This window comes from Marmota monax, unplaced genomic scaffold (genome assembly GCF_021218885.2).
Source record: "Marmota monax isolate L192 unplaced genomic scaffold, Marmota_monax_Labrador192_F-V1.1 WCK01_AAM20220418_F8-fsc00096, whole genome shotgun sequence".
NCBI classification, from domain to species: domain Eukaryota; kingdom Metazoa; phylum Chordata; class Mammalia; order Rodentia; family Sciuridae; genus Marmota; species Marmota monax.
In genome coordinates this window covers 817,541-889,629 of record NW_026695236.1, presented here as the reverse complement: position 1 = coordinate 889,629, position 72,089 = coordinate 817,541, and the positions used below count along the sequence as shown (strand labels likewise).

Here is a 72,089-nt window from a genome sequence, read left to right as displayed (position 1 = left end):
GGCAACAATAAAAACCACCAATAATCTAGATTAGAAATTTGAAAATAATAACCATATGCACCCTTGGAGAGCATTTGTGCTTTTAACCAACAGAAATCGTACTATTTATGAGAGCCCAAAAAACTACTAGGGTAAAGTATAATGAATGAAGGAAGTGAGGAAATTCTCTTCTGTGGCATGGTATGAATAATCTGTTTATATTAAGACTTTTGATTGCCAGGTGTGGGATGGTGCCCATGTGTAATACCAGCTTCTCCAGACACTGAGGCAGCAGAAGCCCAAGACTGAGGCAAACCTGAGCAACTAACTGAGGCCTTATGTCAAAACAAAACAAAACAACAACAACAACAACAACAAAACCTGGGGATGTAGCTCAGTGGTAGATTGCTTTCCTAGTATATATGAGGCTCTGGGATCAATCTCCAGTACTTCAGGGAAAATAATAATAATAATACCCCAAATTCCATTTTATTGGCTTTTATTTTTGAATCCTCTAGTTGGCTAGAGTTTAAAATCTAATATTATATTGTATATAATGATATAAAGGCCTGGGAATGTTTTGTAATCAAATTGATTAAAAGAGGAAGAAGAGAATGGAAAATAGATTTTCATTTCATTCCCTAATGTTCTGATACTTTTAATATCTTCATCTACTACTAACATTAGATTTATATACTATCCTTGGTTTGTCTTGATAGCATATTAGTTAAAGTCAGGATTACCAAAGTTCTAACTTTCTTGATTATCTGTTAACATGTGTATGTATGTCATTTCTGCTTGCTCTCCATTTGTCCTTTAACAACTCAATATCAGGCAAAGGTTCAATGGGCCCATGAAGAGGAAATCCTTTTGATGTGGATGCACTTTTTTTTTGGTAAAATTTGAGGAGTTATGATTACAAACAGAAATATATTATTTGGAGTGGGATGGCGATGACAAGGGAGTTCACCACCTCCTGTATAAATATTTCAGAAATTTTGAATGAGTAACCACAGTGTGGCAAGCCTAGTCCAGGTCTGAGTGGGTTTCGGTTTTCTTTTGCATTATTCCAAGTCCAGCTTTCTCTTGTGATCTCATGCATCTGATTCTCTACTTGACTGATATCTTTAGATGCATTCTGAGCACATTTTCAGATTTCAAGGCAATCTGCTTCCTCCTCTTAATCATCATCATTAACTTCACCATCCAAGAAATGTTCTGTCCTCTACCCAGAGAGGCTGCAGGGAACCCATCTCAGTTTAAGGAAGATGCAGAGAGCCAGATTGGATCACCTGGAATGAGGAAGTGCTGAGGACCCTAAATGGTCATACTAATGTGCTTAACCCAGAGGTCAATTTTCAGTAATCCCTGCAAGCCCCTTTGTGCCCATGAGCCTGGATAAATTGGCTGTGTACTCTCCTTCCTGGTTTGAGTTCATGGAAAACACTGAATTTCCAGTGTCAGGGAAGATAAGCACTGATTTGGCATCATGGCTCTCCAGTGTGTTCTCTAGCCCTGGCAAGCTGCAGGACTCAAGCATTTTGCTGTTGTTTTCATTCTCCATTCTCTAGTTAAATCCAAAGGTGCAGTAATTGGGACAACAGGATACCCAAGGACAAGGCAGAAGTCCTGTGGCCTTGCAGAAAACCAGCTTCCTCTCTAAGTCTCAGTGGTGGTTCATCTTTTTGAATATTTCAGTGGTTTAAGATCACAAATTCTTAACCCAATCCCCTCTTCAATGGCACAAAGTACACAGAGAGAATGGAGGATTCCGTTTAATCCTAAAGTTGTGGATAAACTTGAGCCAGTGCAAATCACCAGTGGCTCCCTGTAGCCCCCTTATCCCCAACCCTAAGACATTTAGCATTCATGATTTCTCCAGTTCACATAAGTAATGTTCCCAGTAAGCAACATTTCTCACCATTATTAACAGGAACACAGGAAAACTTCAATTCATGTCTTCCCCTCAGAGTAAGACAGCTACCTCAAACATTTTCTCATCTCCAGCATTCCCTTACTAGTTAAATTGAATAGTTAAAATCAACACTTTGGGGGCTTATACTGTCAAACTCCATTCCCCAAGGATAGCTGATTTACTTGAATCATTTCCTAAATACAAAAACTTGTGATAGAATTACAGGTTAGATGCTGGAGCTGATTTCTGATCTCCAGTTTCACATACCAGATTTCTTTGTATGATGTAGAAAAGTAATGATCTGGGGGTGGCAGCATCATATAATTTAGGATCCTGTGCACTCCACATGTGAATCTGGATGGATAGAATGATGGACAGATAGATGGAGATAGTAGATAGATAGAGATCTATATCAGGGATTCTTGAATGAAGTATTTTTTGAGCAAGGACAGGTAGAAAGAGTGTGGGTGGGGTGTGTTGCAGTAAGAACTAAAAGAGGAAGTTTGAGGAGGAGAACAGGAAAGAGTACAGGAATTAACTGTCAGGAACTGCTTGAGCTGAATAATCACAGTTGACCTAGTGAAGTGGGGTCAGAGTTTCCAAGAAGAGGACTGACAGGATGGTTCAAATGTAATTCTTCTAGGATTGGGACTGCAGTCAACAACCTCATTATAATCGTATGAACAAGGTTCTTTCTGGAATTTTAGAGGCCACTACTAAAAATAAGGTCTATTATTTTTTGAAAGGTCCTTTCTTTAGAATCTTTGTAAGTATGAATGAAAATGTTCTCTATTCTAATTATCTTTATGAAATTCGTCTTTTTAACTTTTATGAGACAAAGATTGTCAAGATAGCTTTTCTAGGATCCTCAAACTAGAGCTAAGCTGTTGTGAAGATGCCAATACTTGACCTCTTACTTTTTACCTTCTATTTATTCTGTTTCTTTCTTCCACTTATTTTCTAAGAATATCTTCTATCTCTGATTATTTTACACCACCTCCATTTAATATGCATTTTACTCTTCGTACTTTTTTTTTTTTTTTTGCATAGAGAGATTTGTTGTGGAAAGTTTTTAGGGCTAGTTATGTGTGAGAATTATACTAACCACATTGTCCCAATCCTTTCACGTGTTATCCTGGACTTCTTGCACATTGGAATAACCCTGACCCTACTAAGCTGTTGTTAAATTTTTCCTCCACACTTTTTGATGAATCCTTGTTGCTGACTTTTGACATTCTCAAATCTGCCAGATGTTCTGTTATGTTCCTGTGCTTCATCCTGAAAAGTTTCTGGCACCCCATGGATCTTGTAGTTATCTTTGGTTTGCCTGTACCTGTACCCATTTTGGCATTTTGGAGAGCATGCTGTATTCCAGTTTTGTTATAGACATGGTTCATAAGCTTTGATTTTGTTAACTTTATTTTTCTTTTTATGTTTATTTACTTATTTGAAAATATTTTAAAAGTACTCTACATCTTTTTTTTTTCAGAACTCCCACATATAACTACTATAAACATATGAATCAATAATTCTTACAACTTGGATCTTAATGTTTTTAGCACATTTAGTACCTACAAGTTGTGCACAAGAGATGACTAGGATAAATAAATTGTAGAAATTGTTATCCAAGTTTGGGGAAGTTAGTTGCCACTGTCTTCATATCACTTTCAATACTTCTCTCCTAATTAACATTTATTTGATTAAGTAAAAACTCTGTTAATTGCCTTTTTGAAAAATTTTGAACATTTTTAAAAATACAGGGCACTTTCTACAAAGTGCTATTGCTATTGTGGATAAGGCTCTCTTGTTATTGTCTTTGTGTTTATGTATGCTTCAATAGTACATTTTTAAAAAGTTTTCGAGTACAACTTTAGGTCAAAGTTGAGAGAAGTAGCAGGGCTGTAGTTCTTTATGACATATCCACTGAAGAGATAAAATCATTCATTTTAATGTAATTTATTTTTTTATTTACTATGTGTTACTTTAATATTTTTTGTTGGAATTAAAAAGAAATGTATGTGATGGGTAGAATAAAGGAAGAAATTGTGGTAGGAATCAACCTAAAGTTTTCTGGGAGATAAGCACTTTATAAACATAAAGTATAATCTTATATCAAATGTAATTGTAATTTTATGTCTAATTCATGAATATATGAGTTAAGAAACAGATCAGCAAAGAGCTGATTCTTGTAAGCAATGCCATCTTTTTATAACAGCAAATTTAGAAGTTTAGTGTTTTTGGATTACAGTATTGTACTTAATTGAATGAATAATGCTGCCTCTTAGTGTGTGGTAATGTCAGCACTGTTATTTTTATCTCTTCATCCCATATAGTGAGGTCAAGTTTTAAAAATCAATGGATGCTAAATGAATTCTAAAATGCATTATTTAAAAATGCATGTAGAGGTCCATTTGAAGTCATACATCTCACTTTCTTTTTTAAAAATTTTTTATTTGTTTTAATTAGTTACACATAGAAGTACAATGACCTCGACATATCACACATTTGAATCAGATGGGACATAATTTGTCATTTTTCTGAGAGTAGAGGTTACAGAATCACATTGGTCATGCATCACGTATATACACACAGTAACAATAATGTCTATTTCATTCTACTATCCTTCCAGAAACACATCACTTTCTAACCTCTGCTATCAGCCTTACTCCCACCTTGTGCCTTGCAATTTAAAGTGCTTGCCTTGCATGCATAATACTGGTTTCAATCCCTAGTACCACACACACAAACACACATAAAAAAAAAGTTCATGTAATGTGTGTTCACAACCATGGTAAAATTCTACATTAAATGAAAATATAAACAGCACATCCCCTATCCCCCACTTTACAACACAAGAATATAAAAATTTTCACTTATTGCATATAATTTCACTTTTTTAAAGAAAGGCTGGTTAACATGGAGAAGACTCTAGTCTCATTGTATTTATTTTGCATATATGTAACAAAACCATTAAAGATCTCCTAAATACTCAAAAAAAAAAAAAGTAAGAAGATTCAGGTATTTCTCTGATGGTGCAGATCAGTGAAAGAGTTCCTGCCTATCAAGCATGAGGCCCTGAGGTAAATCTTCAGCAGAGAGTAAGCTGAGAGGGCAGAGAAGAAATGCATATAAATAAGAAACATATCTTTGATTATTTATTTATTTATTGCAGTGCATGGAACAAATCCAAAACCTCACATATGCTAAGCAGGTGCTATACCACTGAGCTCTATCCCCAACTAGGGTCCTTTAATTTTATTTTTTCAAATTTAGTGTCAAGATTGGAAATAATGGACTGGATCTGCAACAGCTTTTTTCAAATAAATTTAATATGTTAGCCATCTAGAATTTATATACAATAGTCTAAATTCCCAAAGGGTGTTAATAAAACAAAAATATATTTATACACAACATACTGCTGAAACTGCCTTTAAGACTCTATAGACAATACAACTATTAGTCATTTTTTTTGGTGCCAAAACCTTGTGCATTATTTTCATTTTTGTTGATTTGATTAAAATTCAAAACAGTATTCAATAAATTTTTGTTTAATAAAATATGATAGAAGAGTCTCCACTGTGCAAGATAATTAATATAAATATGCAATTATATACAAAATGAGTCTTTCATAGACCTTTGTCTTTAAAATAACCTCATCTTCTCTTGTCAAAAGGGAGGCCATCAGTTGGCAAATTCTATTTCCTCCTCCACTAGTCTATCATCTCTACTTATTTTGTGTTTAACAAGCTGCAAAACTTAAAGAAAGTTTAGTTATAAAGAAAATTTCCTAAAATTACACAAGAGCCTGGCAGCCTTTTGACATTCTTCCTAGACATCATATTTATGATTGTGTGTTGATGGAGAAGAAGCAAGGGAAACATACTAAATACAAAGGAGAAGGATGTGGGCTGTTGGGTACTTAGTTAACAAGGAAAAACACAACATGCTGAAAAACTAAGCAAGATTTAGAAGTAGGATGAATTCTGAGTTTCTGACATGTCTTGATAACAAATTTGAACTCAATATAATTATGATAGATCAAAGCACCAGGTATGGTGAGTTAAGGACTAAGAAAATACACACATCCCAATGAAAGAGAAAGCAGCAAAGGAGACTAAGAAGGTAACTTCAGGAAACTACAGTTTATGGTATTTAAAGCAGAGCAAAGCCTGATGAGTGAAAAACAATCAGTACGTGAACTTTACCATAAACAAAAATTCTTTAAAGTTCCTCTCTCTGTCAGTGCAGCCACCATCTACTCTGAGGACAGGATAGTGGCACTCCATGTACCTAGTGAAGGGGTGAGCCCAAGCAGTGCAAGGGCCACAAGCATATGCAGAGCTCATCATCTGCTACAGCATTTACTTCAATTGCAAGAGGAAGAGCACCTCCAACTTCAAGAAGAAACTTCGGGAACGAAAAGAAAAGCAGAAGTTTGCCCAGGAGAGAGTGGGTTTTCCAAGTTACAGGATCTTAAAAATTCTGAAGCTGTTCATAAAGTCTTCCTTGAAGAAATACAGCTTGGTGAAGAGTTACTATCTCAAGGCAAACTTGAGAAAGCTGCAGACCATCTGACAAATGCAATTGTTATGTGTGGACAGCTGCCTCAGTTGCTGCCTGTGTTAACAGCAAATTCTTCCACCACAGGTGTTGCAGATGTTGCTAACCAAGCTCCCAAAGACTAGTCACAGAGTTTTAAGCACTCAGAACTTGGTTGAAGATCATGTGAAATGAAAAACAAATGCTGAAATAATAAAGTCTCACTGAAAAAGATTTTTAAAATTCTTAACTTTTGAATTTCATAATTTGAAAGTTAAACAGCTCTGGGGGGGGGGAATGGCAAATATGGTTGTGATAGAATGTCCTTCACTGAAATCTACCAAAGTTAATGTTTACTTTGCATAGACCCATTTATTTATCTTTCCCTTTGAAAAATGTATCTTGGTAGAGAATCTTTTTTCATTTAATATACACACTGTGAGTCACAAATATACCATTAAAATATGCATACTACAAAACATTTATTAGGTTAAAAACACCCAGACCTCAGTTTGAAGATAAGCAAGAAAAAAAGATTGTAGAAGATAGCTGAAGTATAGACATCTTTTTAAGTCAGTGCATTTTACTGTAAATCAGAAAACTGCATAAAACTTGATCTTTGTGAAAACCAAGCAGTACAATCTTCGTGAGACCATTTTTTAAAATTAAATCTCTTGTTAACATTGGGTGGGCTGCTATGCTCTATTAACACCTTTACCTCTGGTCTATGTAACAATCTTGAAATGTTCTATTTAAATTAGTTAGTTTAATGTGTTCAGGGTATTTTTCTTCTGCTTGCATTAGTATTTTCAAATTGATCTTTTTAAAAATTGCATAATATCTTGTTGATTTTCACTGAAAGTAAATAGTTCTATTACTATTCTATAAACTAATCTGAAACCTAATATTTAGTTAACTGGGATGTTCATATCTCTAAACTCACATCTGGTATTATTAGGAGACAAACATTTTAGGCCTCTTTCTCAAGTACCCTCTGGGGTTGTGGTCCTGAACCTTTAAACAATGCTTCCTGCTGGTGATACAGCATGCTTTAGAAGGGTGATGACCTGTACAAAGAAGCTAGTTAATGAGTTATTCTGGTAGATGCCAAAAGCAGTGTGGTGATGACTGGCCAGAGTTTGAACACAGGCAAGAAATAATCCGCTGGTGAAGCTGAGAGTAGATAGAGGGTCAGAGAGAGAATAGAGGCATGAAAGGGGAGGAGCACATAGCCCAGCAGGAAAAGAATGTGCCCAGAGAAATGAGAGCTGGCTGGAGGAGGGACATCTTAGATTGACCATATTAGTAGTGCACCATGATCTGGGTATCACTGGATTCTGTGGAGAAAATTGACTTCATTCCAGCATTAGAAAATACAGTGAGTGATAAAGAGCATTTTCTTGTTTAAATGATAAGTTTGGAGCTTCAACAGTAATTACCTTTCCTTTTTTTTTCTTTTGCTTGCTTTCTTTCTTTCTTCCTTTCTTTTTTGCATCAGGGATTAAACCCAGGAAGCACTTAACCACTAAACCAAATTTTCAGCCCTTTTGATACAAGATCACTCTAAGTAGCTTAGGGCCACATTAAGTTGCTGAAGATGACTTAGAACTTGGGATCCTATTGCCTCAGATTCCTGAGCCATTGGGATTTCAGGTGTGTGCCATTATGCTGGCTAACAACTACCATTTTTGAAAGATACCTCTGGTTAAAAACAGAAGTCAGCTGTCTTTTCCTCAGAAACATGATTGCTGAATCCTCCTCATTCCTATCTTGAGTTTTACTTAGTGGTAAAACCAAGGAAGTCCTGATGCTGGACAAATGATACTCAGGAATTGAGAATAAAGGAATCCTACATTTAAGTAGCAAAATAGCATCTTGAATGCCATGAGTTGACATTGCACACTTACATAGAAGCGTGCAAAAATATGATAGTTAACTTTTAAAACCACAAATTTATTATTTAAAGAAGAAAATGGCCTTGATCACTTACTGCCTCTTCTACTGCTGGAGTGAAGTCAGTTTTCTTCACAGAGCCCGGTGATACCCAGTTTACAGTGCACTACTTTGAAATGAAACCTGTATTTGGGCATATGATATACATCTTTGGAGAAAGATCAAATGTTTCATTTTAATTTGCACTTACAGTGAAAGACCAATTAAAATATAGACCATCCTGGGGGTAGGAGTGCTTCTGTGAACAAATAACTGGAACTATGTTTATATTTTAGTTGAAGTATATAAATTTCCTGTAGTGTACATGATAGGCAATCAGTAAATGTTTGAATCCTCTTAACTCTGAGTAAGTTTGATATTTTTACCATCTTCTACCTGTCTTTATGACCATTTCAAATTGATGTAGGGACCTTAATGTTAATGAAATTCAGAAAAGATAACGAGAAGATTGGTGTATCATGTGGATAACATACCCAATCCCCTTTACTTGCAATGTAAAAAAAAAAAAAAAAGTTTTGTTTTTGCTTGTGCCCTCAGTTGTTTACAAAGAAATTCTCCTATAGCTTGGCAGTCTTATGATTCCCTTCTTGGGACCCATATTATGATTGTGTTTTGAGAGAGCAGGTCACATTCACTGTGTTGATGGAGAAGAGGGGAAGAGATTACATTGAAGATAGGATATGGACATTGTGTGTGTGTGTGTGTGTGTGTGTGTGTGTGTTATCATTGTCAAAGAAGAACTTATATGTGCCAAAATTATTTTGTATTCTCTTTACCCTCTTGGATTTACTAATTCCTTAAGACTCAGCTCAGTCATCACTGGAAGAAGGGGAACCTGCCTTTCGTAAGTTGTGCTACTGTGTGTTCAACCCAGGGATAAATTTGGAATCCTTATGCCTCAACCTCCCAGAATATTTTGAATTACAAGCATGCACCTCTCTATTTTGACGTTAGTTACTACTTTGTGAAGGTAACCACTTATTGAAACATCTCATTAATGTAATCTTTTCCATATATCAATTCATTATTAGTTATATTCAGTTAATTGCTAGTTGGTAACTTATTTAGATATAAAAAATTTGTGTAGATGAAATATATCTTTAAAAATATGTTGAAGCTACCAAGTGTGGTGACACATACCTGTATTCCCAGAGAATCAAGAGACTGAGGCAGAAGGGTCCAAGGTTTGAGGTCAGTCTCAGCAACTTAGTGAGGCTCAGTATCGAAATAAAATATGAAAAGTGCTGATATGAAGCTCAGTGGTTAAGTGTGCCAAGTGCCCCTGAGTGTAATCTCTGGTATTTAAAAAAAGAAAGAAAAGAAAAGAAATCTGACATAAAAAAAATAGTGTTTGTTCATATGTCATTTTTTGAATCATGATATCATTTGACAAATTTAAGTTTACTCAAATTGCTTTAAACAAGATCATTACTTTTTATCATTTTTGTGCCTTTGTCATATTCCTAAATTCAAAATCAAATCAGCATGCCAGATAATTGAATCTGCACTTTTACTTTTCTCAAATCATCCCCAATAAATCATTGGTATTCCAATTTTCAATTCTAAAGGCTGGTAGAAATTTGGCAGGTGTGAAAGGATTTAAATGGCCAGGACGAAAGTGAAGGTGATAAAGTATTCTAGATAATAAAGAAGAAAGGGCAGACATTTGTGAGAAGAGAAAAATTTATGTTCAAATAGTATGTTAAAATATTATCAGCTATGAAAACAGGATTGAGAGAAAGTTGTATAATAGAAATTTAAATATAACATTTCCTATGGGGTATATTTGAGAAATCACACAGAGAGTGGGAATGTTGTTCAGTGGTAGAAAGATTGGCCTGGGTTCTATCACCAGGGCCAGAGAGAGAGAGAAAAAGAGAAAAACCAGCACTAAGTGTGTTTGTAATATATTAAGGAGATTATTAAAGTAGTTAAACAGATCAAGGAATGTACTTGACCTATTGTTCTTATGATACTCTATCCTGCATACACCTAATCAGGATGGGGCTTTAAATTTCCCATATAATATAAAGGTTTCCTGAAGAAAAAAAAAAGAATATATATATTCTCTTCAGAGGCACTTGAAGTTGGCTTTACTGTGGAAATGATGTCCAGAGATTGCAGCTGTTGTCCAGAGAGCCCAGAAGACACAGAACCCCTGAGCCACTTAGATGAATTTTCCTGTAACCACTAACAAGACCAATTATAGAGTCTTCAGGTGAGTACAAAATTCTCAGTAAATGAACTCATACTTTATTCCTTACTTTTTTTTCTAAATTCACTTGTCAGAAGGCTTTACAAATAGGTGCTGAAGCATATTTAATAAAAATCATGTAATTATTTTTAGTTCATGCTTGAACTACAGAATTTTAAACTATCATTATTTTGAAATGCAGAAGTTAATATATTTTATTTTATGTTTCATGTGTGTCCAAAAAAAAACCTTTTGATGTCATGTAGTTCTATTTTGAGAGTGGGATCTAAGCTTAATTGGAAAACACTGAAGAATTCGCAGAATGCTGTTTTCTGAAACTTCAGGTTACAGCTTTGATCTATGAAGTATCCAATGGAAATCCAGAATCTGGTGATGGCTTTGGAAAGATGACATTGGTGAAAAAAAGAATGAGGTGCCAGAATTGGGAGGGTTTTCAATATCCATTCTGGTTTAGAAAGGGGAATTTTGATGACCTCCACTCATTCATTCTAAAAGCACAGTGTATTTATTGTAAAATGCCAGTTGTCATTTAAACACAGTTTGCATACTTCCAAATGTGGATGACCTTTTGGATAATGAGTCTGATATGATTGTGGATGTGTTGTTCTCAAACACTTATTTTTCAATATTAATTTTATAAATCTCTTTTTGAATACAAAAACTCAGAATATATCCTATGCTTTTTTTTAAGTATCAATTATAAAATAGTTGGAGGTTTAAAACAAATGTGGTGATTTTTTTCATTGCAACCATTTTTCAGAGTAAGTTGTGACCATAAACAAAATGTAAGGGATTGTGTTTTTCATTTGTTTCTTTACTTTCTTGGGTGAATGTTATTTTATCTCAGTTACTCTTTCTGTCCTATGATTAAATTTGTTTTTATTTTCATTTTTCAAAGGACATTGATGTAAGAGGTATTACACCAGAAAAGACAAGATTGGTAAGGGGATAGTAGCTACCAGATCTGTCATGTATTTAAGTTTTCTTAGGTAATAGATGTACTGAAGAGACTATAGAAGGGGTAAAACTTTCATTGAGTCTTCAATATAATAAACAGAAAGCCAACTAAAACTGTGAATGCTATAAATCTCCTGAAACTTTGCTGTTTGAAAGGAGATATGGTCTGATTCTCTAGAAAATATTTGTTTCCAACTTCAGGGGCCTGAAGCATTTGTCAGTCAGTCACTGATTACAGGCTCACCTTCTACCCATAGAAAACAGTTGGAGGCATGTCTTGGGTGTTCATTGGATTATTCTGTATTATTTGCAGCTCCTTATCTGCAACTTTAGTGATACCTGTTTGGGTTGCTTTTAGAAAGTGGCCTTACTTAGGGCACTACAGAAGGGAATTCCTTTCCCTTTTAGACAGTTATCTTCCTTTTGTCATATTATTCTGTCTCCAGGGCATTTTTTTTTTAATTTTATCTGAAGCTTTTTGAATGAGTAGACTGGCATTTGTGTTATTGATGTATGTTATTTAAGGGAGGTTCTGCTAAGATTTGGCAGGAGCATCCAGGTTTAAAGAGGTTGAAATTTCAAATACTGTGAGTGCAGCATATAAAAGGATGTATAAATTTTATTTTAGAAGTAGATAATCTTCCATTTATGTTGTTAAGTCTAAACTACTTAAGGAATATATTGCAGGTGAGGTTTATTTTTTTATTAACCCCTAATGAAAGAAAGTAACATTTTTGCTCTTTCTCTTTAGAAATACAGTATCACACATACTACAGGACTTCTAAAAATAATTTATCTGCTGAGTTGTGAGACTGAAGAATTTTAAACTCTTTTGAGGTTTTTGCACAAGTGAAACTTTGTCAGTGACCCAGAGAGAAATCTCAAAATATCATGATGTCACAGCTAAGGCCTCTGCTCAGACAAAAACATCCTGAGACTACTGAAAAAAATATAGAGAATAACGTCCAATATAATGATAGCAAAGCATTCAACACAATCCTATTACATCTGGACTGAGAAAAATGTATAGCTTTTAAGAATTTCTCTTCAGAAATGTATAAATGTAAATGGGTTAGAGTTTTCTTGTAAATTGAGGAAGTTGCATATATTGAGTGCATTAGTTCTGGAAGTCAAAGAATCTTTTTAAAAAATCTCATGAAAAGCAAAAAACAAAAAACAAACAAACAAAAAAAAAAACTGAGAAATATCCAGACTTCACCCCCCAAAATCCTGACTGCTTATATCCACTTTAGAAAGAGAAGCAGGCCCAGTATTTCCAAGTGCACCCTGAGATGAACAACAAGGAGTTGACCAAGGTCCTATCTGAGAAAGAAAAGCAGCTCCCAAAACAAATAAATCAGAAATATATTGAAGACTTCCAGAAGGAGAAAAAGGAGATTGAAGAAAAACTGGTTCAATTCAGAGAAAATCACCCTGATCTCTCCCAGGACTCTAAGACATCTGATGTCTACAAGAGGTGCCAAACTCAGACCCCAAAGAGACAAGCTATGATTAGCATAAGAACATGACCAGGACAGGAGGCCCAGATTCCAAGTTGATATCAATAGACCAGTGGTCTCCATCAGCTGAAAGAAGAGAAGCAGGGTCTGAAGTCTTCATGAAGGGATTCACTGGAGGTTTCTCACATGCCATCATCTATCAACCATAATTTCCTCACCAGGATCAAAACAGAACAATAAGGAAGAGTTTGAAGAGGAAGAAGAAAGTGACTCCTTAGTTTCAAGCAGTGGAAATGGACATGGTGAGTATGTGGGCAGTGATTCTAGCTTGCTTATCTTTCTCAGGGGAATCCTCAGACAGACTTCATCTGAACTTTATTTATATTCTAAATTGTTATGGTCCTGCCTGAGAAATATACACAATAAAAGGAAGGTGTCCAGGTTGGAGAGAAGGGAGTATGGTGCAGTAATTTCTATATCAAGTTTGTAAACCTGGGAAAGGAAGATCCTTCTGAAAGGATCAGTGGAAGTGTTACCATGTGGAATTACACTGAATTAAGACTAAGAATACAGAATGAGATAATTGTGCTTTGGAATGCACACAGAACTAGACTGAACATTCTTGAAGTAAGTTCTGCTTTCATTTTCTGGCTTCCAGAGATAATAGAGGGGACACCCATAAACTTGTCACTCACTCCTTCTATGAAATTGTCCCTCAGGATGCTTGCACTGAATCTGGAATTAGAGATATTGGTAGTGGGTAGAGTAGGTGCATTAAGAAAATTGACCATCTCCTAGTATCTCTCTCCCATATGAAATTGGGCAGAGATATGCAGGCAGAAATATCTCTATGTGTATATTTACCTCCTAGTTCTCAATGAGACTTTGGTCACTAATTTTTAAAAATGGAAATTAAAATTAAAAAAAAAACCCACCTCATCTATTTTGTCTAAATACTCATCCATGGAGTCAAAATTTTATGACTTTGAGAGCAGTTTTTATAAGTGATGCCTGAATTTATTCTGTACAGAAGCTCCAATTTCTTCCTATTGCCCCAGGTGAGTGAATCTCACCTTTCATACTCAGGATAGATAATTACACAGATATAGATATGATAAATACACTTCTCTGACTTTATCTTTTCTGACGTCGGCTTATGCACCAATATACGAATATATTGATTAGTTTCGTTGTCTTGTGTTTTTGAATGTATATGTAAGCCTAGGACCTTTTAAATAATTTCTCCCTTGAATATTCCTTGCTATTTTCATATTTTGTCCTCATGAATTTTAGTATCATAATAGTTGAATCATATTTATATAAAAAGCATTGAGTTTTCAGTGTTTAAATTGTTCTGAACTTTAACAATTATTTTCAGATAATAATGGTATTATTTACAATTGCTGTACCTCTGCTGTCTTTTCACTACAAAATATGTTGTATGACTGTCTAGAACAATGTTAAGCAAAAGCACTAATATGATCCTGATTTTCAAGCTAAGTCTTAGTGAATTTTTATCCATGAACATCATGCTGATATACATATTTGAAATAAATGAGGACATAATAAGACATTGTATTTTTTCTTATTATTAATCAGTTTAAATATTTAGTGTTTTCTAATTTGCTGATATACACATTTGAAATAAATTAGGATATAGTAAAACAATGTATTTTCTCTTAATATTAATCAGTTTAAAATATTGTGTTTACTAATTTGTCAAATACCTTTTCTCATAGAATGACTTTTTCTTATTGTATTAGGCAAGATTTTCCACAAAAATAGAACTCACCGACAGAGATGACTTCATTATGAGGAACTGGCTCAAATAGTTGTGGAAGTTGAGAAGTCACATGATCTCCTATATTCAAGCTGGACACTATATAAAACTGGTGCTATAATCCAGTCTGAGTCTGAAGACCTGAAAACCAGTAAAGCCAGTAGTATAAATCACAGTCCAAAGTTAAGAGAAATACAATGAGATTTCTTAGCTCAGACAGTTTGGCAAGAAATGGTAAAACCTTCCATTATTTGCTTTTTATTATATGTAGTACCTCAGTGGTGAGGAAGAGGTTCATTCATTTGGGGTAGGTAAACTACTCTACTGACTCCACTGATTCAAGTCGACACATACAACTGTCACACTTAGTATTATTAGTAAAGAAACTGAGTTTTGAGTAACATGCCTAGTGTTATTCCTTTGTCACATTCCACAAATGAACCCCTTTGACTTTAAAATTATGAGTACAGCTTATGCAATTCTTTCAGGTACTCTTATATTGGTAATATGTTATTTAGACACTGCTTCTGAATATTAAAATTACTACCTCTTATTTTTCACATTTCATAATCTAGATTTGTATTGATACACCCCATACCACTGAGTAATAAGATTTAAGGGAAATCTGACATGTACTAAATATTTTCCTAAATCCCAAAGATGTCTCTCACTGTCTTCTCTAGAAATTTTTTTAAAAATGCAAATAAATAAAGGGAGAAAAATTTCTCACCAACTCTTCCATACACAGAGTCTGGACTGGATTAGCTTATACTCTCTTTTACTTTTCAGGAAATGGGATAAAGTATGGAAAAACAAATATACAAGTGTTCCCCTAAGTGCTGTATGTTCACAGCACTCAAAGTACCAGAGGAGGGGCAGGTTCCCCTTCTTCCAGTGATGACTGAGCTGAGTCTTAAGGAACTAGTAAATCCAAGAGGGTAAAGAAAATGCAAAATTGTTTTGTCTCATATAAGTTCTTCCTTGGTAAGGATACCACACACACACACACACACACAAAAAAAAAAAAATTGTCCACATCCTATCAATTCTACATTCAGTATTAACTTTTCCCCTCTTCTCCATCATCACAGTTAATTGACCTGCTCTCTCAAACCCTGGTACAAAAAATAATTATATAATTGAAGGAAATAATTAACCTTGTTCTCTATTCCACATTATATTCCCCTACAGTTCCAGTTCTGTCTAAATTTTCTTTTTTCTTTTTCAAAATTGTACTCCTTATGTTTTCTCTATTAAGGATATCCTTAATTTAAACTTCCAGCTTAAACCAAAGACATCCTTGTAACTTTTTAAGTTCTCAATTTTAGGCTTTTGAGGTCTTAAAAAATCATACGCAGTAGGTAATTGGCCTCAGTCTTTTATTTTCCACGCAACTTTTCAAAGGAAAGATCAGAGGAATCAAAAACAGGAAATTAAATCTCATAAAATCTAAGAAAATAAAAACTAAAATATTATATCATATTTTAATTGTTATATTATAGTTGTACATCAGTAATTTTTTAAAAAATTTATATTTTATCTGTTAAATAAAATGGATAAGAGTCCACTGATTTGAACTAGTCCTCTACAATTCAAACCAAAATAGATCCACTGGTGCAATATTCCACAAATGAAGATCAAACTGTTCATTAGTCCTTGTGAGAAACCAGGAGGGAATGATGTATTACCTAAATAGGCCAGTTTTTGCCAACATAGTAAGAGAATGTTTTGTGTTTTAACCCTTAGAAGGAAAGCAAGGTGACGCTAACTAGATCACCTTGTCTTATACCCTTCCTTAGCTTCTGCTAAAACAACAGTATAAAAACTATTGTTCTGTGAGACCTGGCATAGTGCCTCTCTATTTCTATGCTTTATTTTATTTGTGCACCCCTCTATTTATAAACAAGATGAAATTCATGAGTTGAAATTAAGCCAATTATATTATTTGACCAAATTTGTTGAAAATTTGTTTTTCAATGAATCCAAAGAAAAGTCTTATTTAAATTTAAAAGTATTTATTTGAACAATTATAAGTAAAACAGAGCAATGCAACATAAAACAAAAGCAGTTCTCAAATCAGACAATCCCCAGAATTAAAACAAATTCAGGGAACTCCAGCCCATGACTTGATCTAATAGCATTTATAGAAACTGGAAGTGAGATATAAAGACAATTTCATTGGTTCATGGATTACAGAGGCTTCTGTGATTAGTTGACATTAGATACTGTGGTTAAACATTATAATAACTTGGTCTGTTAGTCTTTCTTTCTATTTATTTATTATTCTGAGAATTGAACCCCTCTCAAGCCACTGGGATTATCAACATGCATCACAGCACCCAGGTTGGTTTCTTAGGTTTAGGGTGGGAGCTCTGTCCAAATCAGTAGGTTTCAATGAATTTTATTTAACAGACATATTTAGAGATATAAGGCAGGACAAAGGGTACTATGAAAATTGGACCCCAATCACACACATGCAACATAGTTTAGCTGGAAACCAAAATAACATTTTCTGATTTGAAAGTACTACAGTTTCCATCATCTAGTAACATTAACACATAATCTTGAATGATTGGTCATTAGCAATGAATCAAGGTGAATATGAGGGCAGAGCAGTGGGAAGATGTTTCTCCAAGTCCACAGTTCCCAGCCACAGTTGGAGCCATAAACTGGATACTGCTGGTAACATTGAGGGCTCAAGGGCAGACTTCATTTATGCTGTTGTAATTCCTTTGCTTAATTTTGCTACACACAATTTTATTTTAGCTACAGTATTTGCCAACTCAATTAGTTTCTTGACTGACTATTTTCCACAGCATGTCCTTCATATTTTTACTTTCTTAGCATTGTATCATCAGTGATGTTCTTTTTCAATTTGTAACTCTCCCTCTTACAATTTCATCTGCTTTTTTTTTTTTTTTTTTATAACTGGAACATGCTATGTTTTCCACATCGGTTTCTATGCTTATTCTATGAAGAATTATACTTTTGCCAAAATAAAAAGAAGAAATATGAATAAACAACAAGAAAAGCCTTGTATTTTTATGTAAATGGTGAGAATTCCAGTATTCTTGCCTTGATTTCACTTCTCTGTTTTATAACCAGGTTATAATAATTGTTACATAGGTCTATAAAAATGAAAGACAGTAAGAATATGTAATAGGCTTGGAGCAATGGTACACCCTATGATGCCAATGATTTGGAAATATGAAGCAGAAGGATCACAAAATTAAGGCCAACCTCAGAAGTTTAGGGACATAGTATCTCAAAATAAAACAAACAAATAAAGCACCAGGGATATGACTCAGTGGCAGGGTGCCCTGACTTTAATCTCCAGTACCACAAAATCCTTTACCAAAAAGTAATTAAGTATTTTCAGGAGCATCATTGGGGTAAGATATTGTTTTAACAATGGCTGGAAAAAATTACCAGGCAGATATATAATTATTCCTGGGGTACATCTTTGCTGGTGCCATCCCCCACATCATTTCCTGCAGCCACCACAAGGGAAGTAGCTTCCCTGTGCTGGGCCCTTCCCCGCTGAAATGCTGTTTCACTCTTAATCAGCCACCTATGGATTGAAACCTCTGAAAACAAACTCTGAGACTCAAAAAAAGCTTTTCATCCTCTAAGTCGTTCTTGTCAGAAATTTTGGTTACAGTGAGGGAAAAGTTCAATAAGATACTTAGCTATTAAAGGACTCTGTAAAATAAACAGGAGGGGGAGAGAGAGAGTCAACTATAAAATCTAGTTGGTATAGAGAGTAAGAATAAGGGAACATTTCTGAAAAGAATTTTCATAATTTGGAGAATTGTTCCTGTTTTAGTTGACCACTTAAGCGAATAAAAACAAGTAAACTGTTTCTTAACATATGACCCTCACTTACTCAGACAATAAATAAGGGAACGTTCAACACATCACCAAGGTTGAAAAACAGAATTTAATCTTGAATTGTACTCACTCCTAATTAAAACTCAAAGTATCCTCACATCCTTGATTAAAGATTACATTACTTTCAGCTTGGTGCAGTGGCCCACACCTATAATTCCAGTCACTCTGGAGACTAAGTCAAGAGGATCATAGTTCAAAGCCAGCCTCAGCAAACTACTGATACCCTCATCAGTTTATTGAGACCCTATTCCCACCTGCCACACACACAAAAAAAAAAATCAAAAGGACAGAGGGTGTGGTCTAGTGGTTAAAAGCTCTTGGGTTCAATCCCTAGAATTAAAAAAAAAGCATACCTTATTGAACTAAACATGAACTCTTTTGAGTGTTTATTCTATTGTAACTATCATTTATTTTTTTTCTTCTATATAAATAAAATCCCTGTCATTGTGAATGCAGCATATTCAGAAATATATTGCAGGTTGGTGTGTCATAAAGATGAACTTGAACTCATAGGATGAAAACAGATATGCTGTGGAAAACACCAAGCCTTTTCCCAATTCAGGCCCCCTTCATCATGATATTTTTCAACTTTCCTACTGGATGGCACATGGCAACAATTTGCCCATTTTGCATCCACAGATAAAAATCCAGTTGTTGAAAATCTTTCTTTTGTCTATCTCCTATATTTGGAGAAACAAGTGAGAACAACACACTTTCCAATTATTTAAAATTGCCATCTATGTTAAGGCAAATTGGCCTGTGCCCTAACAGATCCCATAAGAGGCTTCAACTTATGAGTGTCTGTGAGAAACAAACCCTGAGGCCACATGTTCACATCTGTAATCCCAGTAACTTGGGAGACTTAGGCAGAAGAAGCACAAATTTGAGGCCACCCTTAGCAGGGTAATGAGGCTTTAAGTAAACTGAGATCGTGTCTCAAAATAAAACATAAAAATAGCTGGAGATGTGACTTGGGGTTAAGTACCCCCCAAACAGTACAATTCTCAATTCCAACACAGAGAGAGAGAAAGGGGGGGGAGAGAGAGAGAGAGAGAGAGAGAGAGAGAGAGAGAGAGAGAGAGAGAGATATGAACTCTCAGTTTGGTGGAATTCAACATATTACAAATGACACAATTTCTTCACAAATCATTATTTTTTATCATGGGTATATCCCCAAAATATTTTTTTCTTTTTAAAATAGAGATAGGTATCCCATTAGTTATAAAAATATGTATTATTTTTTATCTGTAATATTTAAAATGTAAAAATATTTTGTGTTTATAGCAACTTTAGCACAGTAAGTCATTTAATAATATGTGAATTTTATTGTTGATTTTCTCCATCACTCTAAATTACATTTTAGCTTCCTAATCACTATAGATATTCATATTTCACTGGTACATATTTAGCCCTGGAGAAATGTCAAAATCAACTTTACACCATAAAATAAGATAATAATTTCAAAGTTCAAAATAGCAGACCCTCCTTAACATGCAAGTTTGGAAATCTCTTTCTTGCCTTTCATTGACATTATTTTCTAAATTTTTTTTCTGTCCTATTATGTTAGCAGCACTTTGGAAACTTTTCTCAAGCTAGCATAATATGTGTTTACACTATGCTTTAATTCTAATGTGAAAAGGGTAATAATAAAAATTGTGTAGATGATGAGGACCACAACCAAGTCAAGATGGCACCTGGCACTTTGCCAGAAGGAGTGGTTTGAGAAGTAAAGTCAGGGAGCCATTAGGATAATGGAGATTCCTTAATTACTGACTGCTGTGTCTAGATTATGTTAATTAAGTTAAGCTTTGTATAATCATTAAGATGAGGATTTCTTATTGGTTGACTGCTGTATCTAGTTTATGTTAATTAAGACAAGCTGTGTGTAATTAGTTAAGTATAAATACCCCTACTGTCCTACAATAAAGTGGCTTCTGCTCCTGCTGTATCAACCTTTACAAGTTGCTCATCAACCCCCTGGTTAGTTTGCTGCAGGCATGTAGATCTAGGACATAACAATTCATGTTAAACCTAAGAAAGGCATTTTAATAACTATGTACTCTTCAGGAAAAATACAAACTAACTTTAAGTTCCTTTTTTGTGAACACAATTGAAATGTAATAATGAAGCTACTGTGAAGCTTAAGAAGGCATGAGTATGAACATGAATATAAGAAGTTGCATAAATTTCATCTTATTAGCAGGGTAGGCTGCAACTTTATCTACTGAGAATAAAGAAGGTGGACTGGACTTGCTGATAGCACTTGACATTGTACATTAGCCAGTGATAGGAAGAAGTGAAGAAAATTCATATTAAGAGCTGGGAATTATTTTAATAATATTTTAATATTTGATGCCAATATTTATTTTTGGATACTCTTTTAAATTCTAAGGTGAACTCTAATTGCCTTATTTTATCTGATGTCACAATCATTGGGATGAATGTTTGTCTATCACTTAAGATGAATTCACCTGAGAGGGATCATGTAGAATCCAAAGTTAAAGCTCATTTGGAGACAAACTCCTTATTTTCAGACTCTTCAATTCCTCCTGGATCACCTTCTTTTTTATTACGAGTGCAGTATTGGTGGTTTCCATTTTCTATTTTTTGAGGGGGCACTGGGTATTGACCCAGGGCACCTAATCATTGAGCTACACCCATAACTCTTATTACTTTTGAAACAGTGTCTTGATAAGTTACTTAGGATCTCACTAAGTGTTTAAAGCTGTCCTTGAACTAGCAACTCTGCTGCCTCAGCCTTCTAAGTTGGTGGGATTACAGGCGGGCTCCACCAAGCCCAGTTGTATAAGTGTTATTGGTTTTTTAAAATATTTTTTAATATTTATTTTTTAGTTATAAGCGGGCACAACATCTTTATTTTACTATTTGATTTTATTTTTAGGTGGTGCTGAGGACTAAACTCAGTGGCCACACACACCAGGTGAGTGCTCTACCTCTGAGCCACAGCCCCAGACCAGTGTTATTTTTTTTTTTTGAAAAATACATAATACATTTGTATGTAAGCCACACAATATATATTCAGTAAATGTAAAGTCTATAAGTCTTTTCACCAGGACTCATTAGTAATGAAACTGGTAAAGTGAATGTAGGTAACTTCAAGGCTACATAGTGACCACTCATTCCTGGGTATGGCAGACAGCAATGTCTAGCAAGATACACATTTTCATTTTTTATTAACAAACATTTGTTCATTTCTACAATAAATTCTGGAAGAACATTTGATTGCATAAATACATTGAGAACAAATAAAAATCAATGGAGTATTATATCATGGCAAGATGGCAAAGTCAGTAGGGAGTACAAGTCTGTATTCTGTTTCTCTATCTTCCCATCTCATGTCTCATGCCCTGTGGGATCATCATAAATACTAAATACCCACACATTCACCCCTGCTAGAAATTAAACACTGCATGCAGGACAAATGCTCTACTACTGAGCTATAGTCTTAGCTCCTTAAATTAACATAAAAAATTATGTGTGTCCACCATGATTGTAACACACACATACATGCACACACATACACACATGCACACACACACACACACACACACACACCTATACTACCTTTTCTCCACTTTGGGTGATTTGATTACTAGGATTTATTAGATCTAGAGGGGCATTTCACACTGACAGGTGCATTGTGAATAGCCAGATCTGGGTAGATGTGCAAACTCTTGTGTTCGTGTATTAGAATTTCATTTGGAATCAAAAATCCATGTTTTTGTAATCATACAAAGGTAACAAAACATTGAGTCAACCACAACCTATATTATGGATAATGGGCAACTAAAGATGATTTTTATTAAAGGGAAATTGAGCCAACAAAATTTTACATTGTATCCTATCTTCATATATAATAAAATAAGATTAGATAAAGATAAGGGAAAGATAGAAGTATAATATCATTGCTTTGCTTCAACTGAGAAGGAGTCCCTCAAATATGGAGTTCCGAGGCAAAGAAGTCAGGTTCCTGAACTATTCCTAATTATATTTGAAGTGCAAAACAAAACAAAACAAAACAAAACAACAAGAAAAAAAAGAAAACAAGCAAACAACAACAACAAAAAACCCAGCCTAACAGGGAAATTCAGGCACCTTGTATGATATTTCTATATAAAGGAAATGTTGACACTATTAAAAAAAAAAAACCTCAGGCTTTTGTTATGCAAATGAAGGAACACACCAACATGATCCAGAGGTCTCTCTGTATCAGAGAGAAAATATTTGTTTTCATATCTTTATATTATTCACAAATAATTCATAAATAATTGTATGCAACAATTTGATTTCTGTTAGTAAATATGTCCTTAATATCAAGATTTCCTGATCCATTACCCAACCATTGTCCCTGAACAACAGTGTTGCTTTATACTCCCACAAGTAGAAGCCATCAAGAAAGATCTTCCTAAAATTCTGTGATGATTCCAATCATGAGATGAGTTAATAAATGTCTACCTTTCCTGCTGTCTTCAGTTGTTTCTGAAGGAAGTAGACTCTCAGACTTACACCCCATTGGTTGACTTTTGTGCTATTCTCTTTTAGATTTCTCTGGTTTCCTTGGATCATTTCCCAAAAAGATCTCATTTTTTTTTAGAAAATTCTCTTGAAAGACAACAAAGTTTGAGACTAGACAAGCACACAGATATTGATTTCAGAGCCACAATGATAGATTAAAAAAAAAAAAGTTTTAAGGGGAACAGAAGAATAGTGTTTCCAGGATTGATATGGGTAATTATCAATTTTAGGAGATTCAGACTACGGAATCACAGAACTTAATATATCATTTTCCTAGAGAAACTGACACATACAAAAGTTTAGCAAATTCTTAGGTAGTTTGGAATTTGCTTCAGAATTTGGATCTAATGACACCAAAGTTCCGTGAGTTTCAATGTACTATATCCTCTTTAGAAGGCTTTTGAATCTGTCCCCAGCCCATGGTGCTACCAATTGAACCCAGGGACTCCTGCATGCTAAGAAGGTGCTTTACAGCTGAACTACATCACCAGTACTTTTTAAAGTTATTACTATTTTGTTTAGACTTAAGGTCTAAGCTCCCTAAGGTATCCTCAAACTGAATATCCTCTTGCCTCAGTCTCATGAGTAGCTGGGATTGCAGGACTGCCCTACCACCTCTAGCTGTACTAAATAGTTTTGTTAGTTTAGAAACTCTTTAATACTCATGAGAGCTTTAAAGTTTCTGAAGTAGTATGCCATATAATCAAATTATTATAATAAAGAATAATAAATTAGGTTCATCATTCTACCTGTCTCCATAAAGGCAGATACAAACACATATATTATTCAGAATTTTATCACTGGTATTTACAGCTCTATGGGACACTCAGTTAAGCTGTTGATTCTTGGCTTTATATTCTTAGTTATTCTGCACTCCAACTTTCTCAGTGACTTCAAAGCATCACTTACCAGGTACTACTCAGTAGCCTCCTCAATGGGACAGTGTCTGTGAGCCCTGTGCTCCTGAAACTTGGAGCAGAGTGAAGAGAACAGGTTTTTGTCCTCCTCTCAGAAGATCTTTTTTTCTCGTGGGTCACACACACACATGTGATCCTCAGAGCTCAGGAAATGCTTGAGACTGGCTTGTCTGGCAGTGGATACAATATTCTTCAAAGGAATATTGCTCTTGAAGTGTCTCTGCTGTGATGGCTCCCTGACATAGGACAATGGTCAGGAGTTTAGGCTTCTTTTCAGTAAAGGCAGAGACATGCACTAAAGAAGCTATGCCCACATCCTATGGTGACTAGGTCTATAAGGTAATTTATGCAGATGGAGCAGATGAGTTCTGTCTGAAAGACTTGCAGGATGTCTGAGTCCATGTATTTCTTTTTTCTTTTTTCTTTTTATTTTTAAGTGATAAAAATCTGAACAATTTTAATTTTCTACCCAGAAAAAAACAAAGAATTAAGAAAAGTTTTACTCAAGTTATGATGCAATAATAATCTTATGTCTAAAGAAGAATAGAATTTACTTTTTATATGACACTAACAGAAAACTGAGGCATAAAAAGATCTCTCAAAATTTATAGAAACCACTATGACTTCCCTAGTCATCAACATTCTCATTCTATATTTTTCTCATGCATAAACCAGTTTCATATAATCCCTAGTGCTCTTCCTTTCCAAATTGAGATGAGACAGAATGGCTCCCACAGGGAAGAATGGTGAGGAGAATGGCTGTTTTTCCATTAAGGAAGTGGTGACCAAAGAATGCCCCTTCAACAATCACAATTCCATCCAGGGAGTGGGCTTCAAGACATGTTCCTCAGTCACTCAAGATCCAGAAATTTGCTGTGCAGGAGATGGGGACTCTAGATATGTATATGGATTCCAAGATTCCAAGCTCAGCAAAGATTTCTAGAAAAGAAGAGTACACAGTGTCTGAATTCTGTATTGATGTTCAATTGTCCAGAAATGCTAACAAGGATGAAGACTCACCAAACAAGTATTATACTTTGGTAGTCTACATTCCAGTTGTCCCATTCAAAAACCTAGAAAATATGGATGAAAACTAATGGTTGATTGTCAAATGAAGTTATAAAACTGCCTTTTTTAAAAAAAGGAATCTTAGTTTCATGGAGATGTGACATTCCTCTAAACAGTTTTAAGCATGGGTGTTTAGCCCAATTTACATTTTTATAGTGTGGATTCTGAATACCCTTAACATCAGCCATAATGCTTACTGCCAGTAATTCACATAGAAAAGGGCATGTGAAGGCTAGGGTCTTAGCTCAGTGGAAGAGTCAGGCCCATCATTGTGGAGGCCCTGGGTTTGGTTTCCAGCACCATAAAAAAAAAAAAAAAAATGAAGAAAGTGAAAAAAGAAAAAAGTGAAAAGGAATGGCCCTGCCATTGAACTTTTACCTTAGTTATTTTATTTAAATATTAAATTTGATAGTATTATGATTTCAACCAGAATCCCCTACTCCCAAACAATTTCTAAATGTCTAAGGGCTAGTGATTAAAGTTAATATTGCAAAACTGTATCAGATTTCAATAAAAGTCTACTGAAAAATATATTAATCTATTGTGATAAAAATCCTACCTTTATTATATATTCTCCTGTAAAAAATACACACAAACAGGTACATCTTGCAAATCATTAAAACTATTATCAAGTAACATTCACATTAGAAAAATATGTATTTATCTTAATTGATGCCAGAAAACAAGCAGTGCTTTCTTTCTGTTGGAATGTATTTTGCCACACTTTCTGAACAGGACTCCATAGCTCAATAAATAAGAACCAGTACATGGGATGACAGATAATTAAAAACTTTCTGCACAACAAGTAACCAACAAAGTGAAGAGAAACTACTGAACTGAAGAAAAATTTTGTCATCATCTCTATGACAGAGTATTAATATTCAGAACAGAAAACATTGAGCACTATATAAACAACTAATCCAATTAACAAAGGAGGCATATGAACTGAACAGACAGTTCTCAAAAGAAATACAAAGGTCTGACAACTATATGAAAATATGCTCAGTGTGTACAGGATGCACACCTGTAATCCCAGAGATTGGAGACGGTGAGGAAAGAGGTTTGCAAATTCAAGACCAGTTTTAGCAACTCAGTAGACTCTAAGTAACTTGTTGAGATTCTGTCTCAAAATGAAAATTAAAAAGATTTGTAGAGGTGGCTCAGTGTTAAAACACCTCTAGGTTAAGTCTCTAGTACCCAAACTTCATAAAAAATACCAAGGAATGATAAAAGAAATATTTAATATTTTTAGCCCTCAGGGAAATTCAAATAAAAAATACACTGTGTTTCTCACTCCAATGAGAATGGAAATTATCAAGAATACAAAACAAATAACAGCAAATTCTTGTAGGGATGTGAAAAAAGAAAATATTATACACTTTGGTGAGGATGTAAATTGTTTTTTTAAATACAAAGGAACAACAATGCAACCCATAAATTATTGAAGTAAATTAATCATCAAATTATTTCCAAGGGATGTACAAAGTTAGGAAAATAGCAGTCTAACCATTTCTAAGTAAGAAAATTTATCATTTCACAGAAAATGTTTATTTTGCTTATAATTGAAGTTCATATATTTGCTTGCTTTGATATGGGAAAATAAGAGGAATTGCTCTTCTGTATACTGACCTAAGAAATATGTCTGTGGGCTCACTGATACCTGCTGCAGAAATAATAATATGAAGATTGTGTATGGTACTGACAGGCTTCAGAAATCTTCCAAGCAGTCCAAAAGGCACTCTGTGGGTTCTGGAGAAGAATGAGTTGGGCTCTTCAAGGTTTTTTTTTTTTTTGTTGTTGTTTTTAATTGGCCCTAAAACCATACCCACATTCTCTAACAGATTGCTTTCTTTGGAGCTTGGGGAAGATGCTTGAATGTATGATCCATTAGGTTTGTCCAAAATAGAAACTGATTTAGCCCCTTGGCTAATCTCCATAAACAATCTTGTAAAAACTTCCTCTCATCAATAGCCACTGATTTTACAACACTTGAAACTTCATAGGTCAACGTTCAATGTAATTTTTTGGATTTTTTTTTTATTTTTTGTCTATGAAATGATAGAAATGAAGTGTCATAAATTTATGTTTTTAGCGAGCATTTTGGGAAACTTGGAAATGTTTTGCTTCAGATTGGATTTAATTCTATCCTGTCTTATAGAGAGTTATGCAGTTATCCATTTGTTTATGTTTTTTTTTTTTAATTTTAATCCAAGAATATCTTTGATCCCTCTTTACACTGGAGATTTCTCCAGCCCTCACATTCCAGATTATGCTTCCCAAGGCCTCCATCAAGAGAAAAAATTTGATTTGGCAGTGCCTGACCCATTTCAAGAGTACATGAAAGAAAGGCCAAGATTATTCCTTGCTCAGTGAACTTTGTGGGGCAATTTAATGTGTAATTTACATTGTACTTATTTGTTTAATTTTTATATAGTCTGAGTTGTTCAGGCTGGCCTTGAACTTGATATCTTCCTGTCTTAGTTTTCCAAATGGTGAAATTACAGGTGTGCACCACTGGGACAGTTGTACTTTGCTTATTATTACAAAAAGGAAAGAACAATGCAAAAATATGAAATAGTTTATATACTGACTTTGAGAAATAGTGTTTTAAAAAGAATTAAATCACATTGCCAATGTACCAAACTTGATTTTTAAATACAGATGCCTCCCTTTAACTGGCATACTTCACACCAAGATTCAATTGTGGGAATACAAGGGTTTTAGAAGGAATGAAAATTCATACCTGACCTTTTAGTCTTCCAACATACATATATGTATATATACAATTTATGGTCTGGTTAGTTTTCACAACGGTGCTTTCTAGAAATGATCTTGGATTCTAAAAGCACAAGCTGCACTCTGGAGTCCCATAATTGTTAAACACAAAGGCTTTTTTTCCAGTTCTAAACCAAATTTTCTAGCAGAATCCACTACTCTGCAAAGTATAAAAATCTATTTATTAAGAAAATCTGAGCAGAAGTTGTGGAACAAGCCTGTAATCCCAGCCACTCCCTGACTAAGTCAAGAGAACCACAAGTTTCAGACCAGCCTCTGCAATTTAGTGAGTGCCAAAGAGATTGAACTAGATCCTCTCTTAAAATTTAAAAATAACACACACACACACACACACACACAGAGCTGGGGATGTAACTCAGTTCTAAATCACCCCTGGGTTCATTTCCCAGTAGCTAAATAAATTGATTAATTAATAAAAAATTTAAAATGATTAAATTGAATTTTAAAGTAATAAAAAGCTGGGATACATATAGTTCAGTGGTAAAACACCCCTTTGTTAGGAAGAAAGAAAAAAAAAAGTAAGAACAGAAATGAAAGAAAAAAGAACCTCCTATTATTTTTTCCAAAGTATTTATAAAATTGTTGTAGGGGTCTTGAGAATAAAATGATTTAATTTATTATTATTATTATTATTTTTGGTATTTGAAAAAATTCTGATAATTAATTTCTGGTTCTTGTGTAATTGCAAAATAAACTCTAAATGTCTGCTTTGTTTTGGAGAAAGCAATTGATGGTTTTCAAAGCTTGTAAAGCTGACTCTTATTTCTGTCTAGAGAAATAGGGCCACCTTTCCCTGAGAAAATCTACACAAGTTCCTTCCAAGAAGGATATTAAAGCTGATATCAGAGAGAAAGGAAAGGTTCATGTTTGTTTCACTTTCCTTTGGATTCTTCACTGGTATCTACTGCCACCAAATGAGAATAAGATTGGATTATTATATGGCAATGATTTCCACAAATCTTGATGTTACTTTTTTTTTTTTTCTGGTAAATCTTAGAACCAGAGACCCTGAAATCAAGATTGTTTAGAAGTTGCAGGTGAGTGGATGGCAGAAGCCGACAATGGACACTAGTATGCATATTTTCAGAAAGAACTGGGTACTAACTTGGGGCTGCTTCTAATGAATTTCCTTTCGTGGCTCTAACCATGAAGAGCAGTCCAGCAGCGCTGCTCTCCTGCAGCGAGCTCTCCTGGGTTCGCCCACTTGAAGTTTATGGCGCTCGGGCTAGGCTGGGCTTGAAGAGCTAGAATTGTGGAGCCATCTCAGTTGTTTGCATGCAGTGTACTAAATTTCCACTAGAGGGGGCGAGGTCTGCCCGCTCTCTGGGCGCACCTAGATCCGGAACCCATCCTTCGCACTGTCCTCCTTGATCTGCTGTTTTTTGTTTGAAAAAATTGATTCCTTTCATGCATCAAATGGAATATCTTTTCAGGTATTTGGAAAATTTTATATCCATTGCCCATTTTAATTAAGTTGTTGTTTTGTACGAACTCCGAATATTAAAGAATCTCAAGAGGCTGTATTGTCTTCTAGATTTTGTATATATCAGCAATCCTGAGAACAGTGTCCCACTCAGAGTCAGAGCACCATACCGTCTTTGTTAGAGCAGGTCATAATTCTTTGCCCTTAGGTCATTTGATTCTCATTTTCCCCTCTGGAGAGGGTGTAAGTGAGCAGACCAGCCACACTGACAACAGTGGCTAATGGCACCAGAGATTCTCATTATGGGGATATTCAGATTCATAATCATTAAAGGATGATTCCATTTTATGAATATCTCACAACACCGTCCCCAGGGTCCCAATTGCTAGAATCAACTAAGAACTGTTACTCCAGTTCTCTGCAATAAACTGATTATAAAATTTATAAAAAATTTTGTATCTGTAAATAAATAAATAAGATCTTTTAGGATTTTGCTGTCTTAATGACACCTAAAAATTTGTAGGGTGCTTACTATTTTCCAGGTAATGCATTATTTCTGGCTCATTTAATATTCATAACACCTTCTGAAGTGCTAAAGTTAGGAATGAATTAAGTTTAAAAAAGAAATTGAGCTTGAAAAAGAAAATAATTAAAAAATAAGTTTGGAGAAAATAAAGAGCTTAAGACTACCTGATAATGCACCTTGAGATTAACTCAGAAAATCAAGTATAGAAGCATTTCATTAAGTTTGTCACCAATACTTCCCATTTCTGAAAACCTGCAATCAGGGTGTTAATAATTAAGACTGAGGGATAGAGATGGGTTTGGTGCTACATGCCTTTAATTCCATTGACTCAATAGGTTGAAACAGGATTGCAACTTTGAAGCCAGACTGAGTAATTTTGTGAGACTCTAAGCAACCTAGTGAGACCTGGTCTCAAAATAAATAATTTTAACAGGATGCAGATATAGCCCAATGGCAAAGCACTATTGGGACCAGTTCCCAATACCCCTAACAAACAACAAAAAAGAGTAATGAATTGAGAACAAAAAAAAAAAAAAAAAAAACACTGAAGAATAGTTCTGATGCTGTATTGGAAGTAGAATTATTCACTGTGCTTCTAACATGCTGATTTCTGTTACTTCATCATTCTTAGTAGTATATGACTAGGAGTGTGTGTGTATGTGTGTGTATGTGTATATATATAATTTTTCTCTATCTGCAATTTAAAAAAATCAATTCATCAGATTTATGACAGATTTTTCTCTTTATGAAATTACCTATGTCACTTTTGTTTTATACAAACAGATTTTTGGAAGAAAGCCAAAGAAACACAAGTTAGATGAGCTTGAAAGTTTACATATATTCTGCTGCTAAGCTCCATTCCAGTTTATGAAGAAAGTAAGTCCTAAATTAAATTCTACCTTTTGTTAAATAAACATTTGTTAAAAGTTGAGTATTAAAATTTTACCCAAATTTTAATGTAGGTTTGAGGAGTCTCTATTCCTTAATACTTATGCTGGTGTTGGAATGAAACCCAGGGCCTTCAGCATGTTAGGCAGGTGCTCTATCACTGAGCTACACTTCCATAGCTGAGATCAAATGCATGCATCACCACTCCAAACTATTTTTTTTTCAGTCCTGGAGATGAAACTCAGGGCCGCACACATGCAACACAAGTGTTCTACCTCTATGTTATGCTGCAGGCCTCCTCTTTTTTTATTATTTTATAATACAAGTTCTTACTAGGTTTACCAGGATGGTCTCAAATTTGGTATCATCAGGTCTCAGCATCTCTAGTAGCTGAAAATTGTGTGTGTGTGTGTGTGTGTGTGTGTGTCCATACCCAACTCCTTTGTTTTCTTTTAAAAATCCAATTCATGTTGAAAGTATTCAAATTCCCCCTGGTAGGTTTTCTAAAATTTCATTATATGACATAGATAGCTCTTTTCAAGCTTAGGGAGATAGACAGTAATGAACAAAAGGCTATTTTAGTGGTCCACCTGTGACCTCTAGTTGCAAAAGATATTCTAAAATGCTTTTGTGTGGGGTACTTCATTTAGATTTTGTTTTCTCTTTTTTAATTTTAGTACTCATGACTGAATGCAGGGCCTTAAATTCATGCTATGAAAGATTCTTTACCATTGATCTACATCTCCAGGCTTTTTCATTTTGAGTTGGGATATTCCAAAATTGCCCAGGCTGACCTCAAACTTGCAACCCTCCTTCCTCAGCTTCCCAAGAAGCATGAACCACTACTTCATTCAGTAGTCTTTTCAAACTGACAGGAGCATTGTGAATAGTGAGTACTGTCTAGATGTGAAAACTCATGTGTTCCTGCATTAGATATTGATTTGGCATCAAAAACCCAGGTATTTTTTTTTTGGGTTTTTTTTTTTTTGGTTTTTTTTTAATCACACAAAAGTAAAAAACAACAACAACAACAACAACAACAACAACAACAAAAAAACATTGAATTAACCACAGACTCTATTACAGTTAAGGGCCACTAAAGATGGTTTTTATTATAGAGAAATTGAGCCAACAAACAAAATTTTGCACTATATCCTATCTTCATATTTAATAAGATGAGGTTACATTAAGATAGGTAAAAAAGACAGCTACAGTATTATTGCTGTGTTTCCACTGAGAAGCAGTCCCTCAAATATGGAGTATGCAGGCAAAGAAGTCAGGTGTCTGAATTATCCCTAATTATGTGTGGCCTGTGGGGGAAAAATGGCCTGAGAGGAAAATTCAGGGACCCCGTATGATAAATCCACATATGGGAACTCTTGGCAACATTTAAAATATTCACACTTCCACTTTGAAAATCAAGGAACATACCAACATGTCCCGGAGATCTCTCTATATAGAGAGAAAATATCTGGGAGGTGGTCAAGAGACTAATATGTTTATCCTTCTTCATACATAAAAGGAGAAACATATACTCAAATTCAGTGTGTGGTTCTTCTTTACCACAGAATCCCTACAGACTCCTAGAGCCCAGTTCCAAGAGTCACTCACATCTACCTTCCAGTAATGTTTCCCAGAAGCAACGACCTGCTCTCCCCATGCAGCAAAATAGTTTGATCTGTCAGAATTCAAAGATTCATTTTCATTGTCTTGTCCAAATGTTAGTCTTCTCACACCATCACACAGCACTACCTTGAGAGTGTTTCTTTCATTACAGAAAGAAATGTTCACTGTGAAAAGAAGAGAATATTTCAGTCAACCTTTCTTTTTAAAATTTATATGAGATGAGAGTCTACTTAGAGACTTAAAAGAAAAAAACAAACAAGGTTTAGTGGAACAGCTCTTACTAGAGAAACATCAGATTCAAGGGCTACCAGCAAATCTGAACATTTACTAACGGGGAAATATTCCTAAAAAGTCAGCTCTTAAAGGGGCTGGGGCTGGTGCTCACTTGCCTGGCATGGGGGAGGCAATGGGTTCGATTCTCAACACTGCATATAAATAAATAAAATAAAAGTCTATCAACAACTTATTTTTTTCTTTTTTATTTTTTTTTTTTACGAATCAGATCTTATAAAGCTTACTTCTGCTGGTTACTCTTCATGACACCCAAAAATCTAGAGACCTGAGCATTCTCAACTCCATAGGACTGAAATGAACCCCTGTTAGTCTTTCTTAAGAAAAAGAGAAAATAAGTAACACCAAAATAAAGGCAATCATTTTATGAGGGATATTACAGTCTTCTAGTTAAGAAACAAATATGGATTCCCAGGCAAAGAAGTCAGGTTCCTGAATAATCACACAGCACTACATTGAGATTGTTTCTTTCATTATGAAAAATAATGTTCACTGTGAAAAGAAGAGAATATTTCAGTCAAATGTTCATGTTTAACATTAATATTAATAGAATATTTCAGTCAAAAGTTCATGTTTAAGAAAATCTAAATATTTCAGAATTCGTTTCCCACAAAGAATTCTCTCCTTCTACATGTAATTCCATCTGACCCTTAGTCTTTTTCTTCTAAACTAACCTGTCAGGGTTAAGTCTACCATGGAGTTCCATATACTTCTTCACCAAGTGATGACTTACTTTATTATTGTTCATAAATTGTTCTATGCATTTTTATAGTCTACATTTTGTACTGTTTAGCATATAAAGTGGAATGTATTACAAATTCAGTTACTGAGAAATATTAAATGAAAGTAGTTTTAAAATATAAAATCAATATAGCCATCACCATTTTTAATTGCACTTGAAATAGAAATGTCTTGACTTGACTCTATTAGTGTGACTCAGTGAACAACTGATATTGTATTGATGATGTTTTTAGGACTTAGTGAGATGTTTTATTTCCTTTTCCTAATTGTAACTTTTATGACAGGTCTTGGTGACATTACACCAGCTTCATTTATTTTTTTTTTACATTGTCCCATATGATCACATGGTATATATCTCACTAAATAGGATTTAAATTCTTAGTTGCCTGCTGTTCTCTTTTATTAGGTGAAAGATTAAGAAAGATGGCATGATCACCCACAGAAAAATATCATTGAAGAGCACTTTGCAGTTGTACCTTAAACAGGCTGACACTCAACTTGGAAGTGGTTAAGTCTGTCTATCACTCCAGTGAGGGGTTGAGCACTGATGTGGCCTCACAGACTGGGGTATGTACAGCAGCACTAACTCACACCTGCAAGGGAAGAAATTAAATGGATCTTTTTGTCACCAACAAATTCATCAATGGATTCAAACAGTGTTTAAGGAAGGATGTAATGGCTCAACTGGAGATTGTTCATTAAAATTATATTCTAGTGAAACCTAATTAAAAGCATTTGCATTTGTGTTGATGCAAAGCCAAGGAGCACACCATAATGGAGAAATATTTATTACCCACAGGGAGTAACTACAGGATGGTAGTTGTCTGAAAAACAAGACTCTCCTCAAAGAAATAAAGCTTTGGCACTTTATTCTACAAGTCTGTACATAATCACTTTGGGGGGCCGTGTATGTATTCACTCTAGGATGTACATTTCTGAACTTGGGATGTTGTTCAGTGAACTTGCCTGGCATGTATGAGGCCCTGGTTTCAATCTCCAGGAATAAAATGTAAGAAAGGAAAAAGGAAAGAAGGAAAACATGTACATTTCTCTGTCATTTTGTTTTTTCTTCCTTTTTAGGACCATGGATTGAACCCAGGGGCTCTTTACCACTGAGTGACACATACAACCCTTTTTATTTTGAAACAGGGTCTCATTAAGTTGCTGAGGATCTCACTAAGTTGCTGAAGCAGGGCTCAAAGGTGCCATCCTTCTGAATCGCAACCTTAGCCTCCCAAATTGCTGGGATTACTGGCTTGCACCACTGTGTCCAGCCAAAATATGTACCTTTCTGGGCATGCTTAATTAAGAAACATACTTTAAGATGAAAAGATGGCATATATTCCTTGATACGCTCAAGTGGAGGTCATAGAGCACACAATAAATTCTTGAAATGGCAGATGAGAACACTTAAAGATGGCTGACATTTCTGGGCTTGCTCAGCTAAATGTCATAATAAGTCTAAAAGAAAACTCAGCCATCTTTGAGATGACTGAGTCACTGTGAATTTCTACAAAAATTTTTAGCTGAAACAAAGGAAAGGTGTTTTTCTCTAAAGGTGCCTATATAGCTTAACAGCTGACCTAACACACTGATATTTACTATAACTACACAATCATGGGGTAGGCTTATTGTAGTTTTTTTTTTTTTTTTTTTTTTTTGATACCAAGGATTGAACCCTGAGGTGCTGAACACATTTCCAGTCATTTTTTATTTTTTTATTGAGAAGGGGTCTTTCTAAGTTGCCAATGATGTCTTTGAACTCATGATCCTCCTGTCTCAGCCTCCTGAGCCATTGGGGTGACAGGCATGCCCAGATCAGGATTGTTCTAGTTTTAAGGAATCTTTCTTAATTTTTTTTTCCTTTGCTGAATTCTCTCACATATCACCTGGGAATAACTATCCCATGCACCTCAATATGTTTATGAATTGAAATCTTAAATCATACATAGCTGACTTTAGAAAGCTAAAAATCATGTTTTAAAAGGGAAGAAGAAATTATATTGAGAAGATATATAAAGGAATTATCAATGAAAATTTTTGTTTCCAATTGTTTCAGCAATTCATGAACTAGATGAGCTTGAAGGAGGCTATCTCTGAATTTTAATATACTTAATAAGGAGTAAAAAAAATGAAAGAAATAGAAGAAGAAATTAATAATTTAATTAATTCATTAATTAAATGCATTAATTAATTTTACAAAGAGAAAAAGAGAAATTATATTCACTAAATCACAAACACAGAGAAAAGTACATTATCTCAATAAGTACTCTCTGCATTGTCAGAAACAGCTTGGCATTCACAGCCTTCATGGTGCACCAGTTTGTATTGAAAGCTAAACTTCCATGTCGATGAGTCTTCTAAATAGTGTAAAAAAAAAAAAAAAACAAAAATAAATAAGAAAAGAAAAGTGTAAACTTCATCAGAATTAGCTATTTGACCCACCCAGCCTTTGTGTTTGAGAAAGTTAAAAAAGTAGAAGCACCACCCCAACTCTCCTTGTAAATTAACTTTCTACCATAAATGCAAAACAGGCAAAATCTAAATTCTTGCTAAATTCAGAACCATTAAGAGTGACTGTATATTGCATCCAACCAGCAGCTGTCTGAAAAAAGCTGTCTTTGGCAGAGCTTGTCCACAAAGAATGATGTAATAAGGGCAATTTGAACTATGGATGTTCAAATCAAAAAACAACTGTAATAATTGTGACTAATTTCCATATGTCCTTATGTTGGAGTCAAAAATGGAGTGTCCATGAATAAATAGTTAATTTCTGTTTCTTACTGAAGTAACCTACAAAAGGATAATTTTAGATGGAAATATATCCTGAGGAACCTACTGTCATAATTTAATTAAGCTTCCTTGCTGCCTGAGGATAGAAACTACAGTATGTCTATTATTTCCAAATGGGGAAGATCCCACTCAAAATGCAGGATACATATAAGTATACCTTCGGTTCCAAATAATGTGTTCAACACACAAAAAAAAATGTTCAGGTATGTCGCCATCCTTATCCTGAGCAGCTTCACATCTGGTTTATGGAAAATTTTCATTAGCTTCTTACTGCCTTTCTTTAGCTGTTTTCTGTTTTGGATTTGCTTTTCTTAGGTTGCTGTACAGTCATTTGTGTTTCTTTACAAATGTCTCTAAATATTCTTTTTCTTCCTCATGGACAATGAGATGCAGCATCCCATGAGCTGCCTTGGTAATCTCTCCTGCAAACCTTTGGAATTTATGCATGGCTCATAATAATTGTATGCAACATTTTCCTTTCTGTTAGTAAATATGTCAGTAATATTAAATTTTCCTGCTATATAGCCCAACCATTCTCTCTGAGCAACAGTGTTGTGCTGTGCTCCAAGAAGTAGAAGCTATCAACAAAGTTCTTCCTAAAATCTTGTGATGATTCCAACTCAAGTGATTAATTGATAAAAGTCTAACTTTCCCATCTTAAGATGTTTCTGAGGAAATAAACACTCATATTTACAACTCATTGTTTTTGTTTGTTTGTTTGTTTCTGCTCTCCTCTTTTAGATTCCTCTGGTTTCTTTGGATCTTTTTTCCAAAGAGATCTTATTTGTTTTAGGAACTTCTGTAGGAGAACAAAGTCTGAGCACTAGACAAGAAAGTAGATTTTGGTTTCAGACCCACAATGATGGAGAATTTCAAGTGATGTTAGATTTTAAAAAGCTTTAGGGGGAACAGAAGGGAGGGGATGGCAATTAATATGTTTTTTAAGTTTGATAATGTTTGAGAAGAATAAAAAGACTGGATTTTAGTACATCAAATTTAGAAAAAGTATCACACAATTCCAAGAGTGTTGAATAAAATGTATATCTAATTCACCAACATAGGCAATTTCTACAATATATTGGATTAAAAGTGGTATCATTGTAATGATTTTGTAGAGAACCTTGGTTCAAAAGTGTAACTGATGTCATTCTTTACAGAATCAAGTTGCTGGAAATGCAGAAACCCCAGCCAGTGAACCCAGACCTCTTTTCATTACACATCACTGGAATCCTGTACACGCTAAACAAGTTCCCAGATAAGAAAGGGATCTCTGGCAGTCAGGTTCAATTATTTTAGTAGGCTCATCAAAGAAGATGCTTCTTATTTTAAATTTGCTGACATGAAACATTTATATCTTCTTTCCCTGTCTAGTCATAATACAATGATCGAGACCACATTTGTTAACTAGTAGCTATGATACGTATTTGAGTTCTGATACAGATAGTACAAGAGAAGGAATATTCATGGTGTTTTGAGGCTATTAAGCAATACAATGCTTACTTTTCAGAGCAGCTGTCATATTTTCTATTATTTCATTTTATTCTAACTTTGAATATTTAAATATGATCTTGGTAGGTTTTAACCTATTCTATATTGCAAGTGCATTCATGATATGCAATGGGAAAATGATAAATACTATTTATAAAATATAAGTTTTTTAAAGAGAGAGAGAAAGAGAGAGAGAGAGAGAATGAATCATTTTTGTAGATGGACACAACACAATACCTTTATTTATTTATTTTTTTTTTATGTGGTGCTGAGAATCGAACTCGGGTCATGCCTGTGCTAGTCAAGTGCTCTGCCACTGAGCCACAATCCCAGCTCCAAAATATAAGTTTATTTGAACAAAAAATGACTAAATTTGTCATAAATTGAACAATTTTAATACCATCAGATGGATTTCAAAACAACTGAAAGGTAAGTAATCACTACTTGACCCAGCCATGTTTGTGTCTTACTAGAGAAGAGGTCTAGATATCAGAATGCTGAAATCCAACTTAGATTCAATGTATGGTCTCAGCAGTTAATGTAAGTCAGAGATTCTTTTCAGTAAAGGGTGCATATGTTGCTTTCCCTCAAATTTGATGTGTGATAATGAAGTGAGCACAATCATAACAAAGTGATGTCTATTTATTAATGGTATTAAAAACAACTCAAGAAGAGATTTCTACTAAAGAAAAAAAAGATTTTTGTTTTTTTTTTCTGGAACAAACCATTCAAAAGTAGATTTTAAATCACCCATTAACAAAGCACAGAATACCTTCAGTTTTCTTCTGATTGCCAGGATAATTTAAAGATTTCTTCATGCTAATGAGGGCACAGGAACCATTCTTCATATATGAGTGAGGCTGAAATCTCTCTACTCTCTATAGTTTCTTAGAGGAGGAGTAAATAGAGAGATTGATTAGGTAGATAATCTTTGCCCAAGGCATGCAGATACCATTTACTAAACTGAATTTTTTTTTTCAGTGAACAGTGGAATGATTAAAGGATGGGTCAATTGTTATGTGAGCCTTTCTAATGAAGTTAGAAATAGGATATTTGGAGGTGATGGTGCAACTGAAAATCACCAGACACTGGAGAGTTATGTTATATGGGGTGTTGAGGCCTTTAACTCTGGTAGACACTACTGGGAGGTGGATGTGGGGAACACCTCCAACTGGATTATAGGTGTCTGTAAAATTTTACAAGTGACAGTTTTGAAGGTAAGAAAGGTTTTTGTCTTATTTTCCTTGAAGAAGAACAACCACTGTAGTCTCCCCACCAACTCCCCATCCTTAATTCATTATTTGTAAAGGCCTGAGGGTCGGAGTGGGGTATTTCTGGATTATGAAAATGAAACTAGGAGCTTCTGTGATGCTTATCGAGGTTACCTCATATACAGTTTCTTCTGTTCCGCATTCACATTCCCTCAGACTTGTATTCTTTTCTTTGGTTCTCCAGAAAATTGAGGTTTTCCTGGGTATGGTGTCACATGCCCTTAATCCTTGTTACACAGGAAGCTGTGACAGGAGGACCACATGTTTTGAGGAAAGAATGGGAATTTATAAGAGAGATAAAAATGAGGGTCAAAAGTCAGGTATAGACCTAAGTAGAGCACTTTCCTAACCTGTGTGAGTCTCTGTGTTCATCCACAGTAATGAGAAAAGAAAAAAATAATAAAATATTTTTTAAAATAAAGAAAAATTTAGAAAATTCATAAAAATATGATAATTCACTGGTGAATGCCCATGTCTGAAGAAACTGTATTCTTGGGAGCTTCTCATGTTATTTTATATGTCTACATATGATGTCTGGGGGCCTGTTTTAACTTAAGGAAGTATAATCATTTTATGGTCATAAATTGTGACAACCACATTGAAATTACAATTTTGTTTATTAAATTTTACTTTAATAAAATATTGTGAAACCACCCTGATGTGATTTGAGTTTATTTTTCAGTCCCTACAAAGAAACTCAATACCTATTAACATTAACTCCCCATTCATAACCACTTCCCACTACCTGGAATTCTCTTAACTCTTTAGGTTATTATGGATTTGTGTATTCCAGAAAGTTCATGACAATGGAATTATATGTGTTGCTCTTTGTATCTTCTGTCAATTAGTATAAAAACTCCAAGGCTCATTAACATTGCAAACTATGTGTTTAATGTACTTTTTTTTTTTATCAAACCTGTGGCAGCAGGATGAAATGATTTATATCTTAGCTTACTAAAGAACAGAAAGCAGCTAAAGTGATTTGATTTCTGTCAAGTCTGACCTAGCTATGTAGATCCAGGTATCTGACAGATTATCATTTCTGCAAGTCCTAATAATTCATCACATCTCAGTTCAAAGTTTTTTCAGGAACGCCATCCCTGCCTCCATATACCAAGGTGGTTTCTCTTACTCCACACTCCAAGTATACTATACTATCTCCTAATATTCAACAAACTCTCATCAAATTGATATTTACTTATTGCCACTAGACTCTAAATTCCAAAATAAGAAGGGTGGTATTTGTCATATTTACTACCATATTCTCATTATCCAAAATGCAGTTCTTAGAAGGTAATAGATGATACAAATGGAGTGACAGAGTGCATTAATAAACTAATAAAAGTTAGTATCAACAAATACCAGTATAGAATTAAGAACACTTCCCAAAATGGAGCTAACAAGGGAAGAAAACACGAATAAGTAATTTTAATAAAAGACAAGTAATAGATTGATTTCCAGATTTGTAATCTTCTATGGGCTGGATCTGAAAGTCCCTGAAAGGGCCATGTCTTTAAAGACTCCTTCTTGAGATATGCTGTTGGTTCACCAGTTATACAACCTTAGTGGTATACAAAAAGAAAAATGATTTCCCAGGTGGGTGGCCCAGGACTGCATGGTGAATAGACCCTCTGGGACTGAATTGCAGATGACTTAGAAGTGTTGAAGATGAGATGCAGATTTTTGTCTTAGCAGTGAGTCATATTCCTGAGCCCTCCTCACCTAAGTGTGTCTGTTTACTTTCTTACAAATCCACATCCAATGAAGAAAAACATACCAGTTCAAAGTGGTTGTGTTTTCTTAGAAAGGAGAAGACAACCACACCTCAACTTTGCTTTCTCCTGATCCCTATGGCACACACTTCCTCCATCAGGTGACTGCCATGCACCATACTCAGAGACGAGAGGTAAAAATAGAAGCACGGGTAAGACTGTGATAGAATCTGAGCTGCTGCTCCAAGAGTAGCACCTAGGGGAGGCTCAGGTCATCCAAATGTGGGGCATGAGGGTGACGACCAGAAATGTGTTTGGAAGGTTGAACTGAAGACGCTATGTGTTGCGTTAAGAAAAAAATGGTTTTTCTCACACACCACACGGTGGATGGAATCTGGCACTACTGGGATAACAAAGCTATTCCACCTTCAGAAGATTTCCCAGAGGAAGCTGAAATCTTATGGCATGCATAGGGCCAGCCTTCAGAGTGTCCTCAAATTGGCCACCTTATATGTCTTGCTCAGCATATGGAGATTTTTATGCAAACTTTTAAACCATGGACATCCCTTTCATGATCGCATTTGATCACTAGAAACATAAAGATAAGAATATGGATGTGAATGTCACCATATGCCCAAGCGGGACTGATTGTGGTACCCAAGATGTAAGAGCAATTTTGAAATAGGCCTTGCCAATTGAGTAAACTGAATGCTAGGGGGCACACAGTTACCCTGACTTTGGAAATACTTTTTTTTTTTTTAATTTTTTTTATTGGTTGTTCAAAACATTATAAAGCTCTTGACATATCATATTTCATACATTAGATTCAAGTTGGTTATGAACTCCCAATTTTACCCCAAATGCAGATTGCAGAATCACATCGGTTACACATCCACATTTTTACATAATGCCCTATTAGTAACTGTTGTATTCTGCTACCTTTCCTATCCTCTACCATCCCCCCTCCCTCCCCTCCCATCTTCTCTCTCTACCCCATCCACTGTAATTCATATCGCTCCTTGTTTATTTTCCCATTCCCCTCACAACCTCTTATATGTAATTTTGTATAACAATGAGGGTCTCCCTCCATTACCATGCAATTTCCCTTTTCTCTCCCTTTCCATCCCACCTCATGTATCTGTTTAATGTTAATGTTTTCTTCCTGCTCTTCCTCCCTGCTCTGTTCTTAGTTGCTCTCATTATATCAAAGAAGACATTTGGTATTTGTTTTTTAGGGATTGGCTAGCTTCACTAAGCATAATCTGCTCTAGAGCCATCCATTTCCCTGCAAATTCTATGATTTTGTCATTTTTTAGTGCTGCGTAATACTCCATGGTGTATAAATGCCACATTTTTTTTTATCCATTCATCTATTGAAGGGCATCTGGGTTGGTTCCACAGTCTAGCAATTGTGAATTGTGCTGCTATGAACATCGATGTAGCAGTATCCCTGTAGTACGCTCTTTTAAGGTCTTCAGGGAAAAGTCCAAGAAGGGCAATAGCTGGGTCAAATGGTGGTTCCATTCCCAGCTTTCCCAGGAGTCTCCATACTGTTTTCCAGATTGGCCGCACCAGTTTGCAGTCCCACCAGCAATGTACAAGAGTACCCTTTTCCCCACATCCTCTCCAGCACTTGTTGTTGTTTGACTTCATAATGGCTGCCAATCTTACTGGAGTGAGATGGTATCTTAGGGTGGTTTTGATTTGCATTTCTCTGACTGCTAGAGATGGTGAGCATTTTTTCATGTACTTGTTGATTGATTGTATGTCCTCCTCTGAGAAGTGTCTGTTCAGGTCTTTGGCCCATTTGTTGATTGGGTTATTTGTTTTCTTATTGTTTAATTTTTTGAGTTCTTTGTATACTCTGGATATTAGGGCTCTATCTGAAGTGTGAGGAGTAAAAATTTGTTCCCATGATGTAGGCTCCCTATTTACCTCTTTTATTGTTTCTCTTGCTGAGAGAAAACTTTTCAGTTTAAGTAAGTCCCATTTGTTGATTTTTGTTATCAACTTTTGTGCTATGGGTGTCCTATTAAGGAATTTGGAGCCCGACCCTACAATATGTAGGTCGGAGCCAACTTTTTCTTCTATCAGACGCAGAGTCTCTGATTTGATATCCAGCTCCTTGATCCACTTTGAGTTAACTTTTGTGCATGGCGAAAGGAGGGGATTCAGTTTCATTTTGTTGCATATGGATTTCCAGTTTTCCCAGCACCATTTGTTGAAGATGCTATCCTCCCTCCATTGCATGCTTTTAGCTCCTTTATCAAATATAAGATAGTTGTAGCTTTGTGGATTAGTCTCTGTGTCCTCTATTCTGTACCATTGGTCCACCCGCCTGTTTTGGTACCAGTACCATGCTGTTTTTGTTACTATTGCTCTGTAATATAGTTTTAAGTCTGGTATCGCTATACCGCCTGATTCACACTTCCTGCTTAGAATTGCTTTTGCTATTCTGGGTCTTTTATTTTTCCATATGAATTTCATGATTGCTTTATCCATTTCTACAAGAAATGCCGTTGGGATTTTGATTGGCATTGCATTAAACCTATAGAGAACTTTTGGTAATATCGCCATTTTGATGATGTTAGTTCTGCCTATCCATGAACAGGGTATATTTTTCCATCTTCTAAGATCTTCTTCTACTTCTCTTTTTAGGGTTTTGTAGTTTTCATTATATAAATCTTTCACCTCTTTTGTTAGGTTGATTCCCAAGTATTTTATTTTTTTTTGAGGATATTGTGAATGGAGTGTTTTTCCTCATTTCCGTTTCAGAGGTTTTGTCGCTGATATACAGAAATGCCTTTGATTTATGCGTGTTGATTTTATATCCTGCCACTTTGCTGAATTCATTTATTAGTTCTAGTAGTTTTTTTGTAGACCCTTTTGGGTCTGCTAGGTATAGAATCATGTCATCTGCAAATAGTGATAATTTAAGTTCTTCCTTTCCTATTTTTATGCCTTTAATTTCTTTCGTCTGTCTAATTGCTCTGGCCAGTGTTTCGAGAACTATATTGAATAGAAGTGGTGATAGAGGGCATCCCTGTCTTGTTCCAGATTTTAGGGGGAATGCCTTCAATTTTTCTCCATTGAGAATGATGCTAGCCTGAGGCTTAGCATAGATAGCTTTTACAATGTCGAGGTAAGTTCCTGTTATCCCTAGTTTTTCTAATGTTTTGAACATAAAGGGATGCTGTACTTTGTTGAATGCTTTTTCTGCGTCTATTGAGATGATCATATGGTTCTTATTTTTAAGTCTATTGATGTGGTGAATAACATTTATTGATTTCCGTATATTGAACCAGCCTTGCATCCCAGGGATGAATCCTACTTGATCATGGTGCACAATTTTTTTGATTTGCCTTTGTATCCGATTTGCCAGAATTTTATTGAGGATTTTTGCATCTATGTTCATCAGGGATATTGGTCTGTAGTTTTCTTTCTTTGAGGTGTCTTTGTCTGGTTTCGGAATCAGGGTGATGTTGGCCTCATAGAATGAATTTGGCAGAGCTCCTTCTTTTTCTATTTCCTGAAATAACTTGAAAAGTATTGGTATTAATTCTTCCTTAAAGGTTTTGTAAAACTCCGCTGTATACCCATCCGGTCCTGGGCTTTTCTTGGTTGGAAGTCTTTTGATTGCTTCTTCTATTTCATCTATTGTTATTGGTCTGTTTAAGTTGTGAGTATCCTCCTGACTCAGTCTGGGCAAATCATATGACTTAAGGAATTTATCGATGTCTTCACTATCTTCTATTTTATTGGAATATAGGTTTTCAAAATAATTTCTAATTGTCTTCTGTATTTCTGTAGTGTCTGTTGTGATATTGCCTTTTTCATCCCGTATGTTAGTGATTTGAGTTCTCTCTCTTCTTCTCTTCGTTAGCATGGCTAAGGGTCTGTCGATCTTATTTATTTTTTCAAAGAACCAACTTTTAGTTTTGTTAATTTTTTCAATAGTTTCTTTTGTTTCAATTTCATTGATTTCCGCTCTGATTTTAATTATTTCTTGCCTTCTGCTACATTTGCTGTTGTTTTGCTCTTCCTTTTCTAGGGCTTTGAGATGAAGTGTGAGCTCATTTATTTGTTGGTTTTTCCTTTTTTTGAGGAATGACCTCCAAGCGATGAATTTCCCTCTTAAAACTGCTTTCATTGTGTCCCATAGATTCCGATATGTTGTGCCTGTATTTTCATTTATCTCTAAGAATTTTTTGATTTCTTCCTTTATGTCTTCTGTAACCCATTGATCATTCAGTAACATATTGTTCATTTTCCATGTGATGTAGGATTTTTCCTTCCGTCTTTTATCATTGATTTCCAGTTTCATTCCATTATGATCAGATAAAATGCATGGTATTATCTCCACCCCTGTATATTTACTGAGGGTTGACCTATGGCATAATATATGGTCTATTTTTGAGGAGGATCCATGTGCTGCTGAGAAAAAAGTATATCCACTTGATGATGGTTGATATATTCTATATATGTCAGTTAAGTCTAGGTTCTTGATTGTGATATTGAGTTCTATAGTTTCTTTATTCAGCTTTTGTTTGGAGGATCTGTCCAATTGTGAGAGAGGTGTGTTGAAGTCACCCATAATTATTGTGTTGTGGTCTATTTGATTCTTGAACTTGAGGAGAGTTTGTTTTATGAACGTCGCAGCACCATTATTTGGTGCATAAATATTGATAATTGTTATGTCTTGTTGGTGAATGGTTCCTTTTAACAGTATATAATGTCCTTCCTTATCCCTTTTGATTAATTTAGTCTTGAAGTCAATTTTATTCGATATGAGGATGGCCACCCCTGCTTGCTTACGAGGACCGTGTGCATGGTATATTTTTTCCCAACCTTTCACCTTCAGCCTGTGTATGTCTTTTCCAATCAGATGTGTCTCCTGGAGGCAGCATATTGTTGGATTTGTTTTTTTAATCCATGTTACCAGCCTATGTCGCTTTATTGGAGAGTTTAAGCCATTAATGTTTAGAGTTACTATTGATATATGGTTTGTACTTCCAGCCATGTTTGATTATTTATCTTCTTTTTTTTTTTTTTTTAATTTAGTTTGTTTCTCCATGGTTAGCTTTCCCCCTGCCCTCTGTCTTTATAGAGGCACTTCCCACTGATGGTTTTGGTTATTGTTTTTCATTTCTTCCTCGTGTAGTGTTTTGCTCAAGATGCTTTGCAATGCTGGTTTTCTGGCTGCAAATTCTTTTAGCTTTTGTTTATCATGAAAGATTTTTATTTCGTTATCGTACCTGAAGCTTAATTTTGCTGGATACAGAATTCTTGGTTGGCATCCATTGTCTTTCAGTGTTTGAAATACGTTGTTCCAGGATCTTCTCGCTTTCAGCGTCTGTGATGAAAAATCCGTTGTTAACCTTATTGGTTTACCCCTGAATGTAATCTGCCTCCTTTCTCTTGTAGCTTTTAGTATTTTCTCTTTGTTCTGTATATTGGATATATTCATAACAATGTGTCTTGGCGTTGGTCTACTGTGATTTTGTGTGCTCGGTGTCCTGTATGCATCTACAATTTGTATATCCGTTTCCTTTTTTATTTCTGGAAAGTTTTCTGTAATTATTTCTTTCAGCAGGTTACTCATTCCCTTGGTTTGAATCTCTGTACCTTCTTCTATCCCGATGACTCGTAGGTTTGGTTTCTTTATGTTATCCCATATCTCTTGGATGTTTTTCTCGTGGTTTTTAACCAGCCTTTCTGAGTTGGCTAGGCTCTTTTCAAGATGATATATTTTGTCTTCATTATCTGATGTTCTGGCTTCTACTTGCTCCACTCTGTTAGTGATACTCTCAATTGAGTTTTTAATTTGGTTTATCGTTTCCTTCATTTCTAGAATTATTGTTTGGTTTTTTTTATAATCTCAATCTCCTGATAAAGATGCTTAACTTCTTCTTTTATCTGTCTATGTAATTCATTTTCAAAGTGTTCTTTCACTGTTTGGATTTGCTGTCTCGTATCTTCTTTAAGGTTCCATTCCATGTGTCTAAGGTATTCCTTGAGTTCTTTATATGACCATTTTTCTGCTGACTCTAGGTCCTCCTGAATATTTAGGCTGTCCTTCATTGTTTGTACTCCTTTTCTTCCTTGCTTTTTTATGCTGCTCATGTTACTTCTTGTTCTGTTTGACTGCTGAGTTACTGTTTACTGTTATAGATTTATTTGATGCTTGAGAGGAAAGATATTAGAAGGGAAGGGAAGAAGTCACTAAAGAGAATGAGAGTAGGCAGGTAGAATTCAAGGAAGGGGGAATAAGAAGATTGAAAAGAAATGAAAAGACAAAAGAAACAAGAATAACAAAGATTAGATAATAAAGAAAGAAAGAAAAGACGAAAAAAAAAATTTTAACAAAAATAATAGTGATAATAAAAAATGAAAATTAAAATTAAAAAAAAAATAATAATAATAAAATTTAAAAAAATAGAAACATTGAAAAAAAAATTAAAGAACAACAACAAATAAAAATTGAAAATGAAAGAAAAAGAAGAAAAAAAAGAAAAAAAAAGAAAAAGAAAAGAAAAAAAAATGATAATAATAATAATAAATGCAGTCCTAGAGTTCTATTAACTTCTCTTCCAGTAGGTGGAGCTGTGCCCACTGGGCCAAGCTTCTCCTCTCAATAGGTGGGAACCATTCACTGTGCAGCAGCTCTTTCTCCTAGACTGGTCGGGTCTCCAATCCTGAGTGTCTAGGGCCTTGTCTTGTGTTTCCTCAAGCCAGGCCGTGCTCACCTGTGGCGCTCACCACAATACTGGCTACACGCCAGGTCTGCTGCTCCTGGGAGCCCTGTTTTCATGAACACCTGGGCTCACTCTCCCTGTTTGCCTCCCTCAGACCCTAAGTTTGTAGAGCTTGGGGCTGAGATCCCCCAGCGAATTTGCTTGCCCTCCTGTAGCCACACCCCCGGTAGCTGGTGCAAGAGACCTCAGTTGTCAGCACTGGTGGGAGCGGTAGCCGGGAGTTCCGCGCCGCGAGTCCCGCGCCACTCCTGATTCCCTCGGTCTGGTTATTGCGTTCACAGGAGAGCTGGGAGTGGCCCTTAAGGTTTCCCCGCTGTGTGGAGAGAGATGGCTAGGGGATTACACACCTGTCGTGCTGGTTTCACTGCAGTTATCTCCTCCGCCCGTGATGCCATTTCTCTGCCATGGTGATATCCCATGCAAATGGTGACCGTTTGTTCCCTTTGCCGGATGACCAATGCAACGGGTGGGTCCTGACTGTCTCTCCCAATCCCCGTTTCAGTCCTGTGGCCACTGCCTATGAAGGCTCGGTTGGCTTTTACCTCTGTAAGTTCCTAAGGGCCGGCCAATTATTTCAGCGGGATTGTTAGTGCTGAGTCACACGAAGCAGGCGAACCGGAGCTTAATTGCCTCCGATTCGGGCTCTGTGTGTGTGTTCTGAGGGGCCCAGCCTGTACACCCCAGATCCACGTCAGCTCAGCATTGCCTAGTGATCCTGAGCAAACAGCATTCAGACAGTTTACGGCTCCCTATGCCCACGCAGTTGAAGATGTCAGAGACTTGATCTCTCTGCGCCTGCCACCATGTTACATCTCCTCAGTAATATTCATGTTGCCCTTACAGCTTCCTGGTATAAGCAAGTTCTTGGGATTATACAAACTGCTGCTTCTGTTTCCAGTCCAGATTTCTAGAAATGAAACTCTGGGCCGCACTGACGAGCGTCCGCGCTTGTCTGCGACCGTAGCAGAGCCGCCCTGGCCTCCGCAGCTCTTCAGCCCGGTGTCAGGCCCCAGGGGCCCAAGCGGCTGCCGCCGCGGATCTCCGTCCCCCTCCTCCGGAGCACGGGTCCCCTGGCAGGGGGGTGCAGAACGACCCCAGAGCAGGCTCTGCCCGAAGGTGCAGCGGCGAACAGGCCACAGAGACGCTCGAGGCTGCAGTCCAGCCTTCGGAGGACAGGGCTCGGCACGCAGCCCAGCTCCAACCTCTAGGTGCGGCTGCCGGACAGTGTATACAGAGCCATCAAGACAGCAAGCAGAAAGCAAATGGCGGCTCCCGCGGAGTGGATTTTCGGCACAGAAACCACAGCCCCGCCAGCAATCCCAATCCACAAACTCTCCCTGTATAAAAAATATTCAAAAAAAAAAAAAAAAAAGGCGGGGCGCACTGAGCTTTCTTTGCCTCGGGTACTTACAATCCACTGCTGATTACACATTCAGCTTCTCCGCCCAGATCGAAGCGAAAGAGGAAGCAGATGGGAGCAAAGCGCCCGCGGCTCTGAGCAGCCAAGCGTCTCTTTTTCGATTTCTTTGTTCTTCCTGCTCCTTGGCAAAGTGGTCCACTACAGATTAACGGTGAAAGGAGCTTTAACAGACTGTGCGAAATCTCTATTAAAGCCGCTGCTTTGAGCACCACGCTCAGCACTTCAGCAACCCCCGTACGCAGCGGCCATCTTCTCCCCCGACTTTGGAAATACTGATCTCATTTTTAGCCTTTTTGTATCACATGTGTTCAGCATTCTCTTTTTAACCAATCAGAAAGGTTATGTGAACTGTATGAGTTTTAGAAATCACACACATGGAAACTACACTTTGAGTGATTTATAACCACATGAAAAAAAAAAACAACAGTGTCAACAGTGTAATTTTGTAATGACTTAGAAAATGGTTAGGGATGGCAATGAAAACATAATCTCCAATTTATGATTGGAAGAGCTGCAGATGAGAAATATAATTTTAAAAAGTCATGTTTCCAAACACATCAAACTGTTACTTTTTTTTGAGAACACACTCTTATATAGAAAAATTACCACATGTATATATTGGAAATATAGGCTTACCATTTTTTACTTAATTTTTTGTCATCAACCCTTCCACTAAAATAAGCCTTGGGTGAGATAATTAGGCCCCATGACCATGTTTAAAATTTATGAGACTTTTATTATTATTATTATTCTTTTAGTGGTGGTGGGAATGAATTCAACTCAGTTCCACCAGAACCCACTGTTCCCTAGATTTAGCACTCTATCAATGAGCTCAGCCTTAGACTTTTCTGTGCATTTCTTGGTGAGTTGTGCACACCTGTAATCCCTAACAGCTTAGAGTTAGAGGTAGGAGGGTTGTAATTTCAAAGCTAGCCTCCACAAATTAGCAAGGCGCTGAGCACCTTTGTGAGACCTACTCTAATATATATATATATATATATATATATATATATATATATATATATATATATACACACACACACACAACTGAGAGAGACTGGGGATGTGGCTCAGTAATGAAGTACCCCTGGGTTCAATCCCTGCTACAAAAAACAATCATTTATCCAACATGCACCATATGAAAACTATTTTTTCTGTTGTTCTCCCAAGAACTGTTCAGAGAGGAATACTATATGAGAAATAAACCTTCATATAATTAAAATCATGCAATGTTTGATTTTGGTACCTTTACCAAAAATCAGTTGATTTTAGATGTGTGGGCTTATATCTGGGTCCTCTCTTGTAATCCATAAGTTATTTCCTTGATGATTCTAAGGAAAAAAAATTGAACTATTAAAGTTTCTTTGGGAATAAGGACATGTAATCCTTTTAAATGAATATTTCTTCGATACTGTGTGTCTTTATTGAAGAACATGATCCAAGTTCAATATCAAATGATGTATCACTTTCTCTTTGAAGAAGAGACATTTCAACTGGCGACACTGGACAGAGAAGCAAAGAAAATTTTTCAACTCAGGGTCAGTGAAATCAGATTGGCCCCAAAGAAGGAAAGGCTGAAGAAAATGTAGAGACAGTTGAATGAGATGTGACACAAACCTTAAATGACATTGTTTCAGGTGAGGAGAGAGGATCCATCCTCAGAGATAGGAATAATGGTTTGGGCAACATTGCTTGCCGAGACCACTATGCTCAGTGGAGGAACATGTGATCCTTCATACCCAATCTTACATTGGGTCAATCACTTGTTTCTGTGTATTCTGGTAATCTTGGAAAATATTCGGCCTTTTAGTAGCTAACACTGGACAAAATTATTTTCTCTGTGTCCAGAAGACTATTCATACAGAAAACTCTGGCTAAGGGGAGATTAACTTCATTCTTTTTTCTCAAATTATGTGACCTCATTCACCACATTCTGTTGTATTACCCGAAAGCAATTTCTGAAGACACTGCCTAAGCAAAGTTGCAGAATTTGTAACCAATTCCTATGCTTTCTGTTTTATGTGCTTCCCTGTTTGGTTTTAATTGTTGTCAGTTTGGCCAGACCTCTCCTTGAGATTAAGACTGTTAGATGAGTGACACTGGGTTTCTGGGTCCCATCACCTCAGTGCACAACTTCTTACTGAGCTCCCTCATTCTCAGCACACACCAAAGATGTCTCTCATGGGCTAGTTCTCTATCAATAAAAGCTCTGACTACCACTTACAAGGAAATAAGAAAAAAATACTTTATTAAAATAAATAAATAATACTAATGAAGCAGAAGGACAGAACTCTCTTGATTAACATTTTTTTTTTCTTGCAGGAATTGAAAAGCACATAGAAAAAGTATTTTTACACCATGATCTCTTATTTTTGAGAAATTTGTTTTCTTGTTTATAGTGAAGATATGTTTTGAATTATTAATCATTCTCTGTGGCTATTTAACAAATTCTCTGAAAATAGGCTGTGAGGTAATAGGTAATTTGATTCAGAAATTTCCTCCTTTTGTGGGTGAATTTAAATATACTTATTTATTCTGGGCTTTGTTTCACCCACTTGTACTATCCTCTCCAGCACCACTTAAACAGTCATAAAAAGAGATTTGTTCACAGGAACCCCAGAGAACCCGTACTTTTGAGAAGTAGAAGTTGAACACACACACACACACATAAATAAATAAATAAATAAATAAAAATAAAGAAAAGAAAGAAAGAAAGAAAGAAAAAAGAAACATTCCATAAGGATGGGAAGCAGGGTGTGTGTGTGTGGGGGGGTTCATCATGATGGTAGCAATATCCATAGGGAGAACACAGAGTGGAAGTGTTGCCTGAGAACCCTCAGCATCAGGAATGTAATGCTGTACTAGAACCCTTCCATAGGCAAAAATGAGTAAAGTCTCTGATCCAAGGAACATTTCCCTTTAGTACTTGATGACTACGTCATTGTTGACTTCTGTGGACTGAAATTCCAAAGGCTGAACTTTCTGCTTTCTCTAAGATATCCAGGATCTTTGTATTTTCCAGTGTCTATTGAGAAATAAAAGGAGGGAGTGATATTAAATAATTTTAGAAGTTGGATAATGTCAGAGAAGAATGAAGGCATTAAATTTTGATATAAATTAAATTTACAAAAGCCATAACATTTCTTATATCAGCAGGAGTTCAGAATAAAATATATACCAAATTAACCCCCAAATGGAAAAATTCTGTTATTTTTACAGAACAGCGTTGTAGAAAATTCAAATGCCTCAGCTGGTAAACCAGGAGAGCTCACTTCAGGGCACATCACTGGAATTCTGTACATGCTGAATACCTTCAGAGGTAAAAAAACAGTCCTCTTGCAATCAGGCCTCAATTTCTTTCTGAATTTCTTTTTTGATCTCTTGAAATGAGCAGTCCCCATGTTTAATTATTTTTAAATTTATTTTTTAATTATATATATATATATATATATGTATATGTATTTGTAATTCTTTTTTAATTATTCTAATTTGTTATATAAGACCCCAGAATGCATTTCAATTCATATTACACATATACAGCCCCCTTCATGTTCAAAACACTAGAACAACTAGGGACATCAGGAACATATGTCAACATTATAAAAGCTATCTACACTAAGCCTCAGGCCAACATTATTCTAAATGAAGAACAGAAACTCTAGCCAGAGCAATTGGATGAAAGAAATTAAAGGGAAATGGATAGGAAAAGAAGAATACAAATTATCACTGTTTCCTGACAACCTGATCCTGTACCTAGAGGATACAGAAAACTCCAACACAAAACTTCTAGAACTAATAAATGGATTCAGCAAAGTAGCAGCATGTAAAACCAACACCCATAAATGAAAGGCATTTCTGTACATCAGTGAAAAATCCTCTGAAATAAAAGCTAGGAAAACCACCCCATTTACAATACCTCAAAAAATAAAATATTGGATACCAACTTAATGATAGAGGTGAAAGACCTCTACAATGAAAACTACCGAATACTAAAAAAAGAAACTAAAAAGACCTTACAAGATAGAAAGGTCTCCCTTGTTCTTGGAAAGGCAGAATTAATATTGTCAAAATGACCATACTACCTAAAGCACTAAAGAGATTTAATGCAATCCCAATCAAAATCACAATAACATTCCTTTTAGAAATAGGGAAAGCAATCATGAAATATATCTGAAAAAATAAGAGACCAGCAAAAAGAGTGAAGCAGATGGCATTACTATACCAGAACTTCAGCCAAAGTGCAGGCAATAGAAACAAAAACAGCATGGTATTGGCACCAAAAGAGACTTGTAGATCAATGGTACAGAATAGAGGACACAGAGACTAATCTACATAATTACAGTTTTCTAATATTAGACAAAGGCACCAAACACATACATTGGAGAAAAGATAGCCTTTTCAACAAATGGTGCTGGGAAAACTGGAAATCAATATGCAACAAAATGAAATTAAACCCTTATTTCTCACCATGCACAAAACTCAACTCAAATTACATAACAAACTTAGGAATTAAATCAATCAGAGACAATGATTCTACTAGAAGAAAAAATTGGCCCAAAACTTCGTCATGTCAGAGTATGCCCTGACTGCCTTAATAAAACACCTATAGCGCAAGAATTAAAATCAAGAATCAATAGATTGGATGAATTCAAAGTAAGAAGCTTCTTTTTAGCAAAGAAACATTCTGTGAGGTGAATAGAGAGACTATATTCTGAGAGCAAATTTTTACCACACATACATCAGATAGAGCACTAATCTCTAGGCTATATAAAGAACTAGAGATATACACTACAGTTTATTTGTCAAACCTGACAAATAAAAGCCATCTCTCTATCGACAAAGAAGAGAGGCCAATCCTAAAATCTTAACACCAGGAAAAAAAAAAAAAAAAACAATAAGTGTTATAAGGAGTGGAACAGACACTTTGCAGAAGAGGATATACAATCAATCAACAAATATATGAAAAAAAAGTGTTCAACATCTCCAGCAATTAGTGAAATGCAAATCAAAACTACTAAGATTTCATCTCACTTCAGTCAGAGTAGCAGGTATTAAGAATGCAAACAATAATAAGTGTTGGCGAGTGTGTGGGCTCTTTCTCGTCCATCAAGGAGGTCCACAGAACAGGGTAGAGGAAAGTGTGGCTGTAGAGTTGCTAATCAAGTCCTCTGTAGACCAAGCAGGAAGCAGGTCTAATTTTATTATACAGTTACCATGTATATATACTCAGGCAGTAGCTAAGCAGATTACAGGGTGCCACCAATGCAATTTCTGCTAACTATCCTTACAGCAACCAAACAAGAAGTGGGCTGTGGGGCAAGCACAGGGACAGCAACACATGGCCTCATGCCCAAGGTTGTGCTTATGGAATAAGCAGCCTGCGGCTCATGTACCTAGCAGGAGGAGAGTGGCCTGCCACTCAGAAGCCCTTAACGTATGCCATGTATGCAGTACTCCATACATACAGTAATCCAAATCTCCCCACAGGTGAGGATGTGGGGAAAAAGGACACACTCATACATTGGTGGTGGGACTGCAAATTGGTGCATCCAATATCCAAAGCAGTATAGAGATTCCTTGGAAAACGGAGTGGTACCACCATTTGACTCAGCTATCCAACTCCTCCATTGATATCCAAAGGACTTAAAAACTGCATACCACAAGGACACAGCCACATCAATGTTTATAGCAGCACAATTCACAATACCTAAACAGTGGAACCAACCTAGATGTCCTTCATTAGATGAATAGACAAAGAAAATGTAGTATATATGCACAGTGGAATATTATTCAGCATTAAAAGAGAATAAAATCATGGCATTTGCAGGTAAATGAATGGAGTTGGAGAACATAATGCTAAATGAAGCAAGCCAATCCCCCCCCCCCCAAAAAAAAACAAATTCTGAATGTTTTCTCTGATATAAGGATGCTAATTCATAATGAGGTTGGAGTGGAGAATTGGAGGATTAGATGAACACTAGATAGTGCAAAGGGAAGCAGAAGGTATGGGGGTAAGAAAGGCAGTACAATGAGATAGACATCATTACCCTAAGTAGATGTATGAAGACATGAATGAAGTGACAATACACTACATACACCAGAGATATAAAAAATTGTGTTGTATATGTGTAACATGAATTGTAATGCAGTCTGCTCTCATATATAACAAATGAGAAGAAAAAAATTTTAAATTATATTACTAACTGAACCAACATATATGGAGAAGATATAGCATGCCACTCATTGTGCTCAATCCTGAGATTATGATCATTTCCTTTACAAAACCTAAAATGTATGTGAAGACAGATAATGAATATGTAATTAAATGTATCAATTTCCAGAAGTGCCAGTATTTCCTTAAATATGAACATTATCAATACCCTATTAGGTACCATCTGTAATCAATATCTTGACAATCCAATATGAAAAATCTAGTTATCTTGTTCAATATATCTTTGCCTTTTGTTAATAATAGAAGATGCAAGCATTCAAAATTCCATTTTAATTAAGCTCATACCAGAAGGGGCACTATCCAAAAATAGTTTCTAATAGTACCTACAAAATATTTTTAACAGTATCATTTGCATCTTGCAAAACACACTTAACAAAGCAACATTGTTGATTGATATAAACACTTTTCAGTTTTTTCTTCAAAGTTGGAAAGTGGACAAGATAGGTTTTTCTATTGGAAAAAATTATCTCACTAAAACTACTTGACCTGATAGCTATACTTTTCCATCATCCTTTGATTAATATATTGCATTGCTCTTTGAATCAAACTAATTTGCCATTAATTCTCAAGACATTATAAATTACATTTTTTTCCAATTATTTCTAGTTTTAGAGTCTTAAGACACTTTTTGTCAGGCATCCGGTTAACTGAAACTTCTCTGAGAAGGATTCAAAATATTCTTCAGGTAATTGAAAAAAAGAAATTCTTGTAAAATGAAAGAGAATTAGATGAAAGGTCCAAATAAAATTGAGAATCTATAATCTCTATAATTAGTTTTCCTTATAATGTAAACAACTTAATTCTTATTGTTGGATCTAATAGGCCAGTGTTAAAAAAAAAAAGAAATGAAAAAGTTTGATTTTGGGGGGGACTTTTAATTTTTGTAGAATTTCAAATGTTTGGCAAATTGGCTTGATATGGTGGTGTATGCCTGTAATCCCTGGATATATTTCTTGTGTTCACACTTAACAAACTAAACAATTACCCTTTTTCTAACCGTATATTAAAAAATGTATTAATTATCTAGGGAAGTGGTTCCTAGCAGAAAGTCCCCAGACCAATAGCACCAATATCACTTGGCAACTTGTTAGCCATGACAAGTAGTTCCAGTCCTGGAACTACTGAATCAGAAATAAAGCAATTTATGTATATCAAGTACCACAAGGGGATTCTGATCAAGCCAAAGATTAAGAAACACTGAAATGAAGTGGCAGCCTGTAATTCCATCTACTGTGGAGGCTTAGGCAGGAAGATCACTTGCATCCAGGCTTGAGCCAAGTAAGTTGGTACAAACCTGAGCAACATAGAGAGACTTCAGTTTACAAGCAAATATTTCAGAGATTTGTTTGTGTTTGTTTGCTTTTTAGTTATGTGAAGGTTTATCCTGTCATGTATTACTCATTTTCTCAAAACAGTTCTTGGGAGAACAAGAGAATAAATGTTCCACAGCTGCATGGTGAATAAATATTTTTCTTCTTTTTTTGAGCTCACAGGACAGTGAATCCAGAGGAACTTTACCACTAAAGCATATGTCTGGCCCTTTATATTTGCTATTTTGAGACAGTTTCTCACTAAATTGCTTAATTCCTCATTAAATTACAGAGACTGGCTTTGAACTTGCAATCCTCCTGCCTCATGCTCTCATCAGCTGGGATTACAGGTGTGTACCACCCAACCCAGTTTGGATAAATCTGTTAAAGTTGCATGGGATAGGCTAGGGCTGGGGCTTGATGACAGAGTGCTTGCCAACCTAGGGAGCTCTGGGCCCTGATGGGCCTTGAGTTGAATTCACTCCCGGCATGACTAAAAAATTTTTAAAAAGTGTTGTAATTTCAACGTGGTTATGAGGCTTAACTACCTCACTGAGAAATATTTCTTTAGTGGAGGACTTGATAATAAAATATAAATAAGGAAGAAAAACCTAAATTCCCAATATAAAAATAAATTTTAAAAATATTTTTTACACATCATAGAATGTCTCCTCGAGGAAAGGTAAGGATTTAATATACTCGGAATAGGACATTTTTTAAAATTATATTTCTTAGACATAGCTCTTTAATTTATAAAGTCTTTACAAAATTAAATAGTTGATACTGTTTTTTTCATGTGCTTATAGAGCCCTAAAATTGTAGCTTCCATGTGTGTGACTTCTGAAAATCATATCTGTCTCATAATCTTTCTGATGTGTTAAAAAAAGAGAATTCTGCATACATGTGATCCAAAAAAAAAAAAAAAAGCTAGAAATGAAATCAGCATTTCCAAAGCTGAGGTTACCGGGTGCCCCCTAATGATCAGATTCTGCAACTGCCAAGGGTACTATTTCAAAATCACTATTGAATCCCAGACTCCACAATCAGTCCTGTTTGGCATATGGCTACACTTATATCCATATTTTTACCTTTATGTTTCTAGTGATCAAATGCTATCATGCAAGGGATGTCTATGACCTACAAGTTAACATAAAAATCTCCATACGCCTAGCAAGACATATCAGGTGGCTGATTTCAGGACATTCTGAAGGGCTGGCCCTATGTACTCCTTCAGATTTCAGCATCCTCTGGAAAGTCTTGTGGAGGCCAAAGGCTCTGTTATTCCTGCAGTCCCAGATACCATACACTGTGATGCCCAAGGTGTGCCACCAAATCAATGTCCACCTGTAGGTGACACTGAGCTTCTTCAGACCAATCCTCCAAACACATTCTTGATCATAGCCCTCTTGCCCCACATTCGGATGACCTGAGCCTTCTATAGGTGGTCCTCCTGGAACAGCAGCTCAGATTCCTTCTCAGTTTTACTCATGCTTCTATTTTTACCTCTATTTTCTGAGTATGTCACATGCAGTCACTACTGGGGGGGGGGGGCACTAGAGGCCACAGGAGGCAGCAAATAGTTGTTGCCTTCTCCTTTTTAAGCAATTTCAATCCTGTTGAAATGGAAGTTTTCTTCATGGATTTGCAAGAAGTGCACTGAACGCCTACATGAGGAGGGCTTAGGTATCTGTCTCACTGCCAAAACAACAATCCATGTCCTATATTCAAGACTTTTAAGTTGTCTGCAACTCAGTCCTAAAGTGTCTACTCACAGTGCTAGGCCATCCACCTGGGGAACCCTTTTTCATCTTGCCTACAACAAAGGTTGTATACCTGGTGAACCAACAGCACATCTCAGGAAGGAGCCTTTAAACACATGGCTCTTTCAGATCCAACCCATGGAGATTATGAATCTGGAAATCAATCTATTGGTTGTTTTTTTTGTTGACATCATTCATTAGTATTATATCCCCTATCTTGTTAGCTGCATTGTTTGGGAAGCATTCTTAATGTTATAATATTATTTATTAATACTAACTTTTAAAAAATTAATCCACTCTTTCAATATATTTGTATCATGTACTACCCTTCTCAGCATTACATTTTGGGTAATGAGAATACAGTAGTAAATAAGACAAAAACTACCCTTCTGATATGGGAATTTAGAGTCTAGTAGTAATAAGTAACTATCAATTTGATGACAGTTTGTTGAATATTAGGAGATGGTATAATACACTTGGAGTGTGGAGTAAAAGAAACTACCCTGGTCTATAGAGGCAGGAATGGCTTCCTTGAAAAACCTTTGAACTGAGATGTGATGAATGATTAAGACTTGGAGAAATAATAATCTGTCAGATACTTGGATCTACTCAGCTAGGTCAGATTTTAGAGAAATCTAAGCACCTTTATCTGCTTTCTGTCATTTAGGAAATTATGATATAAGTCAGAGTATCTTTCTTCCACAGCTTGGCTCAAGTATGTTGATTAAAACAGTTTGCAATGTGGATGAGCCTTGAAAGTTTTATAACAAATGATATAAAACCCAAAGAATCACAGATATAATTTTATTTTCATGAACTTTCTGGAATACACAAATCCATAAAGACTTAAATAGTTAAGCAATTTACATGTGGTGCTGACTGGGTATGAATGGGGAGTTAATGTGAGTAGGCATTGAATTTCCTTGAAGAAACTACAAAAATAACCTCAAATCACATCGTGGTGGTTTCAAAACACTTTATTAAAATAAAATTATGAATAAATTTATAAATTCAATATGGTTATCACAATTTATGACCATAAAATTATTATATTTCCTTAAGTTAAAACAGGCTCACAGACATCAAGTGTAGACTTGTAAAACGACATGAAAAGGTCCCAAGAACACATTTTCTTCAGACATGGACATTCATAAATTAATTCTCATTTTCTTTATTTTTTATTTCTTTTTAAAAAAATTTACCTTTTTTTTTTTCTCAGTACTGTGGATGAACCTAGAGCCTCACATAAGAAAGTGCTACAGATATAATTAGGATAGGCTACACCTGTCCTTTTACGCCCATTTTTATCTCTCTTTTAAATGCCCATTCTGGCCTTAATGTCCTCCTGTCTCAGCTTCCTATGTAGCAAAGATTATTGGTTTGTGACATCATGCCCAAGACAACCTCAATTTATGGAGAACCAAAGAAAATAAAAATATTCAGAGAGGGCTGGGGATGTGGCTCAAGCAGTAGCGCGCTCGCCTGGCAGGTGTGCGGCCTGGGTTCCATCCTCAGAACCACATACAAACAAAGATGTTGTGTCCGGAGAAAACTAAAAAAAAATAAATATTAAAATTCTCTCTCTCTCTCTCTCTGTCATATATATATATATATATATATATATATATATATATATATATATATATATATATATATATGGTTCAGAGAGGAGGTGAAGCAGGAAGGAGAGAAAACTGCATATGAGGGAACCTTGGTAACCATCACAGAGTCTCATACTTGCATTGTCATAATCCAGAAATACCTCAACCTGATCCTCAGGCCTTTTCACATAATGAGTTAAGCATGGCAAGTTGGTGAGCCCTATGGCAGTATAATATAACACCCCAATGTCTGGAGATCTTCAGTTTCACCATTTTCTCCAAATATTCTATTGCTGACTTCATCAGAAAGGTTCATATATTGATTGGTCCTCCTTGAATCTTTCCATTACTCACTATAAAAAAAACCCAAATATCAGATCAGTTAATGGCATTTTCATGTCTTGGGCAACGATTGTCTACCTAATCAATCTCTTTTTTTGCTCCTCCTCTAAGATAAGGTAGGGAACAGAGAGATTTCAGACTCATTTAAGTATGGAAAAGGGTTCCTATGCCCTCTTTAGCACCCAGAAATCTTTAAACTACACTGGCAATCAAAAGAAAACTGAAGGTATTTCGCCTGTGAAGGCGTGATTTAATATATACTTTTGGATTGCTATTTCAGAAAACCCAAAAGTCTTTTTTCTTTAGTAGGAAACTCTTCATGTTTTGTTTTTGATACCATTAATAAATAGACATAACTTTCCTATGATTGTATCTGCTGCATTATCAAACCTCAAGTAAACTGATGGAAAACAAGGTCTGCACACATCACGCAAAAGAATCTCTGACAGGCTGGGGTTATAGTTCAGTGGAAGGGCACTGGGATCCTCACACAAGCTCATGTGAGGCACTGGGATCCTCAGCACCACATGAAAATTAAAATTAAAATTAAATGAAAGTATAAAAGAGTAAAAAAGAAAGAAAGAAAGAAAATCTTGGGCTTTCATGATCTGTTGAAACCATAGCCTCCTCCTATCTAGACCTCTTCTCTAGTGGGGCACTAACACGGCTGGGTCATGTTGCAGATCACTTTCCTTTCAGTTGTTTTGAAATTGTCTCATTTTTGGAAAATTCAGGCATTTTTTTCTAGTAAAAGTTGGATTTTATATATAATAATTTCTATGTGCCCATTGCATATCATAAATACACTTGGAACATAGAGAAGATTAAAAACCAAAATATCATATAAATCTTCAAAATTAAAATAAACTGAAATAACACAAAATATTGATGGCTGATCTGAGAAGTAAGCACTGTGTTGCTTAATATCCACAAGGGTTGAATACTATTTCTTCTCTTGTACTGTCTGTATCAGAACTAAATACAGACAATACAAGAGAAGAAATAATATTAGAAAAGAAATAGAACTGTCTGTATCACCACAGAGTGACGATGGATTTGGGAAACAAATATTTCATCAACAAAGTTAGCCTTTATATGACCCCTGAGATTTTTGATAAATTTTCTGTGTGTATAGTACTCTTAAAAACAAAAGAACTTTGTCTCATTTATCTTCTAATAGGCTTACAATCTCTCAAGATTACTAGAATATACAACAAGTGATTGGACAATGGTGGGCATGAAGGGGAACATGTCACTCAGCTGATCACAGTGGGCTCTGCAGGCAACATTGCCCAGACAAGGATTCTTCTCTCAGGATGAACCCTTCCTGCTCATCTAGAGCAACTCCACATTGGACTTGTGGCTCATCTCAGTAAGCTCCCTGTACATTTCCTTCAGCCTTTCTCTCTGTTGGGTCTGAGTTGCTGAAAAATATCTTCTGCTTCTCTGAATAGTTTCTCCAGTTCAAATAGCTCTTCCTCAAAGAGAAACTAATGCATCATCTGATATTGGTCTTGGATCATATTCTTCCTTGAGGCCACATAGTCCTGCAGAGATATTCATTTTAAAAGGATTACATGTCCTTACTCTCGGAAGAAAATGTAAATCTTCAAATATTATTGTTTTAGCATCAAGAAAGTATGTCATGTACTTTCTGTCTCCCATCTGCAAAGGGTCTTAAATATTTACTAATACCATCTACTGTATTTTCTATTTTTCTTGCCTATCTCCTGTTTAAATCAAGACCTGTAAGTAGTCCCAGGCTATCTCCCTATGATGCCCCTTCAATGTTCTTAATTCATTATTTTCTCATTTATCTGCATCTTCCCCCATTTCTCTTGTTCCTTTGTCTGATTCTTCTAAATATTTTAAAATATTTACATATCCACTGAATTATACACTTTTAAAAAAGTGCTCCACTTTGCCCATATGTAGAATTCTGTTTCCCTCCTTTGCTTCCAACTAGGTAGTTAAGTACTGTCTTATCCTCAGTGTCTGGGAAAATTTATCCAAAACTTCAAAGTTGGATAGTAATACCAGTCATGTCTCATTCACCCCACATACCAGCATTTTTTCACATTACCTTGTGTTAGCCAAATCTGTTTGTGTAAAAGAAAAGTGGCATAGATAATTTCATAAGGAGAAAAATCAGCCCCAAATCAGATAGTTTTTATAAATTATAGATAGAGAAACAAGAAGAATTAAATACATATGTGTATATGTATATATATATATATACATAAAAAAAGTAAAAAAGAAAGAAAGAAAGAAAATATATATACATATACACATATGTATTTAAACAATAAGAAGAATATGTATTGTATGCACACATATGTATATAGTCATATAATATTAAGAATAATGACGTATGAAAATCAGGGTGTTAGAAGCATAATGAATGAATCTACTTCAAATATAGTAGTCAGATCTACTCTTCAGTGTTTATCTTGTTCTCAGTTGCTTTTGCTTTTACTCTTTTTGTTTGTTTGTTTTGGGTACTGAGAACTCATCGCAGGGGTGCTTTACCCCTGGGCTACATTCTCAGCCTATTAAAATTATTTATTTTGAAACAGAGTCTCACTAGGTTGCTAGAGCTTCATATAATTTCTGATTCTGGCTTCAAACTTGCAACCCTCTGCCTCAGCCTATGGAGTCAATAGAATTAAAGTATGTATTACAAAGCACAGCTCTAGTTCTCAGTCTTAAGTAACAACCTGGTTACAGATTATCAGAAATGGAAAGTATTCATGAGAGTGAAATAAGCTAGGCACCATAGAACAAATACTGCATGATCTCACTTACCTGTGGAATCTATTAAAGGTGTTTTCAACTACACATATGGTAGGATGTTACATCATGTCCAATCAGAGAAATGAAAAAGTTGTGCTGCAGTGGTGTACAATGAATCAAAATGCATTCTATTGTCATATATACCTAATTAAAAAAAATTAGTTAATGTTTATAAAAAAGTGATTTTGTAGAATCTTTATTCTCATTATGTTTCCAGAGCTATTGAACATGGATAGAATTATGCGGCACTGCATGTTCTTGTTTTCTAGAAAGCTTAGCTGAGCCTGGCATCCATGTGCATATCTAGAGTCCCCATCTCTTTCACACAAATGTCTGGATCTCCAGTGCTAGAGGTACATATTGTGAAGCCCACTTCCTGGTTGGGCTTGTGATTGCTGATGGGTCATTTTTTGGTCACCTCTTCCTAGATGGCAGAACAGCCCTTCTACCCACAATTCTTCTTTTTGGGAGCCATTGTGCCTGTGCCCAGGCTGCAAAGGAAGAGCACTAGGAATTATAAGGCTCTGTTTTTTGCATGAGGCAAAAATAGGATGGGGATGCTGATGACTAGGTAAGCAATAGTGATTTCTAAAGTTTTTGAGAGCTCTCTTTATACCTCCATTTTCTGTTTGTGCCATGCAAAATAAAGGCTATTCTTCCTAGACATAGGCTTATTATTGGGTCATCACTTGAGTACAATTTTGATTAGTTTAATTCTAGCAGCTCGGGAGGCTAAAGTAGAAGAATTGTGAGACCAAAGCCAGTCTCAGCAAAAGCAAAGAGCTGAGCAACTCATTAAGATCTTGACTTTAAATAAAATACAACATAGTACTGGGAATTTGGCTCAGTGGTTGAATGACAATGAGTTCAATTCCTGGTATTCCAAAAAAAAATTTTTTGTTTGCTTAGTTTCTTGTCTTTCCAGACTACATATATGAAATTGTTCTGATTCTCTTCCCTTAAAAAAAATAGAAAACAAAGAAGAAGAAAAAAATGGACTCAGACATCCTGCAAGCCTTCCTGAGAGAACTCACCTACTCCATCTGCATGAATTATCTTATAGACCCAGTCACCATATGCTGTGGGCACAGCTTTTGTTGGCCCTGTCTCTCCTTCTTCTGGGAAGAAGCCCAAACTCCTGCACATTGCCCTATGTACAGGAAGCCATAACAGCAGATTGACTTCAAGAGCAATATTTGTTTGAAGAATCTGGTATCCATTGCCAGAAAAGCCAGTGTCATGCATTTCTGAGCTCTAAGGATCACATGTATGTGACCCTCAAGGAGAGAAAGAAGATCTTCTGTGAAAAGAACAAGACCCTGCTGTGTTTGCTCTGCTCCAACTCCCAGGAGCACAGGGCTCACAGACACTGTCCCTTTGAAGAGGCTGCTGAGTAGTACAGGGTAAGTGATGCTTCTGAGATAGCTAGAGGACAGGGTGACTAAGAGTATCAGGCACAAGAACCATTGTTACTGAGTGCCATATATAAGTACAGGTACCAGTGATAAAATTATGAATAAAGTATGTGAGAGTATCTACATTCATGGAAACTAAGAGTGTGAGGAAATTAATTTATTATAACTTATTTCAGTAAATTGATGATATGGTTTTACTGCTTACAGCACTTTAAAGTTCTCATGATTATAAAGAATATCTAAATTAACAAAACTAAATGTTCTGCTGGTTGTGGTGGTATACACATACAAACACAAATACTCACAAGACTGAAGAAAGGAGGATAATCACCTGGAGGATGGCTTGGGAAAATTAGACCTTTTCTCTCTAAAAAAAAAAAAAAAAAAAAAAAAAAAAACAATAATAACTTTTAAAAAGGACTGTTAATGTAGGTCAGTGGCATTGTACTTTCCTAGCATACATGAGACCCTGGGTTCAATTTCTAGTATGGTGGGCACGGAAGTGGTGCCACAAATTCAAAAGGCTTCTATGTACCATATACAATGAAACTCACAGAACCTTATTGTCATTAGATCCAAATTCTGAAGCAAAGTGCCACACTACCTAAGAATTAACTATGCCTATGTATTTGTCAATTTCTCTAGGAAATTGGTTTTATTACATTGTGTGATTCCATAGTGTGAATCCCCTAAAATTGACAATTACCCTTACCAAGCAGGAAAACCCCAGCCTCTGTACTCCCTAAAACTTTTTTTTTTCAATCTGAATGGCTTGAAATTCTTTGTCATTGTGGGCCTGAAATCATAATCAATTTGTTTGTCTAGTGCTCAAATTTTGTTATCTTACAGAAGAAGTTTCTAAAACCAATGAGATCTCTTTGGAAAAAGATCTAAGAAAACTAGATAAATCTAAAAGAGAGCAGAAAAATTAACCTATGGGTTGTAAGTATGAGAGTCTATTTCTCTCAGGATCACCTTAGGACAGAAAAGGTAAACATTTATTGATTCATCAAGTGAGTTGGAATCATCACAGGATTTTAGGAAGAACTTTCTTGATAGCTTCTACATGTTGGAATACAACACAGCACTGCTGCTCAGGGAGAATTGTTGGGCTATGGAGCAGGGAAGTTTGATATTATTAACTTATTTTCTAACAGAAATGGAAGTGTTGCATACAGTTATTTATGAGTTATACATGAATTCCAAATGGCTTGCATTGCAGACTTTCTGATTTGAGAAGATATATAAAGAAATTACCAATTAAAATCTTTCTTTCCAGTTGTTTCAACAAGTCATGATGTAGATGAATTTGAGAGAGGAGTGCTCTGCGTGTTACCCTAGTTAATAATGAGTAAAAAATAAATGAAGGGAAGAGAAGAATAAATTAATGCTTAATTAGAAGCAGAAAGACAAGAATTTATGTACATAGTTTACTAGCATAAGACATGAGTCAAAATGAATAGATGATGTTATACAGTGGAGGAGGATAAAATTGACCTGATATTTGATCTAAGAAATCCATGTCCTTGCAGTGGTATGTATCTGCACAGAGAGAATACCTAGGCAGCTTATGGAATGCTGCATCCCAGTGTCCATGAGGAAGAAAAAGAACATTTGGAGACACTTATGAAGGAATGCAAAATGACTATATAGCAAATTAAGAAAAGCAAAGCCAAAATGCTTCAAAAGAGGAAACAACTAAAGAAAGGCTATCAGGAGCTAATGAAAATGTGCCATAAATCAGATGTGGAGCTGTTTGAGGTAAGGACTTGGAACGTGATTGAAAATGTTTTGTGTCTTGACCACATTATTTGGTACCAAAGATATATTTCTCTGCATTTTGTATTTTTGGTGGGATCTTCCCCATTTGGGAATAACAGACATACTCTGACATCTATCCTCATGCAGCAAGCAAGCTTTATTAAATTGTGATCATAGGTTCATCAGGATATGTTTATTTCTAAAATTATCCTTTTGTAGATTAAGAAATAGAAAGAAACAGGCTGGGGCTGGGGCTCACTGGTAGAGCACTTGCCTAGCAAGTGTGAGGCACTGGGTTCAATTCTTAGCACCAACCATAAATAAGTAAATTAAATAAAGTTCCATCAACATCTAAAAAATATTTTAAAAAGAAAAAGAAAGAACTATTTATTTAAGGGTATTTCATTTTTGTCCAGTTGAGCAACATGAAGAAATGTGAAAATAGGTAATATTTATTACATTCTTTTTTGATTTGAATATCCTTCATTCAAATTATCCTTAGCACATGTCACTTTGTGAACAAGCCCTATAAAAGACCTCTTTTCAGACTATTGCTGGTTTGCAGCCTTGCACAGTAACTCTCAGGGTTCTGAATTCAGCAAAAATCAGATTCTTACTGTTTTATCTTTATGGTAGAAAATTGATTTACAAGGAGTGTTGAGGTGGTGGTTGTAATTTTTTTAAGTTTCTCAAATACAAAGGCTTAATGATAGAATAGCTAATTCTGATGAAATTTAAGTTTTTCTTCTTTTTGTTTTTTTCCTTTACAGAATTTAGAAGATACATTGGCAATGTAAGTTTGACATTTAATGCAAACTGGGACACCACAAAGTCTGTGAATACCAAGGTGTTTCTGATAATGATGAGAGTACTAATTGAAGTAGTGTACATTTCCTCTATGTGTCTGTGTTTTACTGAATATAATTTCTTGTTCCCTTTTTATCAATACTTAGCTTTTCCCTCCCTGGAGCTGAAGAGTATATTTATTGCTGAACTTAATCAGACGTTTCTAAATACAGCTATCTATAATTTTAGATTTCAAGTCATAAACAATTTGAGGTACATGGAATAGTCCTTACCAGGTGATAAGTGAGAGAAGTAGGCAGAGAAAAAAAAGTAAGAAAGATTCCTTAAGACTAGAACAATCCTGATCTGGGCACAGTGCACTAAGCCTGTCATCCCAGGCTGAGACAGGAGGATCATGAGTTCAAAGCCAGCATCAGCAATTTAGGAGACTATGTCTCAATTAAAAAAAAAATATTGGGGATGCTCTCAGCACTCCTTGGTATCAAAAAAAAAAAAAAAAACTGGAAGTATCCTACCCCATGATTATGTAGTTACACTAAATGTCAGTGTTAGGTCAGTTGTTAAGTGATATTGGAATCTTTAGGAGAAAACTCCTACATTAACATACTGTCAATGTGTCCTTTCATTTTTTTTTGGCTAAAACTTTTGGAGAAATTTATGAAGACTCAGCCAATATCTCAAAGATCACTGAGGCAATCTAAGTTTTTCTTTTAGACCCATTACATCATTTAGCTAAGCAAGTTTTTTTTTTTTTCCTGTCAGCCAGAAGGGTTTTCATCAGCCATCTTTAAGTGTTCTTGTCTGCCATTTTAACCTTTTACTGTATGCTCAATGATCTTCTCTTGAGCATACTAAGGAATATATGCCATCTCTTCAACTTGAACTATGGATCCTTAATTGAGCATGTTCAGAAAGGTACATATTTTGGCTGGACACAGTGGTGCAAGTCCTGTAATCTCAGCAATTCAGGAGGCTTCAACTGCAATTCAGGAGAATGGCACATTATTTGAAGTCAGTCTCAGCAGCTTAATGAGACCCTGTCTGAAAACAAAAATGGTTATATGTGTAGCTCAGTGGTAAAGTGTTCCTAGGTTCAATCCATGGTACCAAAAAGAAAGAAAGAAAAAAAAAAACAGAGAAATGTACATCTTTTTTTTTTCTTCCTTTTTATTCATGGGGATTTCAACAAGGGCCTCCTACGTGTCAGGCAAGTTCACTGAGAAATATTCCCAGTCCAGAAATGTACATCCTAATGCAGTGACCCCCAAAGTGAATATGTATAGACTCCCAGAATAAAGTCCTCAAGATTTCTATCTTCAGAGAGAGCATTGCTTTTCAGACAACACCCATCCTCTCCTTACTTCCTGTGGGCTATAAATATTTTTCCATTCTTTTATATTCTGGTGTTCTCCTTGGCTTCACAATCAACAAAGTGCAAACCCTTTTCATTAGGTTTCATTAGAATATGATTTTGAGGAAGAACCTTTAGTTGAGCCATTATGTCTTAAACACTTTTGAATCTATTATTGTTGAAGTTGGTGCCAAAATTATCTATTTAATTTTTTTCCTTGAAGCTGTGAGTTAGTGTTCCTGCACATGCCCCAGCCTGTGAGGCCACAGCTTAGTGCTCAACCCATCACTGGATTGAGACATGGACTTAACCACTTCCAAGGTGGGTGTCAGACTGTTTGAGGGATACCTACACTGTGCCCTACAATGATGGTTTTCTATGGGTAATCACTCCCTCTTCATTAATCATTCACCTAATAAAAGGGATCAGCCTACAACTAAGAATGTAAAACATATTTAGTGATGGATACCATGTTAAAATATGGAACAATGTAAAGAAAAAAAAACATAAATGAAAGGTGGTATAATGTCACCAAGCCTGGTCATAAAAGTTACAATTAGGGAAAGGAAATAAAAAGTCTCACTAAGCCCTAGAAACATCATCACGTACAATATCATTTGTTCACTGAGTCACACTAATGAACTCAAGTCAAGATAATTTCAAGAGTAGTTAATATGATAATGGGTTTATTGAATTTAAATTTATAAAAATGATTTTCTTTACTGTTTTATAGTAAATAAATTTGTAATACATTACACTTGATATAATAAACAGTACACAAATATAAAATAACCTATGCACAGAACACTTTTTGAACAATAATGAAGTAAGTTGTCATTTGGTGAAGCAGTATATGGTACTCCATGGTAGACCTAACCCTGACAGGTTAGTTTAGCAGAAAAAGACTAAGAGTCAGATGGAACCAAAAGTAAAAGGCAGAAAATTCTTAGAGGAAAACCAATTTTGTAATAAATAGATTTTCTTAAATATAAACTTGGTTTCTTAACCAGAAGATTGTAATATCCCTTATACATTTATGTAATTATGTACAAACAATCACATTATCTAGTATCCATGATTACATTTATTTTTGTCTTTTTTTCACAAGACAGAGTAATGGAGATTAATTTTATTGCTATGGACTTGAGAATGTTCAGGTCTCCAGATTTTGGGGTGTCATAAAAAGTAATCCGCAGAAGTAAGCTCTATAATCAATGGATTTTTAGGAATGCTTCCCCCTGTAGGTAGTAAGTGTTCAGATTTAGCCCTTGAATCTGATATTTTTCTAGCCAAAGCTTTTCCATTAATACTTTCTTGTTTTTTCTTGTAAGTCTCTAAATCAACTCTCATCTTGTATGAATTGGGGTGGGGGGTGGGGAGGCCTGATTTTGGCTGAATTATTCTCTCTTCACAGTGAACATTTCCTTTCATAATGAAATAAGCAGTCACAATGTAGTGTTGTGTGATGTGAGAAGACTGATGTTTGGAGAAGATGATGAAGATGAATCTTTGGATTCTGACAGATCAAACTATTTTATTGCATGGGGAGATCAGGTCTTTGCTTCTGGGAAACATTACTGGGAGCTGAATGTGTGTGGCTCCTGGGACTGGGCTGTGGGAGTCTGTTGGGATTCTGTGGTAAGGAAGAACCACACACTGCTTGAATTTGAGGACATGTTTCTCCTTTTATGTGTGAAGGCAGACACACATTTCAGTCTGTTGACCATCTCCCCAATATTTTCTCTCTATATAGAGAGACCTCTGGGCCATGTTGGTGTGTTCCTTGATTTTCAAAGTAAAAGTGTAAATTTTTTGAATGTTGCCAAGAGTTCCCTTATATGGAGATCTCCTATTGCGTCCATGAATTTCCCTGTCAGCCATTTATTTTCCACAGCCAACACATAATTAGGAATAATTCAGAAACCTATCTTCTCTGCCTGAGAACTTCATATTTGAGGGACCCATTCTCAGTTGAAGCAGAGCAATTAATATGGCTGTCTTCTTTTCCTATTTTAATGTAAACTCATTTTATTAAATATGATACAAATATAAAATTTGTTTGCTCAATTTTACTTTAATAAAATCATCTTTAGTGTCCTATAATATAGACTGTGGTTGGCTCAATGTTTCATGACCTTTGTGTAATTACAAAACATGTGTCTGTGATTCCAAGTCAAGATTAATGCAGGAACACAAGAGTTTGCAAATCTACAGAGATCTGGCTATACACAATGCACCTGTCAGTTTGAAATCTCCTTCTGGATCTATTCAGTTCACTCTAAAGTGGAAAAGGTAGCATAGGTGTGTTACAGTCATGGTGGGCACACATAATTTTTTACATTAACTTAATGAACTGTCATTGTAGCTCAGTAGAATATTTTTCTGCTATGCAGGGTTGGATTTCTATCAGGGGTGTGTGTGTAGGGGTTTAAGGTTTATGATAATCCTTCAGGGCATGAGACATGAGATGGGAAGTGCATGAAACAGAATACAAACTTGTACTCTCTACTGACTTTTCCATCCCTTCATCATACAATAAATACTCCATTGATTTTTTATGGTTGTCATGTCATACTTAATCATATATGTTTATGAATGTGTTTCTGCCATCAAATGTTCTTCCTGAATGCATTATAGAAATCAACAACTGTTTGTTAATAAAAATGAAAATGTAAAGCTTGTTAAACTTTGTTGTCAGCCATACCTGGGAATGGGTGTTCACTATGGAAGTTAGCTACATTAATTAACCTTGCCAGTTTTATTTCTTATCACTCCTGGTGAAAATATTTATGCAGTTTATATTTCTTGAACACTTATTTTGTGGCTTACATATAAATATGTCCTGTATTATTTAAATTAAATAAAAACCATATTGATATGCTTGGTGGAACGTGCCTGTAATCATAGTGACTTGGGAGGTTGAAGCTCAAGACCAGCTTTATCAATCTAGTGAGGGCCTAAACAAATTATCAAGAGCCTGCCTCAAAAGTAAATAAAAGTTCGGGGTGTAGCTTAACGGTTAAGTGCCCTGCGTTCAATACTCAGTATCAAACAAAACAAGAAAACCACCTATACTACACTAATTATAAAAAAGAAGGTGAGCCAGGAGGAATTAAAGAGACTTGAAATAAGGTGATGGTTTCCAAATGAGATTTCTTTAGGTTCTGTGTGTTCCCTCTCAGGTGATTCAGCTTAAGTGATAAACCAGCATTCATTCCAATGACTGAGTTCAGATAATACAATGCAAGTATAACTTACTCTAGTACCTAACAGAGTATCCAAAAAATAAATATTGGCTGTAAATATTAAAACATTATTAATAGAAACGATTAACTACTTTACTTTTCTTGATATGCATTTACATCCTACCATTGGCTTATCTACGATGTCAAGTGCTACAGCAAGCCCAGTCTACCTTTTTTATTCTCAGTAGGTGAAGTTGCAGCCTACACTGCTAATAAGATGGAGTTTATGCAGTTTCTTACATTCATGTTCATACTCATGTATTGTTAACCTTGACAGTAGCTTCATTACTGCATTTTAATTGTGTGCACAAAAAGCAACTTAAAGTTAATTTATATTTTTCATATAGAGTATGTATTCATGAAAATGCCTGACTTAGGCTTAACATGAATTATTATGTTCTAGATCTATACAGTTTTTAGTATTTTAGAATTTTCCTTCTAACATTAGAATGAAAGCAGAGTGTAAGCACATATTGTGCTAGCCTGAGGAAAGTTTACAAGGTTCTGCTAACATAATAAGACAGGAAAATAT

The 72,089-nt window shown here is 35.6% G+C and overlaps 1 pseudogene; it reads left to right on the top strand.

Moving 5' to 3' along the window:
• The first annotated feature begins 63,971 nt into the window (after positions 1-63,971).
• LOC124089368 (tripartite motif-containing protein 43-like) lies at positions 63,972-70,217 on the top strand (annotated as a pseudogene).
• Positions 70,218-72,089: the final 1,872 nt, after the last annotated feature.